At 37.1% G+C, this 72,089-nt stretch overlaps 1 protein-coding gene across 3 annotated transcripts; it reads left to right on the forward strand.

Moving 5' to 3' along the window:
- The first annotated feature begins 27,556 nt into the window (after positions 1-27,556).
- On the forward strand, positions 27,557-33,131 carry P2RY1 (purinergic receptor P2Y1). 3 transcript variants are annotated; one of them, XR_006384989.1, is made up of 3 exons: positions 27,557-28,760; positions 30,860-31,198; positions 31,610-33,131. XR_006384989.1 is itself a non-coding variant. In XM_044251635.1 (2 exons), exon 1 carries the CDS (start codon positions 27,598-27,600, stop codon positions 28,720-28,722), a length of 1,125 nt encoding a protein of 374 aa, XP_044107570.1. In that variant the 5' UTR covers positions 27,557-27,597; the 3' UTR covers positions 28,723-28,760; positions 30,860-33,131. The 3 variants fall into 3 exon arrangements, 2 of the variants coding, with proteins under 2 accessions (XP_044107570.1, XP_044107571.1); XM_044251635.1 differs by having other exon boundaries at positions 30,860-33,131; XM_044251636.1 differs by having other exon boundaries at positions 31,094-33,131.
- Positions 33,132-72,089: the final 38,958 nt, after the last annotated feature.

The following is a 72,089-nucleotide window of genomic DNA, read 5'->3' on the forward strand; positions in this document are numbered from 1 at the left end:
GGGCGCCGATGGCACACTGATCTATAAAAAAACCCTTGAAATGTTGGGGAGAAATAAAGGCTGTTGATGGTAACGGGGGAGAAATTATCGAGGTCAGACAAACTAGTCTCTACCCATAGATCAGCAGGCTCACCCCCTACTGTTTTCTAGCACATATTTTCCCCATTTCTGAATGTCTTTGGGGCATAGATGTTGTACAGGACCTAGATTTAACTACAATGACAGCTTAATTCAGGTTGTGTATCCAAATAGTGAAACTCCTTGCTGTGGGTCACGCCAAATCGGAACCTATACAGTTTCTGGTTCTCGGGTAGCAATAAGGGTAAAACAATATAAGCTAGCTGGGGAGCTTAACAAGACTACCACCACCATTCAAGAATAAGAAGAGGGGCGGTGGTAATCATGCCTGCTCAAAGTCCATTTGGTTTGGTTTGGCGTATAAGGAAATTTATGGGCCCCGGCAAATGACAGTAGATTACAGGAAACTCGGTATGTACCCTGCCCATCCATAGACTAGGCTCTTAGCTTGAAGGGCTGTTAAAGACTCAATCTGAAATTGCTTATAGAAGTTCCAGCAAAGCAGATTAAAAAAAAAAAAAAAAAAAGTAAACGGCCAGTCACTATTTATGTTACTCTTGGGTAAATAATTAGGTCAAGTTTACTAAAACTGAACTTTTTTTTTTTTTTTTTTTTTTTTTTTTACAAACAATGTAGTCTTAATTTGGCTATCTCTGATTAAAAATGAGGATGATTTTAGAGAGGGAAAAAAAATGGTTTCAGTAACACACCCTTATGGGGGGCTAGATTCTAGTTGTAGCTAAATTGTCCATGAATGTCACTAATGTATTCTTGTGATTTCCTTGCGTATCTGGCTATTTTTCTACCTGTGTGCTTGTACTTTGTAGGCCTGACTTTGAAAGTCCCCCTGTAGGATCACCTTCTGAAATGAGACCACTGTTTCAGGGAACTGACCTAATTTGCCTCATTATGAAATGTGGAATAAAAGGCTGCCTAAGCGTATACACGAACATTCCAGAATACTGGCTGGACTGAGGACTGGGGCTCAACTTCATACTGGGCAATATTTGAAATTGGATGCAAGGCCATTTTATTGCCCAAATCCTGATCTGTACCCTCTTCAGCAGGAAGTAGCTAGAGCAATCCATCCCCCTTATTTCTCAAGAATGAGTAATAGTGAAAAGCCGGGGGTGGTATTAGTTATTATCAGATTGCTTTTTATACTGCTGCTCCCGCATAAGGGTGCAAACTTCCTGGTATAAGGTCAATGCAGAAGAATGGTGCCTGAACACTGTAAGGCCGTAACAGTGTCCAAGGCAGAGTCTAGCAGGGCTGACAATACTGACTCCATCTTTGGCCCTCCATCTTCTTCCGGCCCACAAAATGACCTCCCTCGTGAGGGTCTCTGTGTTTGAGGCCCATTGAGGTTCATGTATGCCCTGACCTTCCTGCAGGGAGGCTTGTTTGGATCTTCTCTGTGATGACTGGTTCACAGAAGCCTCCTCACCACCCTGCCCCTTGCTCAGTGAAGGTGGGGATTAAGGTCCAGACGGGGTTGAGAATAGTGGCAGAGAATGGCTGTCCAGTGCCCAGGACTTTTTGTTCACCTGATGACCACTACTGATAATTTACCCTGAATAAAACTGTAAAAGGGATGGAGTGGTTTCCATCATCTTTCGGTCTCAAGGTGCCTTCTCAGACTGGAGGACTGACCCTCTTCTACCTTCTGACAGTCTCTCATGTATGTTTTGGAATAGAAAATACATTTCTTGTCAGCTGATCTATTTTACTGTACGAAACTAAACAACTTACTTGAATCATTTTCTCAAGAGGTGAAACAAAATGCAGTTTTATCTTCAATCCACAGAAAGCTGAAATATTATAATTTTAAGAGCCTATTTTTAGAATAATTTTATGCCATGCAAAGTTGAAGTCCCAGTTGGATCTCTAGCTTCCCGTTATGCACTTATATTTTTTATACGCTTGGTGATTTGGCCATTGATGTTAAATTATAATTAGCACAAGTAGGACTCTTGCTTTAGCGATATAATTATAAAAGACAAAGCAAAACACCAACAGCCTGTAAAACACATCAGTACTGAATATTTATCTTACTGGTATTTGTTGGGTTCCCATCTCCTCTTCTCACTATTCTTAGACAGTGTGTGGTAGATTGGATAATTGTCCTCAGAGATACCCAGGTCTCAATCCCTGGAACCTCTGAATGCTATTTTATATGGCAAAAGCAATCGTGTGCATGTGATTAAGTTAAGGATTGTAAAATGGGGAGATTATCCTGTATTATTTGGTGGGGGCCCTCTAAATGTAATTACGAGTATACTTATAAGAGAGGGGGAGAGATTTGACTATAGGAGGAGGAGGAAATCTGAGCACTAAAGCACCATGTTAGGCAGCTGGCTTTGATCTGTAAGAGAAGAAAGAGGTTATTTTTATCCACCAAGTGTGGTAATTTTTAGAGGAGCCATAGGAAACTAATACAGATGGGGTTCAGGAGTGGAAGAAGTTCTAAGTGGACCTAGTTCTAAGCTCATCGCTATGTCGCCTTGTCCTATCTACAGTTCAGTAATGATTTACATGACCCCATCAGAAGTGAAAGTCAGTATTCACCAGGAATGCTGGGAGGAGACCTGAGAACGCTCCCTCCTGCTAGACTGAATCTTAGAGGAAGTGAGACCCGGGAAAGCTGAAGCCACTTACTATTCACAGTGGGAAACCTTAATAAGTACAAGGCAAACTGAAACCTGGGGAAGATAAGGCAGTGGTGAGAGCAAAGAGAAAAGTAGAGGAGAGTGAAGGAGCAGGGCAGAAGGGGGAGGAGAGAGAGAGAGAGCGAGCGAGAGAAACAACAGAACTGGGAGATAGAGTAAAATTAGCCTGATGCCTTCCTGGGTCTGTACACATCTGTAACACTGAGAATCAGAGTGAGAGAGAGAGTGAGACCTCATACCTTTCGCTTAAGTGAGTGAATTAGCCTTCTTCAGCCAGTCTGGGCTCAATTTTCTGCCATTTGGAAGTGAAAGTGCTTCTTTTGATATATGTTTTAGGTTTGAGTTTGAGGTTTTTGTTTTTGTTTTGTTTTCTTAATTAAAAAAGGCAGTACAACTGTAGGACAGGTAAGGTGTACTTCACTACGTAAATACAATTAGGGGCCACACCAATAAGCACACCTTATGTATTTGAGATTATAAGCCATAAATATTAGAGGCAGCCAAATAACCCTGAGGGAGAGAGCCAGGAAGATCAATCCTAGGGGAGGGAACTCATGCACTTGGTAGAATTTCAACTCTATTTAGTGAGGGACCCTTTTATCAGATTCTTCCGTGGGTTTCTCCTACCCACAGTAGGAGATACATTATTGAGTTAACTCCAAGTCATTTTTTTTTCGTATGAATAAAATACTTTTTTAATCACCCCCCCTTTTTTTTTCTGATATTAAATACCTGCCTAGGAATTCATTTTGATACTGCTTATTCAGTCACAGAGTAGATAAAGATCTCTTGTTTTGCCCCATTTACCTCCATATCATACAGCCTTTTTCCTGCCACACAAAGAACAAATACTGCTTTAAAAAAATTGAAAGTCCACTAGTTGATGTACACTTTGAAGTTCTAGGTTAGATAAGGACTCTTTACTGTTTCTAACACAGTCTCTAGTTATATAACCAAAGTTGACATCCATGATGACGGACCCTGAATCACTGAGTATTGAATCATCAGAAATAAAATTACTTGCTCTACACAGTGTATTAACGTTGCTTTAAAAACAAAACAAAACAAAACAAAACAACCAGGGAACGATGCCTGCAAGCAGGTACAACAAACACAGTACTAAAGGATGAATAGTAAATTCTATCCTTCTCCCCAGTACCCGTGGGGGAAAGACCATTTTTACTCCTTAAGCTCTTTAGGTATTTATCCCAATATTCAGCAATGTTTATAGTGCTGATTTTTCAACTGTTTGCTTTATATATTGGCTTCTTTTAGGTATTGAACATTTACCTTTCTTAATACCACCCCATCCCATTTTCCTTCCCTTATTCTCAACAAACTAATTATACCATATTTTTAAGTAATTTCCTAATCTATCTTTATTATGTGTATGCAATTATTCCCTGTGTTTCCAAACCTATCTTGTAAAAATTTTCTCACTGGAATTAATAAGACATTTTTTTCTGTGTAAATTTCTATGTATTTATGGAAAACTATTTCTCCTAACTTTTCCAATGTATATGCCAAAGAGTAGTACTTTTTCCAAATATTTACTCAACAGAAAACACCATGTTGGTGCTATTGATGTTTCATATGCATTATCTTTGGCATTCCTCTACCCTGAAATTAGACTGACGCCTTCCTGGGTCTGTACACATCTGTAACACTGAGACTTTATTTACCATTCTCCTGTGTTAGAACACCTCCTTCCTGGATTCTGTGTTTTCCCCTACCCTCGAATGAAAATTTAGCTGGGCATAGAATTTAAGATCAAAAACCATTTTCCTTCAGAATTTTATGATATTGTTTCTCCTTCTTTGAACAATTAGTGCTGCTACTGACAGCAGTGAAGTTCTAGTTTAACCTCTCTGCGCGTGTTCTTTTCCGCACCTCTGGAAGCTCTTAGGAACTTCTCTTTTAACTTTGTTTTCTAATTTTTTCCCTAAGGTTTTATAAGAATGTGCCTTGATTTTTCTTTTTTTTTTTTTCAGGACCTGACTCCGTAGTCTCTTTTATTCTAAAAGAGACCTCATTTTGGAGCCAAATATTCTCTTCTCTTTTTTCTCCCATTTCATAATTGTCTCCCCCTGCCCTGCCCATCCAGAGGATGTTTCTTTTAATCTTTTAAAACCCGTATTGGAATTTTTAATGTAGAATTGTTATATTATCATTGAATATTTTTATTTTATGTATACTTTATTCTTTTTGTGTAGTACATCTCTTTTTGGTAGAATATTTGGTAGAATATCTCCTCTTACTGAAGATGCTGAAGTTTGGGGGTTTTCTTTAGTATTTTTTATTTCTTCACTATCTTTGTCCTTTTTTATGTCTGCTTTGATCCATTCCTTTCCAACTGAAGGCATTCTGCAAGTGGCTGGAGACCCTTGACTATATATTCAGATTTGAAATTGAAAAATATTTGCATTTAGAAATCTTTACTTAGGAAAAGAATAGGGTTGAAAGAAGAACCTTTTGGACTCAAGACAGGAATCAGTGAATCATATGCTTAGAGAGTGGGATGGGGGTATGAGAGAAGGGATGAGGGCACATATGCTTCCTGCAGATGTGCTTGTGAAGACATTGAAGTTCCTTCCTTTGATATGTCCTTTCTTAACTAATCATCATGGTTTGGACCTGATGTCACCATTCTGTTTAATCTGTAGTCGCCTGGCTCAAAGTTTCAGAGCTGGTGGATGGCAGGGAGGGGAGAAAGGTTGGAAGAAGAAAGTTCCTCCCTCTGCAGAGTAACGGAGGACACCTAGAAATCTCAGCCTTGGTTTTTCTTCCCCATCCTGTACAGTTTTCAACCTATTCCCTCTTCTTATCCTCTTTTTAGGTACCTGGTATTTCCCAAATCATGATCTTTTAAGTGATAAATTCACTCCTTTCCCATAGAAGTTCCTCACTTCGATACAGCTTTCTTTTCTCTGCTAAGTCAACACCACTGCCAAAAACTTTAAAAATAAATAAATAAATAAATAAAAATAAATCTCTCATCTTTTAATGTTTCATGTCTCAGACTTTTCACCTTTTCTGTGTTTAATATTTTTTAAACCTTTAGAATCATTTTAGCAGTGTATTGGAAAGGAAAGAAGTATCTACAATATTTAAAGAATATCCTCAAAAATAATTTTAAGGTGAACAGTTGTAGATTTTTTTTGTAACAGTCTTCTGAATACATTGTTACTCTTCTTTCTTTGTTTTTTATTTTAACACCAGTGTAGTTAACAGTGTTGCATTAATTTCAGGTGTACAATATAATGATTCAGCAAGGTCATATATTACCCAATGATCATCAAGATAAATGTTCTAATTCCCTTCACTGATTTCATCCATCCCCTGCACACCTCCCCTCTGGTAACCATCAGTTTGTTCTCTATAGTTCAGAGTCTGTTTCTTGGTTTCTTTCTTTTTCCTTTGTTCATTTCTTTTTTCTTTAAATACCATATGAGTGAAATCATATGGTATTTGTCTTTCTCTGACTTATTTCACTTAACATTATACTCTCTAGCTTCATCCATGCTATTGCAAATAGCGAGATTTCTTTCTTTCCTTTTTTTTTGCTGAATAATTTTCTATTGTCTATATGTATCACTTCTTCATTATCCATTCATCTATCAGTGGATAGTTATGCTGCTTCCATAATTTGTTGTAAATAATGTTACAATAAACATAGGGTTGCATATATCCCTTTGAATTCAGGTTTTTGTATTCTTTGGGTAAATACCCAGTAGTGGAATTACTAGATCATAGGGTAGTTCTATTTTTTAATCTCTTGAGAAACTCCTTACCATTTTCCATAGTAGCTGTACCAGTTTGCATTCCCACCAACAGTACATGAGGTCTCCTTTTCCTCCACATCCTCAGCAATACTTGTTGTTTCTTGTGTTTTTTTTTTTTTTGGTTTTAGCCATTCTGACAGCTGTGAAGTGGTATCTCTTTGTGGTTTTGATTTACATTTCCCTGATGATAAATGATACTGAGCATCTTTCCATGTGTCTATCAGCCATCTGTATGTCTTCTTTGGACAAATGTCTGTTTGTGTCTTCTCCCATTTTTAACTGGATTTTTTTTTTTTTTTTTTTTGGTATTGAGTTGTATATTTTAAATACTAACCCTTTATTGTATACGTCATTTGCAAATATCTTCTCCCATTCAGTACATTGTGTTTTAGTTTTGTTGGTTGTTTCCTTTCCTGTGCAGAAGCTGTTTATTTTGATGTAGTCCTAATAGTTTATTTTAGCTTTTGTTTCCCTTGCCTCAGGAGACCTATCTAGAAAGATGTTTGGATGATGTCAAAGAAATTATTTCATGTGCTCTCTTCTAGGATTTTTATGGTTTCAGATTTCGCATTTAGTCCTTATCTATTTTGAGTTCATTTTTGTGTATGGTATAGGAAAGTGGTCCAGTTTCTTTCTTTCTTTTTTTTTTTTTTTTGCATGTAGCTGTTCAGTTTTCTCAATACCTTTTGTTGAAGAGACTTTTTCCCCATTGCATATTTTTGTCTCCCTTGTCAAAGATTAATTGACCATATAATTGTGGGATTGTTTCTGGACTTTCTACTCTGTTCCATTGATCTGTGGGTCTATTTTTGTGCCAGTATCATACTATTTTGATTACTACAGCTCTGTAATATAACTTGAAATATAGAAGAATGATAACTCCAGTTTTATTTTTCTTTTTCAACATTGCTTTGGCTATTCAGGGTTTTTAGTGGTTCCATACAAATTTTAGTAGTATTTGTTCTAGAGATGTTATTGGTTATTTTGATAAGGATTACATTGTATCTGTGGATTGCTTTGGGTTATATGGACATTTTGACAATATTTGTTCCAGTCCACATGCATGGGATATCTTTCCACTTGTTTGTGTCATCTTCAATTTCCTTAGCATTGTTTTATAGTTTTCAGAGTATAGGTCTTTTACCTCTTAACTTTGGTTAAATTTATTCCTAGATATTCTATCATTTTGGTGCAATTGTAAATAGGACTTTCTTAATTTCTCTTTCAGCTGCTTCATTATTAGTGTATAGAAATGCAATGGATTTCTATACATTGATTTTCTTTTTTCTTTCTTTTTTTTTTATCCTACAACCTCACTGAATTCATTTATCAGTTCTAGTAGTTCTTTGGTGAAGTCTTTTGGATTTTCTATATGTTGTATCATGTTATTTGCAAATAGTGAAAGTTTTATTTCTTTACCAATTTGGATGCATTTTATTCCTTTGTCTTGTCTGATTGCTATGACTAGGACTTCTAGTACTGTGCTGAATAAAAGTGGTGAGAGGGGACATCCTTGTCTTGTTCCTGAAAAAGCTCTCCATTTTCCCCCATTGAGTATTATGTTGAGATGTATTCCTTCTGAACCTACTTTGTTGAGGGTTTTTATACTTTGTTTTTGTTTATATGAAATAGCACTGTGATTTGTGAATGTTGGACCACCCTTGCATCCCAGGAATAAATCTCATTTGATCATGGTGCATGATTTTTTTTTTTTTAATTGCATTGTTGGATTCACCTTGCTAGTATTTTGCATCTATATTCATCAAAAATATTGGCTTATAGGTCTCTTTTTTTGTAGTGTCTTTTTCTGGTTTTAATATCCAGGAAATGCTGGCCTCACAGAATGTTTTTGGAAGCTTGCTTTCTTTTGATCAGTTTGAAAAAAAATAGGTATTAACTTCTCTGTGAATTTTCAGTAGAATTTACCTACAAAGCCATCTGGTCCTGGGCTTTTGTTTGGGGGTTTTGACTACTGATTGCTGGAAATTGGTCTGTTTAAATTTTCTGTTTCTTCCTGTTTGTTTTGGTAGGTATATTTCTAGGATTTTATTAATTTCTTCCAGGTTGTCCAGTTTATTGGCATATAATGTTTAATAATAGCTCTTAAAATCCTTTCTATTTCAGTGGTGCTGGTTATTTCTCCTCTTTCATTTCTGATTTTGTTTGTCTTTTATTATTTTTTTTTTTCTGAGTCTGAATAATGTTATGACAATTTTATGTTTCTTTTCAAAGAACCAGCTTCTGGTTTTATTGATCTCTTCTATTGTGTTTTTGTTTGTTTGTTTTTTTAATTGTTGTTGTTTTCTCTATCATTTATTTCTACTCTAATCTTATTTCTTTCCTTCTGCTAGTGCTGGGTTTTATTTGTTTATTTACCTCCTTTAGGTATAAGATTAAGTTATTTGAGATTTTTCTTACTTCTTGAAGTAGGCCTGTATTGCTATACACTTCCCTCTTAGAACTACTTAGGCTGCATCCCACAGATTTGGGGCCATTGTGTTTTCATTTGCTTTTATATATTTTTTTTATTTCTTCTTTGCTTTCTTGGTTGATCCATTTATTGTTTAGTAGCATGTTGTTTAACTTCCATGTATTTGTGCTCGTTCCAGATTTTTTCTTGTGGTTGATTTATAGTTTCATTGCCTTGTGAACAGAAAGATAAATGGTATGACTTCAGTCTTACTGAATTTGTTTAAACTTGTTTTGTGACCTAATATGTCATCTAATCTGGGGAATGTTCCATGTGCACTTGAAAAGGATGTGTATTCTGTTTTAGGATGGAATGTTGACAATATATCTATTAAATTCCTTTAGTCCAGAGTGTCCTTCAAAACCACTGTGTTCTTGCTGATTTTATATTTAAATTATCTGTCCATTGATATAGGTGGGGTATTAAAGTCCTCCACAATTGTATTACTATTATTCCCTTTATTTTTGTTAGTAACTGTTTTATGTATTTGGATTCTCCCATGCTGGGGGCTTATATATTTACAATTATTACGTCGTCTTGTTGGATTGTCTTCCTAATAATTATATGGTGTTCCTTTTCACCCTTTGTTACACTGTTTTAAGATCTATTTTGTCTGCTGTAAGTAATGGTGTCCAGTTTTCTTCCAACATCCATTTGCGTGATAAATGTTTCTCTATCCCTCTCACTTTTAATCTGCATGTCTTTAGTCCTGAAATGAGTCTTTTTTAGGCAACATTTAGATGCATCATTTTTTAATCCATTCAGTCACCCTATGTCTTTTGATTGGAATATTTAGTCCACTTATATTCAAAGAAATTATTGATAGGTATGTATTTGTTGCCACTTCATTATTTGAGGTTGTTTTTGTAGAATTTCTGTGTTCCTTCTTGTCTTTTTTCTCACCATAAGTTGGATTTCTTTAATGATATACTAGGATTTCATTGTTTTTACTTTTTGCCTATGTATTACTGGTTTTTGATTTGTGGTTGCAATTAGATGTGTATATAATATTTCTTTATATGGCAGTCTGTATTAAGTTGATGGTATTTAATATCAAACCCAATCTTTCATCCTCTTCTCCCCATATATTAGGTATATGTTTGCAATACTGTATATCTCTTTATTTTGTGAGTCCCTTGACTGATTTGTACAAATATATTTACTTCTAATGTTTTCTTTTTCCTTCCTACTTTCCTTACTCTTACTTATGATCTTTCCTTTTCACTCAAAGTCCCCTTTAATACTTCTTGTAGGACTCATTTAGTGGTCGTAAACTCCATTAGCTTTTGTTTGGGAAATTCTATTTATCTTAATATTCTGAATGATAGCCTTCATGGATAGAGTATTTTTGGATATGGATTTCTTTTTCTTTCAGCACTTTGAATATATCCTGCTACTCCCTTGTAGCCAGCAAAGTTTTTTTGTTAAAAAATCTGATACCCTTATGGGAATCTCCCTTGTATGTAACTATCTTCTTTTCTCTTTCTGCTTTTAAAATTCTCTTATCACTACCTTTTGCTTTGTTATTATTTCTTCAAATTAATTTTTACCCTCTTTTCTCACTTCTTGTGGGATCCCTATAATGCTAATGTCATTATGCTTGATGAAATCAGAGTTCCCTAAGTCTCTTCTCATTTTGCATAATATTTTCCTGCTTACCTCTTCACCTTGATTACTTTCCCTTACTCTGTCTTCAAGGTCGCTAATTCATTCCTTCTCTAGCCTGCTGTTTATTTCACCTAGTATATTTTTAATTTCATTTATCATGTTCTTCATCTCTGATTGGTTCTTTGTTTTCTGTCTCTTTGTTAAGGTCTTACTGATGTCCTCTGCTCTTTTCTCAAGGCCATTGAGTATCTACATGATCATTACTTTAAATTATCAGGCCTATAACTTCTATCTCTTTCACTTAGGTCTCTTGCTGTGGCTTTGTGCTATTCTTTCATTCCTCTGTCTCCTAATTTTGCCTACCTCTCTGTGTCTATTTTTTTTGTGTTAAGAGTCCACTATGTCTCCTGTATTTAAAAGTAGTGGGCAGGCACACACTTTTAATGAGATGGCTCTGGTCTCTTGCCAGAGGGGACATGTCTCCACCAACATGATCAGGGCCAGCCAGAACCAAACCACAAAATGGTACAATTGGGGTGTGCAGTGCCCACAGATTTTGTATGCCAGTTGTCTTCTACAGGGGACTTGCTGCTATTGCTGAGACCAGGTGACTGGGGCCTGATTCACAATGCCCGCACAGGTGGGATGCTAGTTTTAACAAGTTGTGCACATCCGCCACTGTAGGTGACCAGCCATGGCTGCCACCACAACTGCAGTCAGGAGATGCAGTGTTGGAAAGGTTTGAGCTGGTCTTCCGGTGTGGGGACATACAGTGCTGGGACTGAAGGTTAAGGCTCAGTATAAGTAAGTTAGGTAGTAAAAGCCAATATTGTGCTGAATACCATGGTGACTGTGTTTATGCTGGGTGTAGGGGAGGGAAATCACACCCACTCCTTTGTTTCTAGAGGAGTATCCCAGTGAAATCTTTCCTCTGGGACATGCCCAGTGATTAATAAATAACCCTCCTTTTACATCCCAGACAGTTTTCCTAACTGCATTCTTTATGGACTATTTGTTGTGCTGTCTCTTAAAAGGTTGAGACTCACCTTCCTACTGCCCTCACAGATTGCCCACTGATTTTTAAAGTTCCATGCTTTAAGTCCCACTGGTTGTAAGAACTCATGAAATTAGCCCTTCTGGTTTTCAAAGCCAAATTCTATGGAGATTCGTCTTCCCAGAGCAGGCTTCCCAGTGTAATCATCTTTTTCTCTCCCTTCTCCTTGCCCATAGCTCCCTTTCTCCCACAGATGGTCTGTGAGTCTGTTTACTTGCCCACTGCATCTCTGCCCTTCCTTCCATCTTAGATGCGGCCTCTTCTCTGCCTTTAGTTGGGGAGTTTGTACCATCAGTCTTCTGTTTGTTTTCTGGTTGTATACACTGATGTGAGTGTAATCTAGGTGTATCCAGAGGAGGGGATGAGCTTAGAATCCTCCTACTCTGCCATTTTCCAGCATACTGTTACTCTTAATTCTCTACTATCATTCTGCAGTTATTTAAATTTAACTTTTTAATTTAAAAATGTATATTAGCATTGTAATAAAAATATTAGTATAAAGTAATGAGTTTTAAAGCATATAAGCTAATTTCTTATACATTACTTGTATTCAATAAATATATTTTGAATACATCAATTTTCTTATAAAATAAGAAGTTACCTAAAATAAACATCTCATTTTTTACTTTGCTTTCATCACAAACATTCTTTTTTTTAATATTGGCTTTAACAAAAGAATTGAGCTTGCAAATACCAGGAACTATGAAGGAAATAGAAGGATCCATGTAAAAACAATAATTTCTCACCCAGAAACAGATTTTCACTCTTCTCAGGATGCTGGAGAAAAAAGAATTTGGAAGAGTTTTCATTTAGCTGTTGGAAGTTAAATCTAACTGTTTCTCCTCCTCTTCCTCATGCCAAAGTTTCTCCCAGGGCATAGATTGTAAAGCAGTGGTATTACATGAGACAAAATAATAAAATGGTGGGGAGAAAGTCTGAATACTTAAGAAAACACATTCACGAAAATAAAAATATTTATAGTAAAGTTTAATGTATAGAAATAAGCATTTTATTGGCTTTAATATAAAATATCACATATACATATAATATATACATACACTGTGTGTGTGTGTGTGTGAGAGAGAGAGATAGAGAAAAAGAGAGAGAGGTACACCCAGTTGAACCTTGACCAATACTGGGTTCTGGGTGCCAACCTCCTGCACAGCTGAAAATCTGTGTATAAGCTTTGACTCTCCAAAAACTTAACTACTTATAGCCTAGTTTTGACTGGAAGGTTTTCCAATAATGGTTGATTGGCATGTATTTTAAATATGTATTATATAGTTTATTCTTACAGTAAATAACTTAGAGAAAGGAAATTAAGAAAATCATGAGAGAAAATAATTTACAGAACTGTACTGGACCAAAAAAATAAAGTGACACACAGTTCAAACCTATATTCAGGAGTCTGTAGTCTTTTACTGCATTAGTTCTTTAAAGGATGTAAAGAATAAGAAAGCTGAAGAGGCAAAGAGGACAGTGAAAGGAAGAATTAATATCAAGAAGGAAGCTTGAGAGGTCAGAATTATCACAGAATGCACAGGAAATAGATTAGTACTGTCTTGACAGGCGGGTAGGGATTAGAAGGGAAGACTTGAGCTGTTATGGAGTCTTTAAAAATCTCAACCTAATGAAATGGGGAATAAATCTAAGTCCTTTGAACACAAAAAATGATAAAAGTCCAATTTGGGGAAAAAGATTGAAAAATACTTTTGATGCATACAGATTCATATTATCTACTTCCTTGTTGTTTCAAAAAAAGTAACTTGTAATAGTATAGTCCAGAATCCCTGTTATTATGTATCAATGTAGTAAATATAAAAACAAATATTTAGGAAACACTTTTATGATAGTCAATTATGTACTCTTTATATAGCATCTGAGTATAGAATCTGAAATACATAAATGGTTTTACATCAAAGAGCAAGATTTTAAAACAAACTTCTTTACATTGACAAGCACTGTTTTTTTTTCAAAGTAGCTCAAAACAAAAGTCTATTATTTAATTCTCAATATCCCAAAAGATGGGTAGACAAAGAAATTAATACTCTCAATTTGCAGACAAAGAAACGGTGCACAGAGAGGCTAAGAGCCTTTAGCAAACAGTGGGAGAGCTGAGGCCAGAATTCAGGATTGATTTGACTTCTTATGAGGTAGGTGATACTTGTGTACCAAGGGTTTTGAGTTCTAAATGTTCAAAATAGTCATTTTTATCATTCCTGCAAAGTCATCCAAATTTACATCAAACATACTTTGCTACTTGTTCCTAAACACTTCACAGGGAAAAAAACCTAAGAGTTATATTAGAAGTTCAAATTGCTGAGTTTAAAGAAGCAAAATTTAAGGGTTACTGGGATAATGGAAAATTATTAGCTCATTATTGTCACACTCTCTGCATTGAGGATAAAAAGGAAACTTCATTTTCACAGGGTTTACATTAACTATGAAATTTAAATGTTTTTAATGGCCATGAAGCACAGAAATCCATAAGACGGAGATGCTATTACTGAGAAAGAACAAACATCACACTGAGAGGGCTGTATTGCTTGTGCTAACTGGAAGAGAAGGTAGTCATTCAGTTTTAGGTGTTTTTATGCCCCACGGGGAATAAACCAGAGTGAACCATCTGCGAGTCTCCTTTATCCTTCTTAATTGGATATCATGATGGGGAAGCTATTGGAATTACCCTCATATCTTCAGTATCTTGAGTCTAATGGATCCCAATTACTCATATTCCAGAAGCTAGCATATGAAGCTGTCTGTGTTTTGATGCTTATTTTCTATGTGTAATATTTTATCTTTACATATTCACTATGATAGACTACATTTACAAGTACTACTTACATATGCAATTTTTACTCTTCCTGGACTAACAATTTGCATGGCTTTGAAAATCAATTTCTTACATTTTCTTTTCCCTTCAACTTTCTTTCTCCTCTTTTCTATGATGTGGTTTACCCATCTTTTCTATAATGTGGCTTTTCCCACTTGGCACGCCTTCCTGTCTCCTTCACTCATTTATAGCTTCTGCATTTCTGCTCTACCAGAAAGACTCTATCCCCATAATTAGGACTTTCGGATTCTTTCTTTTCCTTCTAATAATACCCGATGAATTTTTATTTAAACCTCCATTTTCTATGCTTTTCCCAACTCTATGGCTGTGACTTCTCCAGTTAGTAATCTCAACCATCTGGTTCTCAAATCCTTTCCTATAATGCATTCCCTTATTAGGAGGGACTTGATCCTTACATACTTCTTTTGGAGAACTGCCATGTTTTCCTATATTGGTTTTAATTAGGGGTTTGGGAATTTTTTACAAAAAGGTTCTGCATGGTAACTCTGCTTTGCTCTAGTTTTATTTCCTGTAGCTTTTCAATGATTTAAAAAAAATTTTTTTTTCTACCCTCATCATCAACCTCAGCAGCTTCTATTTTGTGGGTATTGATGTACTTTGACATTTTCTTGTATTTAACTTGCCTTTTCTTGTACTGAACTTGCCTTGTATGCCTTCTCAAGTTTAGGGTCTTTGCCTTTGTCTCAATGACTTTATCTCCCTTATCTTTTCTACTCTTTTTTTTTTTTTAAGGATTTTATTTATTTATTTGACAGAGATCACAAGTAGTCAGAGAGGCAGGCAGGCAGAGAGAGAGAGGGAAGCAGGCTCCCCGCTGAGCAGAGAGCCCGACGTGGGACTCGATCCCAGGACCCTGAGATCATGACCTGAGCCGAAGGCAGCGGCTTAACCCACTGAGCCACCCAGGCACCCCTCTTTTCTACTCTTTTATCTCTTTTTCATTTCTATAAAGGCCTGACCATTTGACAGAAAACTACCTTTCTATTATTTCCAAAGATCAAATTAGCAAAAATGTAAAATATCTGTGGACTTGTCACAAAAGTTCTCACTAAATATCTGTTATTTTTATAATTATCTTGGTGATGGCTTTGAATAACAACTACACCGGGAGTCCCTTGGCTTAGCTCACTCTATTTTTAAAGACAACTATTTATAAATTCTCATTATGTTCACTTTCCAGTTTCTAATTTCTCATTTATCTTGGATCTTCCTTATATCTTTCATACAAATTTTTTTTTTTTACTTTTTTTGGTTTGGTTTAATAGTTCTTATTACAACTTCTTGTATGTTATTAATGTCCTTTTAAAATTCTTCCTTGTATGTTTGTCTTTATCATTTCATCTTTGTCTTCTTTATAAATTAAGAATAAATATTTATTTCACCAGTGTACCTTAAATTGTTTTTTTTTTTTAAACATTTCATTCAAAACTACACTAAATACTATATATCCATACCATCTGCCATCCTGGTGTATTTCTGGGTGAAAACTTCTAAGCAGGGAATGTTGGGAAGTGGTTTTTTTCAGTAACCTAAAAGATAAGAGTTTTATCTTTTCTGTTCTTGGAAAGAAAATTATGGCTTACCTGATTCAAAGTCTTTATCTAAATTTAATTGATGCACCTTGATACCTCTTACAGAAATTGGGCTCCGTTTGTCCCCTTAGGCTCCATTGGTCCCCTTAGAGTGCATCTCTATATTTTACATGCTATTGTATTGATCTTTCCTGTTTAGTTATGTCAGTGGCCCTAGTTTTCTTTCCTTTGCTCTTTCAATGATACTAGTGGTATCCTGCTACCATCAAGAAAATGGTAAGATACATGCATGTATATTGGCAGGAAGGCAGGATACAACCATATAGAGTCCCAATTTTAAATGTACATATAGGAGTGCCTCAGTGGCTCAGTCAGTTAAGCATCCAACTCTTGATTTTTGACTCCAGTCATGAGCTCAGGGTTATGAGATGGAGCCCCACTCTGAGCATTCAGCATGGAGTCTGCTTGAGATTCTCTCTCTGCCCCTCCTCCCTGCTCACACTCTCTAAATAAATAAAAATAAACCTTTAAAAAAGTTCATATTAATATATATTCAAACAAATGAAGAAGGAAAATGTCTGTATCAGAAGATGTTAACACTTGTTGCCACAGACGATGAAATTTTGCTTCTTTGGTGTGGATGTGTTTGTGTTGTGTGACTTACCTATAGTATCTACTTTCTTCCCACAATACTGCTGTTATTGGGAAATTAGTTGAGTCTTTTTTTTTTTTTTTTTTAAGATTTCATTCATTCATTTGACAAACAGAGATCACAAGTAGGGAGAGAGAGGAGGAAGCAGACTCCCCACTGAGCAGAGAGACCAATACGGGGCTCGATCCCAGAACCCTGAGCCAAAGGCAGAGGCTTTAACCCACTGAGCCACCCAGGTGCCCCTAGTTCAGTCATTTTTACTAGAAATGAAATATATTTTATAAATGATTTGAATTTCTTTATTTCATCATTGTCTTTCTAATAGTCTCCCAGAAGCCAACAATATGAGACAAAGTTCAGGCAGTCTACAGAAGAAATTCAGATGAAGCTATTGAACCAGGAAAAGTTCTCTCTCTCAGAATGCCATCATATCAAGTAATTCTGGAATGTCAAAGTCTGATAATAATTAAATTCTCTCATTCTTTAGTGCTATCACTAGGGCAGGAAGCCACATCTTTCCTAATCACATTTTAGATTATTTCCATGGTAATCAATAATCCTTCTCCAATTTCCTTATTTAGTCCTGCCTCTCCCCCACCCCGTTTTTATCTAAATTCCAGCTAGTTAAAATATATTAGTTGTAAGTGTACAGTTTAGTAATTCCACACTTACATACAATACCCAATGCTTATCGTAAGTGCCCTCCTTAATACCCATCACCCATTTAACCCATCCCACCATCCACCTCCCCTCCACTAACCATCAGCTCTCTATAGTTAAGAGTATGTTTCTTGGTTTGCTTTTATTCCCCCCCGTGTTCATTTGTTTTGTTTCTTATAGTCCACATATGAATAAAATCATATGGCATTTCTCTTTCTCTGACTTATTTTACTTAGCATAATACACTCTAGCTCCACTCACATCACTGCAAATAGCAATATTTCATTATTTTTGATGGCTGAGTAGTATTCTATTATATGCCATTTCTTTATGCATTCATCCATTGATAGACATTTGGGTTCTTTCCATAGTTTGGTTATAGTGAATAATGCTGCTATAAACACTGGGGTGCATGGATCTGTGTGGATCCTTTCAAATCAGTATTTTTGTATCCTTTGGGTAAATACCTAGTAGTGTAATTGCTGCACCACAGGGTAGTTCTATTTTAACTTTTTGAGAAAACTCCATACTGTTTTCTGGAGGGGCATTCCCACCGTCAGTGAAAGAGGGTTGCTCATTCTCCTTCACCAACATCTGTTGTTTCCTGGGTTAACTTTGTTTCCTGTGTTAACTTCAGTTATTCTGACAGGGGTGAGGTGGTATCTCCTTGTAGTTTTGACTTCTATTTCTCTGATGATGCGTGATGTTGAGCATTTTTTTCATGTGTCTGTTAGCCATCTGTATGTCTTCTTTGGAAAAATGTTTATTCGTGTCTTCCCATTTTTTTAACAGGATTACTGACATATCTGATAAAGGACTAGTATTCAAAAAATATAAAGAATTCATAAAATTGCTTCTTTTTATAATACATATACACACACATACATACATGTTCTTCATTTCCAAATGCCCCATAATCCATCTTCTAAGGCTATGAGTTGTTTTCATTACATATTATAACTTTAGGTTCTAATTTATCCAAACTTGTAGGAAGTTTATCAATCCTTAAAATTTCTTTGGTAAACTTTTACCATTAACTCCTTTCTCCTCTGCTTCCATCTCTTCCTTCTCCTATCTTCTCTTCCTCATTGCTCAAAGATTTTCAGCTCATTTATTGGTATCTCCTTATATCACCAAATACCATATTCCTCATAATCTAATTTTCTTTTATAATGTTTTATAATATTAACACATGTAATACTGTACATTTCCATCTTTAGGGATATTATATTCATTTTCTTCCATTTTTCCCTCCATGTAAATAAATAAATAAATGGGTTCACTTCCTTTCCTCATATTTTATCTCTAAGAACTTTTTTCTTTTAATATTTTTTATTTATTTATTTGACAGAGAGAGATCACAAATAGGCAGAGAGGCAGGCAGAGAGAGAGAGAGGAGGAAGCAGGCTCCCCGCTGAGCAGGGAGCCTGATGTGGGACTCGATCCCAGGACCCTGAGATCATGACCTGAGCCGAAGGCAGCGGCTTAAGCCACTGAGCCACCCAGAACTTTTTTTTTTTAAAGATTTATTTATTTTAGAGAGAGCAAGAGCATGGAGGGATAGAGAGAGGGGGGAAACAGAGAATCTTAAGCAGGCTCCGTGCCCCAGCATGAAGCCCGAAACAGGGCTTGATCCCATGACCCTGATATCATGACCTGAGCAGAAATCAGGAGTTGGATGCTTAACAGATCAAGCCATCCAGGCACCCCATGTTACTTCTAAGAACTTCTAACTAAAATGGTATTTTGTGAAGTAAGGAGAGCTTGTCTATTCTCCTTATACACCAGCTGATTTATAGACCTCTCTTGTTTATCACACCTACTGCTTCATTTTGCCTTTCTATGGCCAGAGTGACAACTGTGTCAATTCCTCCATGTACCTATGCCTATCCTATGCCCTTTCCTTCTCTTAGAGCTCTGTATTTTGTTCATAAATTTATTCAGAGCAGACGATCCCAGCTTAGTTCTTTCATTTCTCCTTTTGTTGAGTACAAAAAAGCATATAACATTATAATATAAAGTATGCTCTTGTGTAAATGTTATAAAGATGATTTCCTTTCCCAGCATGATTATATAGTTTTCCTTCTGTTCATTTTTTTGAATAATTAAGAGCATTAATTTCTACATCCCTAACCACTTTTCCTTAGTTACTGAACATTAATTTCATGACTGTCTAAAGCCTGTATTTGGCACATCCCTGAGTGTCCCCATGCTAGTAATAATCTTTCCTTGTCTCTCAATGAAAAGTACTTGGTTGGTCATTAAGCTTCCCCTTGCCACAAGTGTCTTTCATACATATATTTCCCAGTCCAAACGCTTCCTAGTCTGCCACTTTCACTGGAAATGCTAATCTTTCATTTTATCTTGCTAAAAAGTAAATCATGACCTATTCCACAGCCAAAATTTCATGCCTATAGAGAATGAACAGAGCTTTTAGCCATGACTGGTTGATATAATCACCAGAAAGTTTTTCCAGCCTTGCTTCTCACTTTCTCCCAAGGCACTCATTCTCTAACCCAAATTCAATTTCTCTGTTGCTCATGTCAAACTTTTTATTTCTGGGGACTCGAATTCCTGCAAATATGTCCCTTGGGCTCCTCCCAACTGAATTAATAATTAGGGTCCCGGTAGTAATTGCCATGCCTTGGGACTGGTTTCCATGATGGAAGCAGAACCTCATAATTTCTTTGATTGAAAGAAGACTTTCATTTTCCTAGCAGGAACTCAAAGATTCTCTTCCTTTCTCTCGTGTTTTTTCTCTTCACATGTTTAACAAACACAAAAATAGGACAGCCATGGTTTTTTGCCTTGTATTTCTTCACTTCATTCTACTCCATTTCTCCATTTGCTCTGTAGATCCTCCACTTGGTTGCTCTCATTTGTAGTTAGCTCTCCCTCTCTGTCAAAACAGGAGGCACCCAGGACCATATTTACCAGTCTTGGAACATGGATTTCTCCATTAGTCTCCACATGGCCATAGGCACAGTTCTCCAGCCCTGAGACTCTGGAGTTTGCCTGTCGCAATTGCATTTCCTGAAACCCTTCTTCTTTTCTCCCCTTCCTACCTACAAGTATGGTCCTATTGCCTTCTATACCAGAGATAATTTCATTAGTCAATCATATCCTCTCTGTCCCCTATTCCCTCTTTAAGAGAAGTAGCCCATCCTTCTCTTTTCTTGGAGTCTGTCACTTAGCCCTAGAAGGAGGCTCTGCTCACTTGGCTTATTCCTTCCACAGGCCAAAGTGAACTGGACCGTGATTATCCAGATTCTTTCCCCAGGAATTTACCTTTGGAAATAATCTAGGCTTTGAGTGGACATGCTGAATTATGTCTATGTAGAAAATGAAACTTAGAGAAAGGGAAAAGAGGGAGAAGGAGAAAGAGAAGTAGAAAAGGAGGGAAGGATAAGAAAAGCATGTTGTCGAATAGAGAAAGGCAAAGAACAAAGACCCCCACACCTTTAAATAAGTAGAGAATAGGCAAAATCCCTGATTTTTAAATTCCTACACCCACTTCCACATGACACTCATACTCCTAAACCCTTGCCAGAGAGTCACTTTATTTGCTAAAGCAGGTTTTAGTGGATTTGGCTTCTTACATTCAAATGCTCTCTTACTAAGATATATCCATTAAGGCAAAATTAATAAGGGTATTATAACTAAATATAATAGCCATAATAATAGTGACCATTTATTGTGCATTCACTAGATACTTGGTAATATCTTCAGCACTCTATGTACATGATCATATTCTCCTAGATATCTGATAGAGGAGTTATTTGGTAAGAAATTTGGCTTAAGACAGGTTTGGGCATGTGTCTGGTTGCTCAGCTGTTAAGTGGCCTTAACTGACCTTTGAACCTAGTTCTTATTCTCCAAAATCATGTGCTATGAGCTAATACATAAAAAGCATTCCAAACAGTGCCTGGTACATGTATGCCATAGTTCAAGATTGCTAACCCCTTAAGGTGTTTTAGTCACTAGATGGAAGCAGCTACAGTGGGAAATCAACATAGCAAAGTAACGTCAGGCAGGTTCATTAATAGTCTGCTACTCATATGTACTACAGTGGTTGGCTAAAGAGCTCAGACCTCAAAGGGAACTGGTTAGAAATGCAGTCCTGGGCTCTACCCCATACCTAAAATTGTATATTAGTAAGATCTCCCAAGTGATCTGTATGCACATTCAAGTTTGAGAAATTGTGCTCAGACTCACAGTAAATGTTGCCAGTGAGGTGAGATAGTATTTTTTAAATCAGGTTATTATGACCACGATGTAGTCTCCTTGATGAATATTAGGTGTGGTATCACTAGAACTAAAGCAGAAAGACGAAAATTGGAACTAATGTAAGATTCTGAGGTTCTGCTAAACCCTGTCATTGAAAACGTAAGAGTTTATCAAGGAGTGACTGATTATTTCTCTACCTGAACCATTCTGTAGTCTATTCTTGCTCATTGTCAGGTACAAATACCTGCTTCTTTATTGGTTTTTATTTCATTGTTTATAGACAGGGGATGGGTCTATCGTACCTTGCTGTGTAGACTCATTGGATGCTTTCTTGGCCAGCTAGATATCTTTTCAGAAGAGTGTCCAGAGTTTGGCTTGTTGTAAGAAAATTCTCTGGGCTTAGCTCAGCTTGTCAGCCTTTCTACAAAAATCTATATTGAACGATTATAAAAATGGGCACAGTGCTTATCTACTTAACGTCAGTTCACACTTTTGACTGTGACTGGTGAAAATTTAGACTTTTCAGAATTCCAAATTCCAAAATCTGGAATGTGACTAACACCACTGCTATTAACTTTAATCTTGGAAAATTGTGTAACATCTAGGACATAACAGATCAATATTCCAAGAGTGAGCTGATGAAAGACGTGATTTCACATGAGAAAAAAAAATGGGTATTTTTTAATTTCTGCACATGATTTTCATTTACCCATTTGGAATTTAGCTTATATACTCAAAGTATGGATGTACCAGAAGTCAAAAATTTAGAGTGGTTTTTTTTTTTTTTTTTTTTTTTTAGCCTAGAGTGGTTTTAATAATGACAATTAACTCTCAAATAAGGTCATATTCTTATCTTTTGTGCCACCATGGAAACCCTCCATGGATCCGTAATTATGATGTAACATATGAGTAACTGGCTCTAAAGATATTTGTGCACCCACAGACTTTATGGACATGCCCTTGTGAAACCAAAGAGCTCAGAGAAAAAAAGAGCAAAGGGAATATTTGCTAGAGAAAGACTGAGGCTATAAACCTGGACTGGAGCCTTTACTCTGGATTTAGCGAAAAGTGTCTTTAAAATATTTCACAGTACCTGGGACTAGGGGCTAGAGCTTCTATGGAAGGGGATAAGGGAAATAAATATTAAAGAAGTAAATCTAGGAAGGCTGTTACCTAGAATAATCCTAACTTCTGGAAGCCAGAATTTCTGAAAGATGGAAGACTTAGGTAGACTGTGATTTTATAGGTTCTTGCAAGTGGTAGGGCACAGATGGAAAACCTGGCTCAATGTCATCTACCAAGGGGCAGACACTCAATAGGGACATTACTCTGACCACAAGGCCAGACCCCCCACCCCCGACACACCCCTACCCAGATTTAAACCTAAATAATTGAAAAGCAGTGTTATGTGGGATTTTTCAAAGGTCTCCACCTAATTCAATGTAAGTGCCTTACTTTGTCTTCCTTCCCCCCCAACACACCTAGTGTTTCCCCTCCTCTATTTCCCCCCGCCCTTCTGCCTCTTTCCTACTTCTTTTCTCTGGTCTCCCTGGTCTCTTGTTCTCTCCTCTTCTCATTCCAACCTTGGAGCAACAGGGCTGTCCTCTGTTCATGTCCTATATCCATTTTTTAATGAAATATATTTCAGGAAGCCTATTGATTAGCTCCATGACAAGTGCATAATTTATAGGAGCAGCTGGGCCCCAGCACAGGAAAAATCCTTTCACTTTTTCTCAGTATGGTCTTACCCACTCCCATTCCCCCATAGCCCTCTTTCCTTCTCCCTTACTGGAGGATGTTAGCTATGAATTCCTTAGAATTTGTCCTTCTATTTCTTTGTCCTTCTTGGGGAATAGTAGGGTCTTTCCTAAGGTGTTATCTTAGAAGTGGTCTCATCTTAATTATTATACTTAAGGGAATCCTCTAAGAAATTCCTCTCTCTCTCCTGTATCAAGGTCTTTGTTTCTTACCTTCAAAATCTTAACATTGTCCTGCCCTCCAAATTAGGTTTAGCATTTGTAGTATTGTTTAATCAAATCTCATGTTTCTTGGTCTCAACTTGAAGTTGGGGGATTTTATATATTGTGCTTATAAGTTTCTTATACTTGCAGCCTTCGATTAGAATCTTTTGATATTTTCGTCCTCTAAGATTGGTAGTTTTCTGTGACTTTAAGAAAGAGAAGAGATTGGGGAGTCTGCTTCTCCCTCTGACCTTCTCCTCGCTCATGCTCTCTCTCACTGTCTCTCTCTCTCAAATAAATAAAATAAAATCTTAAAAAAAAAAAAAAAGAAAGAGAAGAGATTCCCTAACAATGGCTATGAGAACCTTTGTAAACACAGGAAGCGCAGCCTTTTTATTTGAGTCTGTGGCCCAACAGACTTCTCCATGAGTGTCTGTCCTCAGATCATCTATATAGTGTTGGCTATTTTTTAAAATCCTAAATAGAGAAGTTAGCATACCTGGGAAGCTTCTGAAATACTCTATTATTAGTACCTTTAAGATCTGGCTCCAAATTTTCTCTTAGTAGAAGGCTTCTGGGACTTACCCTATGTTCGATCTGCAATGGCCACAAAGAATTAGTTTTCCTATCACTGTACTGTATTTGTGTGTATTTAATCACAGAATAGTGGTAAAATATATGTGGCTGTGGGGAAAGATGGCTGAACTTTAAACTTCAGTTTCTACTGTGTGACAGTGGATGAGTTGCTTAACCTCCCTGCCTTTGTTTCACCACTTAAAAAACAGGGATACAATTATCAGTTAGAGAAAAAATTTTTAAGGATTAATATTCAAAATAATTCTTGTTATGTGTGCATAGTGCTGACTATATATAAGAAAGATTTATTATTATGTTATTGTACTTTCTTTGCATTTCCAACTAAATTATAAATCCCTTGAAGTCAGACATTTACATTAATCAAATACAAAGCAAATTTATACGCAATTTTGAGGCAAATCTCTTAAAGATATGGAGTATATTCTGCATATTCTTTTCATACCTTTAAGGTATTTATAATTGGTACTAAAGAAACAAATATGAGTATGTTTTTGGATTTCAGACAGTATTTTGTTTTTTCCTTCATTAAACCTAGTTCAGTGCATTACAAATAGAAAGTCAGCAAACAATAATTTGAATACATATAAATTATTCCTACAAGACACAAGTTTTGATTTAAAACATAACTTAAACAGGGGTGCCTGGGTGGCTCAATGGATTGAAGCCTCTGCCTTCAGCTCAGGTCATGATCCCAGGGTCCTGGGATCAAGCCCTGCATTGGGCTCTCTGCTCAGCAGGGAACTTGCTTCCCTTCTTCTCTCTGCCTTCTGTGATCTCTGTCAAATAAAAAAACAAGATCTTTTTAAAAAAAAAAACATATTAAACATATTGTAAATGTGTAGTTCATTATGCTGAATGTAAAAGCAGTATTTACAATATTTATGTAACGTAGTTCACTTAGGACCTCTCTCCTCCAAATTCTTAGTCAAGGGTCCAGTTTTCTGAAAGTACTTAATGGTATTTAGACTAACTACCTTTTAAAACACATGGAGTTTACACATTTGGAACACCCTTTAAGTAAGGTTACTTAAATACTGCTTGTGTTACAAATGAAAAATTCAAAGGGCTGCCTTAGGACCTATTGAGTACCGATGAAATTCTTAGAGGTTTCCTTTGCTCCTCTCTTAGTAGAATATCATCACAGTTAGTACTATCCTAATCAAATCAGATGAAAATGTGCCATGTTAAGCCTCAGAATTATAGAATCCTATACTTTGGAGACTGAAGTAAAAAACCAAAAGATATTAAAATTACCTCCCTCATTTTATAGATGAGGAAACATTCCTTTCAATTAAGACTGTTTTCAAAACAACATTCATGTCCTTTTAAGTTATTTACTCTAGTTTTATCTTTTATTTTCATGCTGCGCAAATGACCACAACTCAAAATACCAGTGTGCTCATGATGTAATGTATTTGAGTAGGGTCGTTCTGTATGTTTTTCTCTAAAGAACCCTCTGAGTCTTCTGGAGAATTTTCCTTGTGGTAACAAAGCCAGGAGCTAGTGGTTTTCCTTTGGATATTTTTTAAGAGAACACGATCATGTAACATCTAGGACCAGAAAAAAATCTTTATGATACATCTTTTACAGATCTTTACTTTTTAGATTTTTTTCCTCTAAGCCTTAAACATTTCACATAAAATATGTTGTTAATAAACTGTCAAGCAGTGCTAGGTTCCACTACTGTGAGTCCACTTAAACATGTACCTGAAAAGTTAATAATTCATTTATTTTCCAACTAAATATACTTTTGAAGTGCTCTGCTTAAAATTTTGATATATTCAAGCCATGAAAATGAGTTTTTCAATAAGGGTGATGTTAAGAAAGTCCCAACCTACAATGCTAAGGTACTTCATAGAGCTAACTGTGATGAATCACTTTAATCTAAAGAAACAGGATTGGTAATAAAACCCCCAAATCATACCTTACTCATTTTGGAGTTGTAATTGGCCTTTACATCGATCTCTGTAAAGCTGTACTTAATACTTATTTCTAAAACTATATAGTGCAGCCTCTGACCTTGAAATGTATTGGGCAGCCAGATATGGGGACGTTATGTTGCCCAGAAGCGGTAGGTCTTAAGCAATGTGAAATACTGGCATGCTTACAATACCCGTTTAGAGAATAAGTTACCAATAGCCTCAGTTGACTATAATTTGGTTAAGAAAAAATATGGAAATAAAAAGTAAAGAGCAGACTAGAAGGGCAGAAAGTCACTCTCCCCTCCCAAACCTCTCTCCTTCGAACGCTCTTGTTCCCTTGAAGGAGCAGGTTCCAGCAAGTGCTTGGAATCTGGTCTCCGCGAAGCTAGGAGCACCGCAAAAGCAGGGCGTTCCCAGCTGGGGACTGCTGGCTGCTTGGAACCTGCAGACACCTGGCCCTAGAGACTTCTGTTTTGGACCCGTGGGCTCTAGAGTTTGTAGTCAAAGGCTGTGAGCAGTCAGCAGGGTTTCCTGTGTGTCAGCAACTTCGCCTTGCCGGATAGCTGGCGGAAGAGCGAAGGGGCGCTCACGGGCCAATCGCTCCCCAGCAGCCTCGCGGACCAAGCGCCCCCTCACCCTCGGCGCCTCTGGAAGCAGCGGAGGGGCAGAGGCTGCGCGCGCTCAGTCGCCGTGAAGACCTCCAAGGAAGACTACTCTGGCTCCAGGAGGACGCTCTGCAACTGGCGGGCAGCCGGGCAGGCTTCGCCGAGGCACGCCCCTAGCCTCCCGGGAGCCCGGACTCACCCAGGAGCCCAAACTCCGCCCATCCTCGCGGGGAGCCGCCTGCCCCCAGCACTCGCCCGAGCAGGGCCTTGAGGAGGGGCCTTGAGGAGGGGCCCTGAGCTGCGCTGAGGGTGAACACCAGGCGATCCAGAGGCGAGCGGGTCTGTCGGTGACGCGCGCTCCGATGGCCCCCAGAGGCTGAGCCAGAGCGGCGACCGAAGAGGAAAGAGCGCGGGCCCCCTGAAAGGAGCAGCTTGCTTGCAAGGTAGGGAAAAAGAAGATACCCAAACGAAGTTGATCTTCGGGGAAAGAAGGCTGGGGAGCGCCTTCTCCACGCCGGAACGCAGTACTGAGTTTGGCTCGATCTCCTCGCTGAACCCCCAGCGCGGTCTCCGCTCTCCTGTGAGGACTAGTGAACCCTCCGGAAAGCGCAGTCTGAAAGTTGTCAGCAGTGCCCTGTGCGCCCGGTTGTGTAACCTCCGCACTGACCAGACGGACGGGGAAGTTGCTGGCTCGGTGGCCAGCCCAGCTGGGTCGCGGCTGCGGGTGGATTTCATGGCCCGCGGCGAACGCGGGGCCGGAGCCGCTGTGGGTTTGCCTGTGTGTGCCCCCTCCCGTGGGGATCCCGGGCGCCCGCTCCCTTCTGCTCCCTCGCTTTTCCAATGCTCGGTGCGCCCCTCGCCGCCGCCGCCGCCCTCTCGCTGCTACTTGCCTCGAGGAGCCGCGGCGTAAGTCAGGAAAGGAGAGAATGACCGAGGTGCTGTGGCCGGCTGTCCCCAATGGGACGGACGCTGCCTTCCCAGCCGGCCAGGGTTTGCCCTGGGGGAACGGCACCGCAGCCTCCACCGCGGCTGTCGCAGCAGCCTCGTTCGCATGCTCCCTGACCAAGACGGGCTTCCAGTTCTACTACCTGCCGGCTGTCTACATCTTGGTGTTCATTATTGGCTTCCTGGGCAACAGCGTGGCGATCTGGATGTTTGTCTTCCACATGAAGCCGTGGAGCGGCATCTCCGTGTACATGTTCAACTTGGCCCTGGCCGACTTTTTGTACGTGCTGACTCTGCCCGCGCTCATCTTCTACTACTTCAATAAGACGGACTGGATCTTTGGGGATGCCATGTGCAAGCTGCAGAGGTTTATCTTCCATGTGAACCTCTACGGCAGCATCTTGTTCCTAACCTGCATCAGCGCGCACCGCTACAGCGGTGTGGTGTACCCGCTCAAGTCTCTGGGCAGGCTCAAGAAGAAGAATGCGGTCTACATCAGCGTGCTGGTGTGGCTCATCGTGGTGGTGGGAATCTCCCCCATCCTCTTCTACTCAGGCACCCAGGTCCGGAAAAACAAAACCATCACCTGCTACGACACCACCTCCGACGAGTACCTGCGAAGTTATTTCATCTACAGCATGTGCACCACTGTGGCCATGTTCTGTGTCCCCTTGGTACTGATTCTGGGCTGTTATGGATTAATTGTGAGGGCTTTGATCTACAACGACCTGGACAACTCGCCTCTGAGGAGGAAATCCATTTACCTGGTGATTATCGTACTGACTGTCTTTGCTGTCTCTTACATCCCTTTCCATGTAATGAAAACGATGAATTTGAGGGCACGGCTGGATTTTCAGACCCCAGAAATGTGTGCATTCAATGACCAGGTTTATGCCACTTATCAGGTGACAAGAGGTCTAGCAAGTCTCAACAGCTGTGTGGACCCCATTCTCTATTTCTTGGCAGGAGATACTTTCAGGAGGAGACTCTCCAGAGCCACTAGGAAAGCTTCCAGAAGAAGTGAGGCAAATTTGCAATCCAAGAGCGAAGACATGACCCTCAATATTTTGTCGGAGTTCAAGCAGAATGGAGATACAAGCTTGTGAAGAGGCAAGAATCACCGAACACCCACTTTTGTAACATGGTAGGATGCTTAATAGAGCCAAGTGGGTTCCCCCCCCCTTAAGTTTCTAGTAAGCTTAGAGAAAACTAAGTCCAAGTAAGTAAAAAAAAAAAAAAAAGTGAAAACACCCACCCCCTACAGTTGGCTTGTTTGGGTTCACTTTGAAGGCTACCCTTTCTAACTAGAAGTAGGTAAAATAAAATTAAACAATTCTAGTTAAACATTTACTTTCTCACCTGCCTTGAAAATTCACAAGCTCTTCTGTGTAAAGGGCACTTGAGTACCACAGCTATTTTGATATTAATAATTTCTCCAAGAGAACTAGCACTTGAAACTTTGAGCTTTCTGTGATACATGGTAGGAACAGAATCCACATTCTGAGAGTTTAGCAAAATTGCTAAACTCTATTCATTTAATATCCGATGAAGAGATCTCAGCTGGGTGTCTCTTTTGGTCCTAGAAACAGGCAGTTGCCGGCTGAGCTTCTTTGCAGAATTGAATAGAAAATTCAGTGTAAAAACCTAGAAAGTGCTTATTTCCCAGTTACTTCTAGAAAACTTCTGATAGGTGCTAGATGTTGGGTGGTGGAAGTCTGCATATATTATCTTACAGGAATATTGCATTTGGAAGAATCAAAGTTCATGTACTTTCCTTGTAAACACTGTGAACTCTTAGACTTCCTGTGATAAAGAACATTTACTTGCACCACGGCTGTTGCACACTGCCTTAGGAGTTTGTGTTGCAGTATGAATGCTCACTGATAGCTGTAATAACAATGTAAAAATGCAGCTCGATTACAGACCAGGGTTGAAGACTGTTGGCCAAGAGGATGATATTATCAGAGGGAGAGTGGTTGACAGTCCTTCACAATGCATAGGCTACAAGCATATTTTCCCAAATGTATGAGGCAACTAAGAGTGGGGAAAAGATGAGGGTTTGTGTGTGTATATGTGTGTGTGTGTGTGTGTGTGTGTGTGTGTGAGTGTATGTGTGCTTAGAGAAAACAATTTTAGAATAAGGACTTTAAGATGGTGAAAGCCTCTCTTTTGCCTCTTCAAAATGTTGGAAAACATTAAATGAATTATTAAAATAAAGGCAGCAGACTGTACAGGTTGTGTTGCTAGAATGAAAAGCTATAATCCTATAATGGATCTTATATCCTTAAATTTAAAGGAAAACTGCAAATATATGGGAAAGGGAAATAAGAGAATTCAGTTTATGCAGTACATAAGGTACCACAGCACTGAAAAGTGGTGGAGATTACAAATCCGACTGCTAATAGTTTAAGAGAAGACTACTGGCCACTTCTTTTTTTCTTTTCCTCCCCTCTGCCAGGCAGTAATAAAAATTCCACAAAATATTTCAGTAATTCTAATAAGAGTTTTCAATGAAGAGTGAATTTCAATTGATAATATTAAATATTGCATTTCTAGCCATTGAAATGGTCAAAATCTATAGAATGTAGAATGGTAAGGTGAGGTAATACAATTTTAACTCTTAATATATCCAGTATCAAAGGAATTTCTGTCAAAACTAGCCTCAAAAAAAGCCAGAATTAGAGTTTGTAACTGTTGGTAGACTAACTTGTTGGAAAGCACTTTGTAAGTAAAGCAGTTTGGAGTCTGTCTTAAGGCAAGAACCTGTAGGATTCTACAGGTCCGTCAGGACTTGATCAGTTCCTGTGGTACTTGGGTGGCCTGTGGATTTGTGAGATCTTCAGTTTCTTCTTAGCAGTCTTTGGCCACTAAGATCAATGATGAGAAGCAGTGTTAAGCTTTATTAAAAAGTGATTTTTTTATATGTTCAGATTAATGCACAGAATTGTAGCAGCCAAATCGAAAAGAAACCAGTTAGAGGTCTTACCTACACCACCTCATTTTGAGGAAAGAGATTAGTTAAGGTTCTCACTTGATTAGGGTCCTCTATAGCATTCATTGTGTGCAATCCTAAAAAGTATGAAATACGTCATTACTATATGATCCCTGTCAAACATCATCTTCAGTAAGATCAGTACATTAACCAAAATGGAAATTCAAAGCCTGTACCATCCTTGAACTCATAAGCTAATGGTATATATTTCTATATTTCCTCACCATTCACTTTAGCTTTCTTCCTTTTAGGTCTCAGGATGCCAGCCTGGTTTACAGTACATGTTACATACATTGTGTTTGAGCTCCCAGAGGACTTTCTTTGGGGCTGAGGATCCAGTGAGATGGACAGTGCCAAGAAATGCCCTTTTTCTTCTTGGCATTTTTTTCCCAGTGTTTCTTCTTCATTTGTCATATAGTGGACAATGACAATGTGTGAATACATGCCAAATAGTAACAAGAATGATCTTGCCCAACCCCTTCTAGGCACAAAGAGGTCTCCAGGAAGAGTCTGTGAAAATGATAAAAACATACAGAGAGTCAGGATGAAGCAGTGATCTATTGGCTGGAAATCTGATGACATGTGATGATGTAAGTAGGTATTTTAATAGTAAAGGCAGAAATCTGTTGGCATTTTGATGAACTGCTAAAATTATAGAACTTACCAGTTAACTAAATTTTACACTACAAAACTATTTTCATGCCAAGTTCAAGGTATTTTTGGCTCACCACTTGGTGTCTTAGACTCACTAAGCATCATTGTCCATTTGCACTGAAATGATAAAAATACAAACACAAGAAGAGATACAGCAGAGTAGGATTCAGCATTAAAAACATGACCTTGTCACTTGACCAACTGTGGAACTCTTGACCCTTTCAATGCCACTCTCCATGGATTAAAAAGTTAGATGAACTCCATCTGTTGGGACCTCAGGGGATGTGGTAGAACATTAAAAACACAGCCAGCCAGAGGTACATGAAATCTGCTACTGTACTTTCCAGGACTCTTCCATTCCAGTCCTTGGCTGGAAATTCTCACAAAGTTCACCAATTATGATGCGGACCTCTGCCCTACAAGTCTTCTCCATCTCCTCGGACAGTACAGTAAACTTCTTTTGGATACAAGAGATGTGTTTATAGCAGCTGGAATTGGACTAGGGAAAATAAAGATCTGTAAGTAATTAGAGATATCTTGAGGCTTTAACTTAGTTGGTCAAATTACAATTAACATAGTATTTATTGATGAAACTCACAATTCTTCAGTTGTACAAATTAAAATCTTTCTTGAAAGATCAAATATGCTGATGTAAATTATATTTATTACAATGTATATATGTCACACTAGTGTATTTTATGGAATGTGATGCATAGATAAAATGAGTTATTGTATAGTACGCTTTTCAAATACCAGTATCTTGAAATGTTTGTCGATTTTTTTAATCTAAAATATGAATGTTTTGTGATACAAGTGGTTAATTTTCTCTAGAAATGCTTTCGCATGTTTACCTTTTTACTTAGAGTTCTCTATACAGACACACTGTGGTGTCCTACTGTCATAAGCGCTCAATAGTAAATATAAAATATCTTTGCCAGACTAGGTCTGTATTGTCTGTATTTTATATGACATAGAAAAGTTTATATTGTCTTTTCAAGAACTTTAGAATTGTGCCTCCACATATGGTTGAAGCTTCCAGTTCTAGTGTGAAAGTTGTCCTAAATTCAAAGTAGATTTCTTATGTTTTAGAAGTCTGGAAGAATGGGCATTATAGATAGATTAGAACTTAAGGAAAAACTGTGGAGAGAGAGAGAGAAAAAGAGGCAGCTGGTGCAATCCCTTACTGTCCTCAGTTCTGCTTACATTTTTGTTTTGTTTCTTCTTAAGGTGAAAGTATAATCTTGAGTTGAGATGGAGTTTCTAAGTAACATGCTACCAGCAAGTTCAACATTGCTATTTTAATGTTTTTGTTGTTCAGTTGATAACTTTAATTTCAAGTTTTATAGTGATAACTGTAAATGATTTGGCTGCTGAACTCTGTTACAATTTTTATTATGTTGTACATTGTATCATACACATCATTACAAATTAATATGAAGGGGAATGTTACATATCAAAATTTGTGACTTTGAATTCTAATGTTTAGTGTTCTTGCAGAAATGTTTATTTTTATATTATCTGTGATTTTAATATAGTTTAACTAGATTTCTTTGTGATTAACAGTTTCATTGAATGGGGAGTATGGAAACAGTGTTACTTGACATTTTGAGCCTTCTCAGGTTTATCTAAATCAATGGTAGCTTAACAAATTCCAGATTTATTGTATGTAATTATGTTTTTAATAAAAGGAAGGTATATTTCCTTAAGTTTGCATGCAGGGGAGTGTACAATATCATGTGCTTGTGTGTGTGTCTAAGGCATGCAGCCAACTTACTATCTGCTATTTATAATAGAGCTTCTGATCATCAGAATTGTACCTACAATAGACAATTAAAACTAAAAATGTCTCAATAAAACTATGAAATGTGATCTGATGGCTTCTGTGTTATTAAAATGTCAATACTCAACAGTTTTGGCAAATTTTGACACATATTCTGGCTGGCATGGTAGTTATTTCTTATGGTGTGGCCTAGACTGTGGAAAGGGAAGTGCTAATTCTAGTGCAAAATAATTTATAAGATTATCATTATTTCAGGGGAAAATACAGAATTGTTATATATTTTCATACTAGTGTTTAAATGCTAGCTGTAATCTTTTCTCCTCTAATTTTTATCCATGGGAGTAATCATACTAATAATCCTTTATGGTTTCTGTTTATCCATTAGCCTACACTGCCTGCTTCTTTCAAGTTTATTAAAAAGTAAATAGCTGGTCCCGTGTGGTTAAAAAGTATTTAATGGAATGGAAGCATATGTAGAGCATTACCTTTTTCCCTCATTGGAAAATGTAGGTTTATAATGGTGCTGTGTTTGGTTTTCTGGTCGTTAGCTAAGACAGGTGCCCTGTCACAGAATCCTGTGGGCAGAAAAGTGTAAATCATGTGCAGCCCTTATGATGCATGTCACTCAGTTTTAACTTCTTAGTTAGCTGTACTATCCAAACTTCCTTCATAAGAATTTCCCTTTATTATCAGCATGGTTGAGTTTTGTGCCTGTGTATGTGTGTGTATTTAGTGCATACGCAGAAATAATACAGATAGTCATTTTTCTGATTTAAGAATTTACCATAAAGCTTGGAAAATGTTTGCATTTTCAAAATCACTTTGGGATTAGAGTCAGAGAACTTTCTCTCTGCAAGTAAATATACTGCTTTTAAATTCTCTTATTTTAATGAACTAGAAAGTTTATACTCTATTCAGAATGTTTAGAAATTTGTGAGAGTTTCCATTGCACATGTAAAAAGCTTGCCCTGAAATCAAAGTAGATCTGTTATGGTTTGGAAGTCTGATGGGATGGCACATTAAAGACACAACAGATGTCACTAGAAATCCATGTTAATACTGTGCTTATTTGCTTTAACGCTGTAAGGTTATACTGCTTTGGGGTGGACCCTTGGGATGGACATCTCTGACCAGCATTGTTGCGGGGACCGATCTGCGCATGGAGTCAGGCCCCTGGGCTGAGCAGCTGACAGTACTGCAGCCCCTTAAAAATAGACCCAGATAAGAAGGTAGTGTGATAGGAGGCATGTGGGGGCAGTCAGTTCTCTCACAGTAGGGGAGAAATGCACTGCTTTTCCTGATTACCTGATGAGAAAAATAAGCAGCATCAAGGTAGGAAATCCTTGATGATATATGGAAACAAAGGCCACTGAATGATTCAATTTAATCCTATCACCTCGGTTTGCTGGTGAGAGCAAAGTCTCCATTCAAAAATGGAGCTAGCAAGGAACTCAGGTTCTCATTCCTACTAAAACATTCCTTCCACATTGTAGGACTCTTCAAACTGTAGATCTTGACCCATTAGTGGGTCGTGAGAAGCACGAAACAAAATAGATCAAACTCCTTAATTTGGTAAGGTTTGTGATTTTCATTTCAGAAATACACGCACACACACACACACACACACACACATGCTCATGCTTATACCTGTGCACATAACACATTATGTACATGTTGACTGGGACCCAGGACGAAGTACATTTGATTTCTTTGAAATCATTTGATTTCCCTGAGGACCTGCCCAAAAAGAAACTACACTACTCAGTACAAGGTGGTGCAGGGTTACAGGACTAAGGGATGAGAGATGTTTCTCAAAACGACTTTTAAATAAACAAAGAGGTACTCATTTTTAATTTTGTTCTATGCATCTTTTTTTTAATGTTTTAGATTACACTTGGAATTCCCAAAGAAACGATATTTAGCGTACATCTAGGGATAGCTGTTTGCAGTTATAGAGACTAACTGACTATAAAGACTATCGTTGAAACTTAGGTTTATGTAAATTCTGAAGCTTAGCTCTGCATAATATTTGTGCTACTGCAAATAGTTAATAGTAAAACAACAAATGTCCACTATGTTTAAGAGCATCAATTTTGCAGTCAAAATGCCTTAGGTTTGAGCCGGATTCTACCACTTACTATTGTGTACCCTGGGCAGTTATTTGTACCTCTCCCTGTGTGTTCCTCAACTACAAATGGAGCATAACTGCAGCTCAGAGATGTTGGGATAATTAAATGAAATGGAAAATACATATTGAGTAAATGGCAGGCTTTTTGAACTTGCTAAGGACTTTGCCACTCCATGTGCTTTTATGTTGCTGTTGTTTCTATTATTTTTTTGTCTTCTTTCCTGCCATGAAGACTTTGTGGATCTCCTAGAAATTTTTTTTTTTAAACAGATTTTATTTATTTATTTATTTTGACAGAGACCGAGAGATCACAGGTAGGCAGAGAGGTGGGCAGGGTGGCGGACGGAGTGGGAGGGGAAGCAGGCTTCTTGCTGAGCAGAGAGCCTGAAGCGGGGCTTGATCCCAGGACCCTGAGATCATGACCTGAGCTGAAGGCAGAGGTTTAACCCACGGAGGCACCCAGGCACGCCCTAGAAATTCTTGTTTTGGACTTGAGTGCATCTGATATTTTCTTTTGGACACTCCATTGAATAACTGAGGTCAGATAATAAGGAAGTATTGAACTTTTTGATGCTTTGCACTGTGTGGGACAAAGAGCTATAAATCAAAACGTGTGCAGCTAAAAATATATCTACAAGAAGAGTCTGCTGACCTCCTTAGCTGGGGCTCACCTCTCAGGTTCACAGTCTATTTTCAGTTGCCACAGTCCAAAGTCTGGTCTTCGGTTTTGCAGACACAGAAACTTGATCTCAGCAGTTCACCTAGAGTTCACCAACTCTGGGACACTGACTCACACCAAGGAAACTGTGATAGGAGATTCATTTACCAACTAGATGCCAGTTTATGAATATACAAAGGCTGTATCCCAGTCACAATAACAGACATCTGCCATTTTCTCCAATCTAATTATGAATCAGAAAGTTGCCCACAGAGCTTAGAATAAGAACAAAGAGAGGTAATATTCTTTAACGGCATTTCCAGTAAGATAGAGGAGCTGAAAGAATTGCTTTTCCCTGAAGATACTGGGTGTGATGATCAGCATCCCTCCTGTATGTGGAAAAATTCTGCCTCCTTGAAATACCTTACCCATAGACTGAAAATTTCACATTTTATTTTCTTTTAAAATCACTCGCCATCATTATTACTTCTTTTCTTGCAAAATGTGTTTTAGTAATGTCTCCCTGTGGCGGTGGTGTTATTTAAGACTACAGAGCTTGCTAAGTTGGAGACACTCAAAAGTTACCCAGCTGGAAGGGTAGAGTATGTCATTACAAATGTCATTCCAGAGTACAGGACAAAACTGCAGCAAGAGAATTTTGGTAATTGTCCATTTACAATGACAGCTGGGGGAAGGGTGAACCATAGGCAATAATACCACCACTGGGATAGGCAGAGAATACTGAGCAGGAAGAGTTGAAGTCCTAGAAGATCCAGGGGAGCCTCCTGAAGAAATCCATCTCAGAAGAGAGTTTCAGTGAAGACGTAAGTCTGTGTCGCTTGTTACAGAAACGACCATCAAGGGTCTGTTACATTTAGAGATTAGAAATGACTGGTATTTGAGAGAACTTATAATTCATAAAAATAGTAATTACTGATTATTAAAGTGCTTTGGTGAAGAGACTGAGGAAAATAAGTTAGTAGTCTGAGAAGACAAATTAGAGACAGAAAAAGGTATAAAGAGACTGCATGATAATTCCAAAGGAATCAAGGTCCATGGGGAAATTAGACTAGATGGATGACCTCAAAAGGACAAAGGGGAAGGGGTGGGCAGATCTAGGGAAAAAGTGGCTGTAAGTTTTGAAGTTGAATGTTAGTAAATGCCAGGGTAGTGGAGGAAAGCCTTAAGTGTCAGGCTAGGGCATTGGATGGGTCACTGATAGGAAGATTATAGGACAAAGAGATTACAGGGACAGATATGAAGATTGGTGGATGACAGCAAAGAGAAAGCAACTAGCCAGACCTAGTTATTATTACTCTCAAAAAGAGTTGACAAAGCAGTGGGGAGCTAGGAGAATACTTACCCCTTCTCTGGTATAAGTAGTAATATATAAGTGGCCTCTATAGGGAAAAGAACGAGGGGAATATTTAGTTGTTAGCAGCTTTTGGTAAAAGACGATTACGTGTGCAGAAACTTCCTTTGGAAGAAATTATGTCTCCAGAACGCACAGCAAAAAAAGGGGTGAGATGTACGGTCAATAGATGATGAAAAAATAGATGGTGAAAGTGGGAGGAGAGGGGAATGAAATGGAGGAGAATAGCTTTGTGATAAACTTGTACCAAGGAGGTCACACTAGATCATGAGAATAAAGGAGGCAAGTTATAGAAAGATGCCAGAGTAGAAATAACCAATATTTCATTAGGAACTTTGGCAATATGATTTTCCACATCCCAGACAGATTGTTCAGATTGACAGAATTGGGAAAAAGGAAATAGATTAGCTTTAAACAGTACTTGAGAGCTTGTGCAGTGTTTTAAAACATGGCTGCAAATCCATTGCCATTTTCTCTAAGCACTAGGATCTACACTTCTCTTGATCTGAGGCAGTTTGTGATTGTTTTGACCAATGGAATATGGCAGAAGTTGTACACTATGACTTCTAAGGCTAAGTCATAAAAGCTACATAGTTTCTATCTTGTTTGGAACATTCTCTCTTGGAGCTCAAGGTTACTATTAAGAAGCTAAATACCGGGGCAACTGGGTGGTTCAGTTGGTTAAATGGTTGCCTTCGGCTCAGGTCATGATTCTGGAGTCTCAAGATCGAGTCCTGCATCAGGCTCCCTTCTCAGCAGGGAGTCTGCTTCTCCCTCTGACCCTCCCCCTTCTCATGCTCGCTCTCTCAAGTAAATAAGGTCCTGAAAATAGGAATGGCAAGTGGTTGGAGAGTGGGAGGGAGAGAGGAAAAGTGGGAAGTGGTGGAAAGGGCACACACATGCACGCCAAAGAGCCTCTGTCCATTCAAATCCTACCTGCCCACATACCACACAAGTACATGGAGAAGACTTTGATCCTAATACCCAGTCCTTCTGGTCACACCCAGCTGCTTGAGTCTTCTCAGCTCAGACATCATAGAGTAAAGAATCTTTGTTGACATTTGTGTGAAGAAAATAAAATCGTGGTTATTTATGTGTTCTGGGGTAGTTTGTTTTGCAGCAATAGGTAATGGCCTAGGACAGACTATAGTGCAGATTGCTGGGGTGGTATCCTCTCTCATAGTTATTGCTTTCTTTTGTCCTCAGATGGATATGGCCAGGGTACAGGTGGAAGCTGGGGTAGGATTGATTTAGGAATATATAGTATATTCTGAACCAGAGATAGTATTCAATTATATGCACAGGAACAGAGTAATGGATGATTGGTTAAAATTAGTGCCTAATTATGGAAAAAATATTTCCCTTATTCTATCCTTTGCCTCCAAAAACATGAATATGGAAGGTACTTAAACTGGCACAAAAATTGGTGGTGGTGGAGGTGGTGGTGACAGTAACATAAAGAGGCAGAAGTATGAAATTATTTGCAGGAAAAAATAACCAGATGTGGTGTGTGAGTATGATAGAGAAGAGAAAAGGAAAAGTCAATGATGACTGAGGTTCTATCTGGAGAATCAGGAAAAACATCACGAATTCTGATGGAAATGGAGGATTGGAAAAGAAAGCAGAGGTATAAAAAACATGAAAATAGTGCATAAAACTTGAAGACCCCTATGCGAGAGTCTCCCTTCTGCTAATCTGGCATAAATTTAATTTCATTCTTCAGTTCTCCTGCCTTTTTCCTTGAACTTGGAACTTGCATCTCTAAAGGAGTTGAGTTGTTGAAAGGAGGGCATCTGGTCTACATTGCCATCTCTGAACACTAACAACTCCTGAGGTGGCCTGTGTTTATGAACACTGCCATTCACAAGAGCCCTTCACTTCTGGTTTGGTGAGCAGGAACCATGCCCTTCTTGGGATAACAGCATCTTACTTTTGGGATCTGGATTAGACATGCAGCATCCTGTTGAGCTCCCCCAGACCATTTCTTTAGTTACACTACAAAGCTATTTCTATTCAGGGGTTTTATGCCTTCAGAAAATTGTAAAAGGAAAATCTCAAAACATTAAAAATTAGTAAGTACACAACAGTATGGATGAAGACTAAATTTTTCTTTTGAGTTTTCTAAATTAAATTTGGAGTTTGAAGCAAATATTACTGTTTGATTTGGTTCCAAATGTATACAGATATTTAAAATGATTAAGTTTTAAATGGGAGAAGGTAATGAGACATAAAGAGAGGTAAGGTTCCTACACTCAAACTGACAAAATGATGACAGCAGTAATTGGGGAAAGTTATGTTCATATCAGGTAATGCCTACAGCTACAACTAAAAGTAGGTATACAAAGTAATGTACTAAAAAAAAAAATAGTAGATGAAACAAATTCTAAAGATATTCAAGTAACTCATAGAAAAAAAATGATAGAATTAAATCCTAAAATATCAATAATCACATTAAATATAAATGTGTCTAAATACACTAAGCAAAACAGATGGATAGAATTAAAAAATTAAAAAAAAATTTAAGAGATTAAAAAACACAACCTAACTTTATTCTGTCTATAAGAAACCCACTTCAAATATAACAATATGGGCAAATTGTAAATAAAAGAATGAAGACATATAAACACTAATTAAAGAAACACAGTAATAGCCATATTAATAAAAGAAGAAAGAGCAAAGAAAATTGATAGCAAGGAATATTGTACAATGATAAAAGGGTAAATCCACCAAGGTATGCACCAAAATCAACACTGAAAAATATGTGAAGCAAAAACTGATAAAACTGAAGAGATAAATCCAAAAATATAATTGGAGACTTCAACATCCTTCTTCCAACAATTAATTAAACTACTAGATGGAATATCACCAAGGACATAGAGCTCAACAATATGACAAACAGGCTCCAGCTGACATTCATAAAACCAATAATAGCAGAATAATAGCAAACCACATATTTTTTTCAAGTGTACACATCCTGGGTCATACAACAAACCTCAAAAAACTTAAATTGATATTGTGTAGAATGTGTTCTCTGAGCTCAGTGGAGTCAAACTAGAAATCCCAATTAGCAAAAGGAAAATAGGAAAATACCTAAGCACTTGGAAATGAATGACACCGTTTTAAAAATCAACATAAGTAATCTACCAGAGAAAAAAAATCTCAAGGGAAATTAAAAAGAAATAGATTTAGCTGAATAAAAATACAACTTTAAAATTTGTGCAACACAACTAAAAAGCATCTATTAAAAAATTACAGCTAACATTATACTTAATGCTAAAAGACTGAACATTTTCTCCCCCAAGAGGAGGAACAAGGCCAACTCAGTGTGAAAGCAGTGCTGAGAGGGGATTTATAACATTAAATTCTTTATTAGAAAATGGAAAAGAATAAAATTCTGAGCTCCCATCTCAGGAAACTAGAAGAATCAAAAAGAAAATAAAACCCAAATCAATCAGAAGGAAGGAAACAAAGATCAGAAATTAAAGAGATGTAAAACACAAAATCAATGAAATAAGAGATAGGTATTTATTTGAAAAGATCAATATGAGTGACAAATCTCTAGCAAAACTGATCCAAAAGATACCAATTATCAATATGATGAATGAAATGAGATATAACTTAAAGATGATACAGACATTAAAAAAAAGGGAATACCACAAACTTGATATACGATTTGACATCTTTGATAAACTTCCTATAAAAATACAAATTTATCACAATGTACCCCACACAAAATGGATCATTTAAATAGCCCTGTAACAATGAAAGTAAATTTGTAACTTAAAAACTCCCAAAAAAGAAATCTCTAGTCCTACTAGGTTTCACTAGAAAATTCAACTAAATACTTCTGCCTGGGTGGCTCAGTTGGTTAAGCAGCTGCCTTCGGCTCAGGTCATGATCCCGGCGTCCTGGGATGGAGTCCCACATCGGGCTCCTTGCTCGGCGGGGAGCCTGCTTCTCCCTCTGCCTCTGCCTGCCCTGCCATTCTGTCTGCCTGTGCTCACTCTCTCTCCCTCTCTCTCTGACAAATAAATAAACTCTTAAAAAAAAAATTCATACAAATTCTACACTGTTTCTCCCAGAAAACAGAAGAGGAAACATTTACCAGTTTATTATATGAAATGAGTGCTACCATGATACTAAAATTAGAGTACAAAAATAATCTATAGACCAATTTTCCTTGATGAATATGGTCACAAAAATCCTTAACAAAATACTAGCAAATAGAATACAAGAATAAAAAAGAAGAACAAAAATATAATAGAACTATCATGACTAAGTGTCACCTGAGGTGCAAGTCAGATTTAATATTTAAAAATATTAAACAATAGTTATTATATAAGATTGAAGAAAAATCACATGATCATATCATTGGTGAAGAAAAAGCATTTCACAAAATACAACATGTATTCCTGATAGAAATTCTCAGAGAAATAGAACAGAGGGGGATTTATCCAACTTGATAAAGAGCATCTACTAAAAAAACAAAAGACAAAAACTTCAGCTAACATTATACTTAGTGGTAAAAGACTGAATGCTTTTTCCCCAGAGTGAGAACAAGGCAAAAGATTTCAGCTCTTAGCAGTCATATTGAACATAGCGCTAGAAGTACAGTTTGGAAAGGAAGTAATAAAACTGTTTCCCTATTCATACATGTCATGACTGCCCACATAGAAAAGCCAAAGGAATCTCCAAAATAAAAATTCTGGAACTATTAAGTGAGTTCAGCAAGGTCACATAATGGGAGATAAACATTGATACAAGTATCAGTTGTATTTCTATATACTAACAATGAACAAATGGATGCTAAAATTAAAGTGCAATACCATTTACAATTGCCAAAAAAAATTAAATGAAATAAAATCTATCAAAAACATCTATAGGGCTTTTATACTTAAAACTACACAATGTTGATGAAAGAAATCAAAGGGCTAAATAAATGAAGAAAGGGGCACCTGGGAGCCTCAATGTTAAGGTTACACCTCTGCCTTCAGCTCAGGTCATGATCTCAGGGTCCTGGGATCAAGCCCCACATCGGGCTCTCTGCTTGGCAGGGAGCCTGTTTCCCCCTCTATCTCTGCCTGACTCTCTGCCTACTTGTGAGCTCTCTCTCTTTCTCTCAAATAAATAAATAAAATCTTGAAAGAAAGAAAGTTAGTTAGTTAGTTAATGGATTAAAAGTCCCAATAGAGTAAAGATGTTGATATTTCCCAAACTGATATACAGGTTTAATACTATTTCTATCAAAATTCCAGCAAGAATTTTTATAGGTATGGACAAGATTGTTCTAAAATGTATTTTAAAAGACAAAGGTAGAATAACTACGGCAACTATAAGAAAGAAGAATAAAGTAGAAGGAATCAATACTACGCAGTTTCAAGACTTATATAGCTATAGTAATCAAGACTGGGTGCTTTTGGAAGAGGGATAAACATACAGATTAATGGAACTTATCAGAGAATTCTGAAATAGAGCCATAAAAAAGTGACCAACTGATTTTAGACAAAGGTACAAAAACAACTAAATGGAGGAAAAAGCATTTCCAATAAATAGTGCTAAAGCAATTGGACATTCATGGCCAAGAAATAAAGAAAAGAAAAAAATTGCCCCAAACCTCGTAACTTAGAGAAAAGTTAGCTCAAATTAGAGCATAAGTTTAAATATAAAACACGTAACTGTGAAACATTAGAAAAGTCACAAATGAAAACCTTCAAGATCTAGGATTAGGAAAGGTGCTCTAGATGACACCATGAATGAAGATCCATAAAGGAAAAATGGATAAATAGGATTTCATCAATCTTTTTTTTTTTTTTTTAAAGATTTTATTTATTTATTTGACAGACAGAGATCACAAGTAGGCAGAGAGGCAGGCAGAGAGAGAGAGGAGGAAGCAGGCTCCCCGCTGAGCAGAGAGCCTGATGCGGGACTGGATCCCAGGACCCTGAGATCATGACCTGAGCCGAAGGCAGCGGCTTAACCCACTGAGCCACCCAGGCACCCCGGATTTCATCAATCTTAAAACCCATATTTTTCAATGAGTTGATTGAAATATTGAAAATCATATTTTTCAATGAGTAATTGGTTAAACAAACTGTGGCACCACTATTTCATGGAATACTGCACAGCAATAAAAAGGAACGATAACCTGGATGAACTTCCAGAGACTTAGGCTAAGTATAAAATCTCAAGGGGCGCCTGGGTGGCTCAGTGGGTTAAAGCCTCTGCCTTAGGCTCAGGTCATGATCCCAGGGTGCTGGGATCGAGCCCCGCATCAGGCTCTCTGCTCAGCGGGGAGCCTGCTTCCTCCTGTCTCTCTGCCTCCTTGTGATCTCTGTCTGTCAAATAAATAAATAAAATCTTAAAAAAAAAATCTCAAAAGGATACATGCTGCACTAGTCCATTTGTATAATTCTTAAGAAAAAGAAAATAGATCAGTGGTTGCCAAGGATTAAGGAAGAAGTAGGAAAAGTGGGACGTAGATGTGAACTATACAGTGGTAACATGATAGATTTTGTGGTGATGAAAAATATGCATCTCAACTATGTTAATGTCAGTATCCTGGTTGGGAAACCCTACTATAGTTTTTCACAATTTACCATTAGGAGAAACTGGGTAAAATGTACACGGGATCTCTTCATATTATTTCTCAACAACTGCATATGAATCTGTATCTCAAAAAAGTTAAGTTAAAAAAGACAATGAGACGAGGCATACCCAGAAACAACTTAAATATCCATCAACAGATGAATGACAAAACAAATTGTGATAGATCCTTACAATGGAACGCTATTTAGCATCAAAAAAGAACAATTTACTAGTACATCCTACCTGGATAAATTTCAAAAACACTACACTGGGAAAAAGAAGCCTGACATAAGAGTACATTCAAGATTATGTGTATGAAATTCTGGAACAGGCATAACTAACTCAAAGTAACAAAGAACAGATTGGTAGTTGCCCAGGGCCAGAACTGTGTATAGATGAGGAAATGACTACAAAGTTGTAGAAGGGTATTCTTAGGGGGATGTGTTCAATGTCAGGATTTGCAGTATGTGTTGCAGGTGTCCACTTTTGTCAGTACTCATCAAACCATACACCTTGGGGTGCTTGGGTGGCTCAGTGGGTTAAAGCCTCTGCTTTCAGCTCCTGTCATGATCCCAGGGTCCTGGGATCGAGCCCCGCATCGGGCTCTCTGCTCAGCAGGGGACCTGCTTCCTCCTCTCTCTCTCTGCCTGCTTGTGATCTCTGCCTGTCAAGTAAATAAAATCTTTAAAAAACAAAAAACAAAAAACAAAAAAAACCCATACACCTAAAAAGGAATTCACTTTACATTTTCAGGGGAACCTGGGTGGCTTAGTGGGTTAAGCGGCTGACTCTTCATTTAGATCCAGGTCATAATCTCACAGTTGTGAGATCAAGACCCTGTGCGGGGCTCTGTGAGGAGTCTGCTTGTCTTTTTCCCAACCCCTCTGCCCCTCCCCCCATGCTCACATGTTTGCACTCTGTCTAAAACAAATAAGTAAATAAAATTTATTTTAAAAAAGTACATTTTGGGGGCACCTGTGTGGCTCAGTGGGTTAAAGCCTCTGCCTTCGGCTCAGGTCATGATCTCAGGATCCTGGAATCAAGACCCGCATCAGGCTCTCTGCTCAGCAGGGAGCCTGCTTCCCCCTCTCTCTCTGCCTGCCTCTCTGCCTACTTGTGATCTCTATCTGTCAAATAAATAAATAAAATCTTTGAAAAACAAAAGTACATTTTGGGGGTACCTGGGTGGCTCAGTTGAGTGTCTGCCTTCAGCTCAAGTCTGATCCCAGGTCCTGGGATCAAGACCCGCATTGGCTCTCTGACATCTGCCTCTCCCTCTCCATCTGCCTCTTACCACAGCCCCGCTTATGCTCTCTCTCAAAAAAATAAAATATTTTTTTAAAAAAGTACATTTTGTTGTATGCATATTATTTGATAAAGTTCTATTTAAAGAAAGAATCAATACAATTGAGAAATTAGACTTGGTACTGTAATTTATTTCTGTTTTTGTTTAAGTTGGAAGCTGTAGCAAAAGATAAATACTCAGGAATGTCTTTCTGCTCATCAAACTCCTAGCAGTATGAAAAAAGACTAGACTTTGCATACCTTTCTCTTTCCCAACTTTCCCTAATCTCCCCTGGTCAGGCTGAGGAATCCAGCCACCAGATGGGCCATGTAAGATGGAAGTTCATCTTACGAATGAGGTGAAGATGAGGCAAATCACTGCATAAGGCCAGGGCTGTGAGATGAATGCTTAACAAATTGGGCACCAATACTCTGTAGTTTCAGGGTGAGATTCATTTGGATTCAAATCCTAGCACAGACAATCATTAAGCACGAGAAATTGGGCAAGATACTTAACGTTTCTGAGCCTAATTTCTCTCAAAAAATTTCCAAAAAATAAGGTTGGTAATACCAATCTTCTTGTGTTACTGTGAGGTATAAGCGAGGTCATTTGTGTGAAATCTCTGTACAACTGCCTGGCACTTAGTAAGTGCTCAGTGAATGGAGAATGCTGGAGTGTAGGCTGGTGATCTGAGAAAGAAGTTGGACAGAGGCTATCTGAGGAGCTCAACAGAATCACCGGCAGAGGGTGGGGCTGGACCTTAAGAGGCTTGGAACCCAACTTAAAGGACTCAGCTGAGGCGGCCAAGACAGACAACCAGGGAAGTAAAGAGGAAAAGAGAATATATGAAGTCTAAGAAACCCAGAAGGAAGTAGTAATCAGCAGAGGCAAATGAGGAAAAAGAATGAGCATGGAGGGAGGCAAGAGGGCTAGACTTAGCAGGAAGGAGATGATTAGAGGGGAGGGGAAGGAAGCCAGAGGGCAGAGGGTCAAGAAGGAAATGTGAGGGAATATTGTGTTCTCAGGAACAAATCAAGAGAACCAGGTGCTCTGAAAGATCGAGTAGCAAAATGCAGTGATTCTGAAGTGTGAGGTCGTTGAGTATGTGTCTCTGTTTATATTGTTGTTGTTCAAGTCTCAACTCTGAAAGAACAAGCAGACCCTGGTTACCAGGATGTATTACTCCTGCTGCTTCCAAATCCAATTCTGGCAAGCGCAGTCATTCCCCATGGTATTCCTGTTAGCATTCATACAGTGCTCATTAGGACTTGAAATCTTTTCAGCCTTGTCAAATTCCATTATATGGCACAACAAATCTTAACTTGTGGATTCTAGTGTTTCTTTTCACATCAATTCAGTTTTAAAATCAACTGCTGAGACAAAGAAAAACAAATAGCATATGATTTCACATAAATGTGATGTCTAAAAAATAAGAAATAACAAATGAAACAAAAACAGATTCACAAATCCAGAGGACAAACTGGTGTGGTTGCAGATGGTAGGAGACAGGTGAAATAGGTGAAGGGGATTAAAAGTAAAACTGTTGCTTAGAAAATAAGTCATAGAAATGTTAAGTACAGCATAGGAAATATAGTCAATAATATTCTAATAACTATCTATGGTGACAGATGGTAACTAGACTTATCCTGATGATCATTTCATAATGTATATAAATGTTCAATAATAATGTTGTACACCTGCAATTAAGTATTGTAGTACTAGTATTGTAGGTCCATACTTTAATCAAAAAGTAAAACAAACCATACCATAATTTTAAAATCCAAAAAAGTAACAATAACTGCCAAAAGTAATCATCTTTTTAGGTTCTTGTATTGAGTTTTTTTCATAAGAAAATTATCACTTCATTAGGTGTTTAGCAATTAAAGAAGTCTACCTTCCCTGTACATTTCAACAACAACAAAAAAACCAAAAATAATTGAAATAACAATACTGGGTTTTTCAGTTTACTTGCATATAAATTTATAAATTGTTTCAACTAGTCTATTGTTTTCTATATGTTTACTTCACATCAAAAACATCCAAACAGGGTCACCTGGGTGGCTCAGTTGGTTAAGTATCTGCCTTCCGTTCAGGTCATGATCTCAGGGTCCTAGAATGTAGCCCCATGTTAGGCTTCCTGTTCAGCAGGAAGTCTGCTTCTTCCTCTCCCTCTACCTTACTCCCTACTCATGCTCTCTCTCAAATAAATAAAATAAAAATAAAACAAAACAAAAATAATTCCTTTCAATCTATCAGCAGAGCAAGTAAATAAAATAATAATATTTAATATTACAAATATCAAGACATTCAAAATTGCTTTCTTTGATGAAAACTAATATTTGGGTGGGAAACTGGAGTTGATCATAATTATATACATGTAATAATTCTATGAAATAGCCAATTATACCACTTGATCAATGTGAATTTCCCACAATGCATTTAGCTTCATATTATTACCACTATGTCTTCCAATATTACTTGTAATACAGTCTGCCTTTGTTATGAGAAGTACCCCCAAGTAATTTTTGCTTTCAACTTTTTTCTTAAACAATTCCTAAAATACTACATTACCACTCAATAGTATAAATTATAATATGAAGTTTAAAAAACTTTATAATTTCCAAATCTACAGCAAATACAAAGAGCTTACATTATAGTTTAGTTTTGTTGACAACTGTATTTGATGTCATTTAGAAAAATCTATCATATTCTCTGAACATTAATCTATCTCAGGGATCTCTTTGACCTTTTGAGGAAATACAATGTATTTTCTTAAAAATTAATAATACTTGACATCTATTTGCTTAAGGTCTGTACATTTTTACCAGTGGCATCTATAATTTTTCTGATTTTCAGCATGATTTTTCATTGAAAAATATTGCAGAAGATGAGGAAATTAAACTATATTTTAAAGAAAAAATTATGTGTACACTTGAAACTAATATATGTCAACTATATTTCAATTAAACATATTTTTGTTTTAATTTTTTTTTAAATAGGGCACATCCCAAATTCAACAAAGTACACTGAGTGCATGCTAATTGAGACATGAGATCAGAACTTGAGTGGGTACCATTATGAATGGCCAGGAATAGATTTAGGAGGCATGATCAATAGGATTCATTGAATGTGGAGGGGATGAGGAAGAAGGAACAGTGTAGACCTCATGTAATTTCCAAATCTCTAGCTTGAGTAATAGATGGGTTGGATGGAGGGGCCATTCCAGGCCTGGGAAAGGGATGGGGAAATTATCTTTTGATTAATTGGGTCTAAAAGTAGAGTCCTAGCAAATACGATTTTGTATTTTCCAGCCCATTCATTGGCTTTTATTTAAAAGCATCTTGTTATGAATAGAGCAAGATTTAAATATTCTGAAGAAATACTGGTTAGAGGGCAATTGAAATTGTCACAGGATTGTTAAATATAATTGCTAGAGTCATCTGCCTCAGTATTGGGCCAAGTATCCAATTTTGTCAAGCAAAGAAACCATCTTTTATACTTTAAGCAAATAAAAATTGAGCACTTACTGTGTATCAGGCACCACTGGAATAGTTGGGGGCATAGAAGGGACAGAATAGACAAAATCCCCACTCTTATTGTATTTATAATTGACTGCAAAAGTACAAATGATGAGTAGAAGGCAATGGAGATCAATTCTTCTCAAATCACTACATGTGCTATGAAGAAAACAAAACCTGGTAAGGAACACAGGAAGGAAAAAGTGACTCCAGTGGGGAAGAAGAATATGACATTATGCCTCTGAAAGGTTGGCGTTTGTCCTGAGCCTTGCATGATGAGAAGGCTGTTGTGGAGAAATAGGGAAAGGCCTTTTAGGGAGTGGACTCCAGACTTCCTATATAGGGATAACAATCTGGTTGGAAGAAATCTGAAGGACTTTTTTAGACATGTGCCTAGAAAACATTCAATTTGCTTATAATGCATATTAAGATAGAAGGAGCTGATACCAAAAACAAAACAAAACAAAATACCCACAAAACAGATGACTGACTACACCCACTTTTTTTTTTTTTAAAGATTTTATTTATTTATTTGACAGAGAGAGATCACAAGTAGGCAGAGAGGCAGGCAGAGAGAGAGAGAGAGAGGAAAGCAGGCTCTCCGCTCAGCAGAGAGCCCGATGCGGGACTCGATCCCAGGATCCTGGGATCATGACCTGAGCCGAAGGCAGCGGCTTAACCCACTGAGCCACCCAGGCGCCCCCTGACTACACCCTCTTTACTCATCAAATCACACTTTGAACTACTAACAGTCCAAGCAGAGAGAACAGCACAAATAAAGGCATGAAGGCAGAAACCAGCTTGGCTCTCTCAGCCGCTGGAGCCTGTAAAGAAACGGAGGAGTGGCTAATAAGGGATGAGCTCAGGGAGAAGAGCAGAGGGGGCATGTCATGCTTGGCCTGGCAGACAACAAAGAGGACTACTAGAGGGTCTAAGTAAGGAGATGGTGTGGGTATGATTTCTTTTTTGTAGTATTAAATCCTCAACTCATCATCTGGTATGATCACTATTAGTAGTAGTCACTGATAGAAAAACAGTATATTTAGAAAGAAAAAAGCACAATTTTGTTGTTATACTTTCAATATTTTTAGGTAAAATACTCTTTATCTCTAAATTGGACTCAAAATGGGCATTTGCTGATGCTAAATTGTGTGCTTTAACTCATGTTCTGGAGAGATGTTCTGTTTGTCACCCACATAATAATAATACTCAAGATTTGCTGAACTTCTGATTAAAGATAACATGGTATAGTTAAGGAAAGCTGTAAAAACAGACAAATTTTGAAGCTGTGTATTTGCCTTAAGACACTAGGAATTTTATTCCATTTTACAATTGTTTCTCGAGATTTTTACAAATGGGGGAAATCTCTCAATTTCTGCTCATATCTTCAAATAGAGGGATGAACTTCTTAAGAATGTAATGATGGTTTTCTTACATAAAATTGGAAAAAGGTATGAGATAATTATTTTTAAGTTACAGAATCTATAATAAGTGAAAATATGATCATTAAAAGCAAGAACATTTTTTTCTTCCATTCTTTCTTGAAAAACCCAAGCTCAAGGGCTTTTAGGATGGAAAAATGTTTAATACCAGGTACCTGAGTTAACTGATTGATTAGACCACTGACTGATTCATTCATTCTATAATTACATACCTATTGGTGTTTGGGGTGATATGCAGGGAAAAAACAATACTTATTAAATGTATCATCTGTGTAATCAAATTATTTACAGCCTCGTTGATGAAACAAAGAACATAAAATGTTTACAAGCAGAAGAATTGGTATGAGGCAGCAGTAGAAGGCAGTATAGGTTTTGAATGCCAAAGAGCACTTAGGAAGTTGAGTTTGTTTGGTTGGCCTCCCTCCTGTCTGGACATTTTCTCACAGTGTACAGACAGGTTTCTTCAACAGTATATACCCAAGTGAGGTCAGATCAGGGTTGAAGTTTACATGTGAACAGCAGAAAATGTACAGGTCTTAAACTGGTTGCACCACGGCAGTTCTATAGCCTTAAAAGGGAATGTTTTCACCCCATAATCAAAAAAGATCTTTCATTTATTCCATGCTCTATTATTTTCTTTCATGAACAGACACTTTAAATTGCATACTTGTAAGGCTTCTGAAAGAAGCCTTTCAGAAATCCATCATAGTCTTCTCTCCTTCAAATGACTAGATCCTCCCTCAGTGTTCTCTCCTGCCGACTCAGGACGTACCCGTAGACAAGTGCTAAGATGACTTATTTAAAAGAAATTTTAAAGCTATTTCTGACCAGTATGCTCAAATAGAGGTATGGACTGTCTAAGAGTAACTTGATTTTTTTTTTATATGAAAGTGAGAAAATAGTGATTTTTTTTTTAAATTGTAGAATCTTAAAGCCACACAATTTATTACAAAATTATAGTTCTTTTTCATTAAAAAAAAATATAGTTCTTTTTTCTTTTTCTATCTGCCCCAAACAACTTAGTCCTAAAGCTATCAGGTAGAGAAGAGTGAGGTAGGTATCTGTGTCAGTGGCCCAGATCAGCAAACCAGAGCCTCAGAAGCCTGAGGACATTCCTTCTGTAGGAAGGCAGCAGGGAGTGGAGTGTAAAAGCCTAAGGAGGGTGAGGAGGGTGTTTATAGGAATGGTTGGTTCTCCTCGCATGGCCCAATCAGGATCAATATAGATATCAAAATAAACAATAATGGTAGGGACCAACTACAATCCCCTGAATAAGAGATACAAGTAAATGAATAAACTGAAAGTTTGGTGAGGAATGGGGTAGTAAGATAGTTTCAAAGTACCAGCTCAGAACACACTTACTGATTACTACGAGGAAAATGAACTTTATGGGAAGTTTTGCAGAGTCCAGCTTACTATAGAGATCAAGATGAGCTTCTTTATTTGTGGAACTAATGTGTGCCACCTGATAGAATACGACAAGAACACAGCATTACTTCTGTGATATTCCTGCCAAAGGTGCAAACCTAAATGTAATCATGAGGAATCATCAGACAAATCCAAATTAACACCATTTTACAAAATAGTTGACTTTTAAATTTCAAGTGTCAAGATCTTGATAGTCAAAGAAAGACTGAGAAAATTGTTTCAGGGGAGAGAGAAAAAAAGATCTGACAACTGTATGTATCTTGTGATTCTAAGCTGGAGCCTTTATTACAAAATCATTACTGGGACAATTGGTAAAGTCTGAATGGGGTCTGATGATTAAGTGCTAGTGATATCTTCGTGGCAATTCCTTGAATCTAATGGCAGCATTTTAGGAAAACAAAGTTTCTTGTATTGTTCCTTTCAACCGTTTAAGTTTGAGACTATTTTAAGAATTGTAATTTAAATTTGCTGTTACAATCAATAACAATCCTTTAGTAGTAGTCATATACACTGCTGCTGTAAATATCATATTTTTAATCCATGTGGCATTGTAAAGCATTTTACCTGAGCACCTGAAAAATGATAACAATATAGACTGTCACTGGGGTTTTGCTAGTATTCATATGGGCATGTAACATATTCTTTTTGCATTTAAGAAAAGGAGGTAAATGTCTTAGTGATTAAATCTATTGTAATAGAAAATAGGATGATTTAGTTTAGTATTGTAAACTTATTTTCAGTATTCAAGTCCAAAGCATGTGATTTTTCCCCCAGATAACAGAACAATAGACAAAGTCTTACGATTCAAAAGAAGTGATTTTTACTCTTTAAATAAATCAGAGTCAGATAAGACATACCTTTTGTAACCTTGGCTAATTTACCTGACTAATCCCATTTAGTAAATTAATTTTATTTTACTTTATTTTATTTTCTTTGATAATTTTTTCAGTGTTCCAAGATTTATTGTTTGTAAATTAATTTTATAATCTCTTTTATAGCTTTAAACTTATTCTTTTCTCTTTAAAACTCCAAAGAAATTTAACTAAATTGGACCTCTGATAAAAGTATCTACCCAAAGAGTTTGAAATAGAAATTTTAACCCCAAATCAGAATAAGAATTAACAGCATTAAGTGGTCATGAGTAAAATGATCTTTCCCTTAAATACCTATGTAGATATGCATATACATGCATATATATAGATATCTACATATGTCTAGTAAAATGCTCACAACACTATATTAGATATTATTATTAGACTCACATAATAAATAAATAAACTGAAGTCTAAGAGGTTATATAGTCATACCATTTTTTTTTTTAAGTGAAAGGCATACGTTGTCTTGTGAAAGTGTATCCCAAATATCCATGCTTATAAATTTCACCAACCAGACTTCTGAGGTAAATATGGCTGTTTCTAGAATTGCCCAGGACCAAAAGCAATTATGCTTCTAAAACCATTGTACCCTGCTACTTCCAAATATTAGTGTTTCTCAGAAATCAAAGTTAAAAGCTAGATCTTAAGAAACTCAAAGTAGAAAGAAGTAATGCAAGGTCAACACCAAACCTCTTATAGGTGGAGATATGAAATAACTCATTTGAGGGATGGTAGGAATAATAGGTTAGTTGTATTCATCTGAACCTTAAGTCTTTTTTTTTTTTTTACCTTTTTTTTTCCCAATTTATTTATTTTCAGAAAAACATTATTCATTATTTTTTCACCACACCCAGTGCTCCATGCAAGCCGTGCCCTCTAAAATACCCACCACCTGGTACCCCAACCTCCCACTCCCCGCCACTTCAAACCCCTCAGATTGTTTTTCAGAGTCCATAGTCTGAACCTTAAGTCTTTTTGACACAAATGCACTTAACATACCATTTTCCCCAATTACTATCTTACTTGATTCATTGCCCTAAACCAACTGAAGTCCCACAGGAAGGGACCCAAGCTAATCCTCATCTCCTCCCATCCCCCCTAATTACCATAGTACTCTGTATTTACACTGACTAGGGAGAAAGTAACAACTAAAGAGAAACATTGATAATCTTGCAATTTTAAGTCCAATCGATCTGATGTAGAAACTGCATATCAGTTTAACTTGAAGTAAGCTAAGAATAAAATAGAATTCTATGTTATGGTGTATATTTGGAAATTCACATATCAGTAATTAATGGTTTATATTTTAAAATAAACTTTTTTGGTTATTATTCCTATTTTTTTTAAAGATTTTATTTATTTATTTGACAGACAGAGATCACAAGTAGGCAGAGAGGCAGGCAGAGAGAGAGAGAGGAGGAAGCAGGCTCCCCACTAAGCAGATAGCCTGATACAGGGCTCCATCCCAGGACTCCGGGACCATGACCTGAGCCGAAGGCAGAGGCTTTAAACCACTGAGCCACCCAGGTGCCCCTATTCCTATTTTAAATGTAAATTTGCTGTGATAAGTGTTTTTATAAAGTTCAGAATTTTATTTTACTTATCTAATGGGGGGGGAAGTACCTTATAGACTGAATGTGTCCTCCACAAATTTCCTATGTTGAAACTGAATACCCAATATGACTATACTTGGAGCTAAGGCTTTTAAGAAGAAATTAAGATTAAATGAATTTATAAGAATTGTAGACCTGATAAGAAGAGGAAGAGATCCTCTCTGTCTCTTCACAGGCACACACCAAGAAAAGGCCATGTTAACACACAGTGAGAAGCTGGCCATCTGCAAGCCAGGAAGAGTTCTCTTCAGAATCCAACCATGCCCTCTGATTTCAGACTTCCAGCTCCAGAACCATGAGAAAATAAATTTCTGTTAAGACACTTAGTCTGTGGCATTTTGTTATGACACCCCAAGTTAAGTAATTCATTTCTCAAATTGACTTCAACTTACAGAAATAAATTCTATGTAATTGTATTTAATTCCTATTTTCACTCTCAAAAGCTACTGAGATCATTACTTCTCTTACAGAATCTCCATATTCTTTATTCTGTCTCATAAGAAGAAACCTAATTACATTTACTTCCCTTTGAAAGAATGGGCACAAATTGCTATTAGAATCATTTCTGATGCAAAATACCTTCATAGTGCCATAGTTAAGGACCTGCGCAGTATTTCAGAAGGATGGTTTTAAAGCTTAGAAAACAGGAGCTACATCTGATCTAGTAAGTGAATTAGCAAGATGCTAATAAGATTAAAGAGGGGATATGACTGGTCCAGTCACAACTGAAGAGAGGGCTGGCAAAGTTCCCTTCCAACACAGAATATCTTGGATTCTAATTCTCAGACATGCAGAGTTTGAGAAGTGGGTCATTTCTTCAGACTAAGTTAGTAAGCCAACTGAGTAATTATTACTCAAGTATAACAACAATGACAAAAAAAAAAAAAAGAAGAAGAAGAAGAAGAACTCATGACACTCTTATGATTAAGCAAATGACAAGGTCTGTGTGCTAACAGTATAGACTTAATGAGGGGATGGTTGTTAGGGTAAAATGCTGTGTCAGATGCCCAAATTAGAATCCCAGCTTAGTTAGAATCCCATTTCTTGCTATTAACCTGAGGCAACCTCTCTGAGCTTCAGTTTCCTCACCTGCAAAATGGGATGAGAGTACCTACAACTGAGGAAATGAGTAAAGCCATGTAAAGCCCTTGGAAAATTCCCTTGCATATAGTAATCAATAAGAGTTAGCTATAGAAACAGTGGGATCAACTCTGCATGTGAGTGCCTACATACATAAAACCTGAGGGAAATAATTTTACTTTACAAATTATATATAATTGTCTTCATAAATTTATGTAATTGTAGAAAATTATGTTCCTACTTCTATAGCTAAAGAGTTTATTCCTGTTCTTTAAGTGATTTTTGAAAATGGAATATTAGGGTAAGATGCTGTGCTAGCTGGTCTCCATTTGCCCTTCTAGAACTATTCTCCACTCTTTCCTGCCTTATTATACCCCAGGGTGTTGACGTCTACTCTCTTCACACCAGGTCTCCTACCCTCTCCTCTCTGTGAGCAAGGCCAATGGAGGCCCCCTAGGTGACTGGATGTTGATAAGAGGTAAGGATCAAAGTAAATTCCTCCTCTTTTTACACTTCCTCCCTCACCTCCCCTTTTACATCCACTTCCCCCAAATTTCCTCCCTCCCCAGCCAAGATTTAGGCTGTGTATGTGTTCCTCCATTTAAGGAGCAGCCCCCTCATTTGCCAACACCTGATCTGTAAACCTTCCTTCTCCTTGTCCCTTCTGATTTAGGGGTGGTAATCCCATCCCACAGTTCCCAGTTCCTAAGTAAGGTGGCTTCACCATCCCTTGCTCTGTGTCATTTTTATTAAACATTACTCAATGATTGTTTTCCATCTGCTGTGGGTTTTGACTGATATGGATGCTTTTAGTCTACTTATATATTTATCTAATTTGATAGTGCTCTTGGAGGTTACCTTTAATTGTCTTGCTTCTAAGTTGCATATTTTAAATCACTATATGTCTATTTAGAATCATCAAATAAATCAACGGGAAATTTTTGTAAAACTCAGATATTTTAATACCTGCTCCAATATAGGAATCCTTTCTATGTATTACAACAATTTTTTAAAAAAAAAGTATAGTTATATAATGTGCTAGTATCACTTAAAAATAGGTCTGGATACTGACTGACTAAAGGTCATTTTTTTTTTTTTTTAAAGTAGGGAGCCCAATGCAGGGCTTGAACTCAAGACCCTAAGATCAAGACTTGAGTTGAGGGGCACCTGGTTGGGACTCAGTTAAGTGTCCAACTCTTGATTAAGCCTCAGGTTATGATCTCAGGGTCATGATATCAAGCCCCTGGGTTCTGTGCTGAGTGTGGATCCTGCTTATCCCTCTCCCTCTGCTCCCTCCCCCCACCCAACTCTCAAATAAATAAATAAATAAATAAAATCTTAAAAAAAAAAAAAAATAGACCTGAGCTGAAATCAAGAGTCAGATGTTTAACCAACTGAGCCACCCAGGTACCCCTGACTAAATTCAATTCTAAAACAGAATGGAGGACAAGGGGCGTTAGAGAGGAGAAGGGAATTTGGGTAAATTGGAAGGGGAGGTGAACCATGAGAGACTATGGACTCTGAAAAACAATCAGAGGGGTTTGAAGTGGCGGGGGGCTGGGAGGCTGGGGTACCAGGTGGTGGGTATTATAGAGGGCACGGCTTGCATGGAGCACTGGGTGTGGTGAAAAAATAATGAATAATGTTTTTCTGAAAATAAATAAATTGAAAAAAAATGAAGAAATAAAGACTTTTCATATAGAAAAAAATAAATAAATAAAAATAAAACAGAATGTCAGAAAGACAAGCAAGGCCTTAAAATGGGAGTGTAGCCTACTCTTTTGTTCCATCATGAAGGTTTGAAAAACGAATTGGCTCACCCAATTATTGGTACTATCACAGATGACATGTAACCCACATATCTGTAATCTCATTATAAGTAAATGATCCCAGTCAATTCTAGGTATTCTTCATCCAAAGATGTAGCTTGTACAATTTTAGTAGCTAAGCATTTTGGATTTAAGAGATCCAGTAAAGTGACAGATTAATTAACTTTTTCCTTCTATTCTGAAGCCAAGAAGCTGAATTACTGCTATCCTAGAAAACTGAAGCACGCACAGTGTGCTAGGAGGAAATGGTATAAAACCCAAGTATATATAGCCTCCGTAAGAGATTCATCAAGCTACAGGTTTTGAATTCTTCTATAGGATTTTTAACAAAATCTCAGAAGAGAGACAAAAGCTATGGTATTTAGAGAGTGCATACCACTTTGGCTGGGTTCCTACCTCACCCTTGCCATGCTATCCACCTCCTAAAAATGGACAGAAAATAAAATCTCTCTCAAACAGTAGAAGGACAAAAGAAACTTGGTTTAGCTCTACTAAGAAGAAAAGAGGCGAAATTAGAACTGCTTAATTATAAGCAATGTGAAATGCCATGGAAAATATCCAAACATACTGAAGCAAAACAAAACAAAATGCAGAGAATAGAAAGAAAGGAATATAACTTACAAAGAAAAGATAAAGACCCTAAATGTAAAATTTTTAAAAAATCTCAAAGCACAAGAAAATCCATCACAATGATCTCACCTTAGAAAATAATATGAGTTCAAGAGCTCAAAGATAAGAAGATGAACAATAAAGATTGAGAAAAAGGGGGAGGTTATAAATTTAAGAAAACAAGACTATACATATAATCACAGAAATAAGTAAATTAAAGAAGGCCAAGTATAAAATAGAATTTACTAAAAACTGAATTACTGACCTAGAGGAAAGAGTTGAGATAATTACAGTAAATGCATACTGAAAGAGGCAAACAAATATAAAGTGATCACAGGAGGGCACAGATATTGAGGACAAAGAAAATGCAACATAAAGATACACAGCACTCTTGAAATCTTGAAATAAGGAATCTGAACAAAGAAATGCACATGTATCCAAAGATATAAGTAATTTTTCCTAAAATGAATTCACTGAATCTCTCTCTCCTTCTGTACACACAATGGAAAGAGTGTCCACCAAAAGGTAATGATGAACACTGCGAAATGGCCAAATTTGGAGTGATTTTAAAATATTTGTCATTTTCACTTTTCTAACATTTAAGGTGAAATATGTTTCATCTTATTACAAAAAGAATGGTATTGATTTACTTAAAAAATTAGGCGACGTATTGAAGCTGACACTTTAAGTGCCCACCCAATTCCCTTCAACCCTCCAGTGTGCTCCAGCTGACTTTCTGCTTTAATGTCATCTCCCTCAATGGGGGAGCCCACTGCGTGCCTGCTAACACTGAGTGTGACTCAGAATTGCAGAGAGATTGACATCCACACCTAGCAGCCCGAAACCCAGCCCTCCTTGGATTTCAGGTGGGATCACTGAGACCTATATTTCGTACCATTTCCTAGGATTTCCCTAAGAGATCAACTCCAGTTACCATCACAGAAGAATGGTGTGCTCTTTTCTGGCCTCTTTCCCTTCCCTCATTATCCCACTGTCCTGTTGCACTCACCTCAAATAAAAGATTTGCATTCAAATTGTTGTCTTAGGATCTTTTGGAAGAGCCCAAATTTTTATGTACATCATGTGCAAGTAAAATAGTAAACATTCGAATTTCAACAGTGCCAAAAATGATGCTGGATGGTAAGGTTGTTTTTTATAGTTTTCCTTCATTGAATGTTTAAAGCTGTTCAATTATAAGGAAAAAACTCTAAATAAAAAGTGAACTAAAAGTTACAGACTAAAGGAAAACATTGAAGCAGGCATTATCACTGCATATTAGTAACCAATGTCCATAACTAAGCAACATCCTAAATTATCAGCACATTCTGCCATATAAAACCATTTCCATTGTGCAAAATAAACTTTATATAACAAATCTGGAAAGCAGGTACATTGTACCTAGGTCTATATTTGCTTTCCTAGTTTCATATCTACCCCTATGAACATTGATTCCGTTACCCTTTCAGCATTGTACTCTCACATCATTGTACTATCACATCTACTTCTGTGCTTATTAGTGCATTGTTTGTATCAACAAGTTCTATGTTTTAAAAACAACATCTATGGAACCATAAAGTAGGAGACTAATAAAAAATCATGAATCCTATTTATTCCAAATCCATAATTTTACAAATTATACCAAGAATCACAATTCATTCAAGTTCAGCTATTTAAAAGCAACTAGTGGGACGCCTGGATAGTATAGTTGGTTAAGCATCTGACTCTTGGCTTTAGCTCAGGTCCTGATCTTAGGGTCATGAGATTGAGCCCTGCCATCAGCTCCACGCCCAACATGGAGTCTGCTCAAGACTCTCTCCCTCTCCCTCTGTCCCTCCCCCCACCATGCTCTCAAATAATAAGTAAATAAGTAAATAAATAAATGCAACTAGGACAAAATGAAAACAGGTCTCCTGAATTCTAGTCCAATTATTTCTAAAACACTTCTTCATTCAAAATGTCCTTCTAAACCTATTTCCTTAACCAGGTTCTGGTAAACAATGATAGAGAACAGGCAGGAAGTAAGAAAAAGGTGATTGGAGGCAAAGCAGTAGGTAGACCTTAAAAAGGCAAAGATCACAATGTCCTATTCAGGACCTCACATGATTCACTGATTGCTGCTAGACGGAAATGGGTATGTCTGGGATGGACAGAAAGGGAAGGGTGATGTAATGAGTAGCAAGTCTGATCAGGGCTAAACCAAGCACATCCATCCATGTCTGACCAGTTTCTCTTCTAGGGTAAGGTTTAGTTTCAGTTTTTGCCACAACTCTCCTTCTTCTTTTGTCCCAGAAGTTCAAGGCTCTACAGTTAAAGAAACAAAAACAAAAACACAACAAAACACCCTTCAAGCTTTGAGACATTCTGAAATAAGTTTTGAAGGACAAACACTTCTTCCATAATCCTAATATCATTCTGAAGTTGGAGTCTTCAGAAGTAATTGCCAGCAAATTTATTTTTATTTTTTTTTAAAGATTTTCTTTATTTATTTGTCAGAGAGAGAGGGAGAGAGAGCGAGCACAGGCAGACAGAGAGGCAGGCAGAGGCAGAGGGAGAAGCAGGCTCCCTGCCGAGCAAGGAGCCCGATGTGGGACTCGATCCCAGGACGCTGGGATCATGACCTGAGCCGAAGGCAGCTGCTTAACCAACTGAGCCACCCAGGCGTCCCAATTGCCAGCAAATTTAGAAAGGGAAAACAAAATCAGCTCTCAGTGTTTCTGAAAGACAGAGAAAGGCTAAAGTTAAGTTATCTCCCATTAATGAATTTTTGTGTATTTTGGATGCTGGACTTTTATTTTTTTTCAGAAGAAGAAAAATAGACATAAACAAAAATAATAATTTATTATATGATGTTTAAGGTCAAAGTCACAAAGTTCACACATGAAAGTGGCATATTTATAGTTTGCTCCCTGTCACAATTTTCTAAAGCCAAACTTTGAAATCAAAGCTCTCATGTCATGTACTCATGAGTTATGTTCATGAGTTGAATCATGTATTACCTACATGACACAGTGCTGTCAACATGGGGAGTTGAGAGATTATAAAACACTAAGAGATAGGAATTTATACTGTATTTGGTGAAGAATACAGTTAGCATAGCAAAAATAAAAGTAAACGCTATTTGGAGGATGAGCTTTGTTAACAAACTCAAACCTTCATGCTAGAGTAAGCCACACTGTCTGATCACACACAATGCCCTTCATATCCTTCCTGTTTCTCTTGAGTTTTTTAAAAAAATTCTTTGTTTTAAAGTTCCAGTCTTCATTTGACTATGTTGTTACAGTTAAGGGAAGAAGAGGAAAAATTCATCTTCACACAAAAACATTAATGGAAGTGAACGCCTTATGAGGTCTCTGTTCTGTTGGCTGTAATCCATACAAGATTTTTTCTGATACAGTCAATGACCTTAGGTCAGACCTCAGAACTTCAGGTCCATAGTTACACCATTTAGGCAAAGTTTTTCTTCCTTTCCTCACCTTGAGAAATCTGGATTTGTTTCTAATGAACTAACTACAGATATTTCTTTCTTCTTCTTTTTTTTTTTTAATGCATAGTATGAGTAGAGAGGAAGAAGAGATTACTTCTCATTGGAGAGTCAAATGAGGAAGGTTTATCAAAGGATTCAACATTTGAACTGAGGCTTAAAGAAAAATTTCTACTGTGAGAATGTGGGAGGGACAGTTTAGGCTGAGGCAACTTTGCTTCCTGATTTGGGCCATTTTTACGTTCACTAATAAAGAATAAAGGAGCAAAGTACAAAACAGAAATAGCTGTATCTTTATTTTTAGTTTGCAGTTCCAACAAAAATCAATTAAAAATTAATAAACAAAAGAGACATAAACAAAACAAGCTTTTAGAGTTTTCTGTGAACATGAATTATCCAGCGTACATTTTGCCCTTTATCACCCCAATTTAAAGTTTGGATATTTACCCACTGCTTTATTTACAAGACTCCTTTATATTCTTCATCTGACTGGCTTTATAATATAAGTTCCTGAGTAAGTCACCTTAACTTTATCTTCATAAATTTTAAGTGTGGTAATCTTAAAAATATGAAGAAAAATTTTTTAGTGAATAAGTAGGTAAGGGAAGGAGATGTTAATCTTAATACGTTATTTGAATGATTAAATATAGTGTTCCTTTTTGACAGAGGCAAGCTTTGTTAAAATCTAAATGTCTTAAAAAGTGTATCTAGCACGTAGGATTTTTACTTTATTAATGTCAAAGTTTAACTTTTTTGCAATCTTTTCTCCTTATTCATTGCCCATGTGTTGGCCTTCAGTTATATATAAGATAGGCCTGTGATAATACATGGTCAGACTTTTAACGGTCTTAACATCTGATAAACACTAAAGGCTAAGGGCTTTGTGTATTATCAATTAATTTGCTAAAATATCCCTATGAGTTAAGTACTTTTATTATGCTCGTTTTATGGTGAGAAAAACAGAGGCATAATTAACTTGAATGAGATTTTACTGTTAGTAATTAGAGGAGCAAAAATTCAAACCCAGACAGTTTGCTTTCAGAAAATGCTCTTTTAACCACTGCAAAAAAAGAGCCTTTTATAAAATCAAGACTATTATTAAAATGGCTGGCCTATAGTCAAATATGATTTTACAATATACAAATTAGCCCATTCCTAATGAATTTTAATTTGCAAATGTAGCTGAAATTATAAATCAAAAGGACTTAAAGTGATTTATCTGATTACCTTTCAAAGGCAATCATAAGCATAAGCATTTCAAGATGTATACATAAGCATTTCAAGATATATCAGTTGATGCATAATTCATGTACTTATTTAAAGCTTATAACATATGTTATAAAGTCCAAAATTTGTTTCTGAATTTTTTCTAGAAAATGCTTAGAATATATGCCCTATAGTGTGCAACATAAGCATTATTGCACATGAGCTCTAAACCCTGAACTAAATCCACCTTGTTACTATAATTATTTACCTTTGCTTATTTATTTACTATTATCTATGATTAATATAATGTTGATTTTACAGTCAGGAAAATAACCTTTCCATTACATGTGTGCCAAAGGAAAAAATACACCACTTACAGCAATTCTCTAAGTTATAGTTTCCAGTCTTCACTTAACTGTGTTGTTAGAATGAAGAAGTAAAAACAAATCATCTTCAGATCAGAATATTAAAGATGGAAGAATTCTAGTTTCTCCATCATCTTTTTTTTTTTAAAGATTTTATTTATTTGACAGACAGAGATCACAAGTAGGCAGAGAGGCAGGTAGAGAGAGAGGAAGGGAAGCAGGCTCCCTGCTGAGCAGAGAGCCCGATTTGGGGCTTGATCCCAGGACCCTGGGATCATGACCTGAGCTGAAGGCAGAGGCTTTAACCCACTAAGCCACCCAGGTGCCCCTTCTCCATCATCTTTTTATCAATCCTTTCAGGGACCTGTGTATTTGACACTGTGTAGACAGTGTATTGGGAGGAGAGTACAAGTGTGGACTTTTCCTTTGGATATTTGGGATTGGGTGGATGCTGTCAACATTAGTTTTGTGGTACAGAGCACATGTTTTGAACTACGGCTGCTCAATTACTCACTTTCACTTGATCTTAACTGGTCTGTAGCTTGCCTGTCACACCACCATAATCACTAGAGAGAATCATCTTTTATTGAGTAATAGCTGCTTGTGTAAAAGATCTTACTCTTCGTAAATATTGGCAATTGTGGTTAATTGCTATAGCTAATGACAAACTTCTCATCAAGGTATCTACTTCGTGTTAATTTCTTAAATTTGCTGTCAAGTCAGCCCTGCTTTTTCTGAGTAATGTAAATGTCCACTGAGATTTGGGAGGAATGAATTTCAGTTCTGATTTTGCTACCGGTTACCTGTAGCTGAGTTCAGCTCACCTCTCTTGTATTTTTTGCACCTGCGTCCATCCTGTTGAATTCAAGTTATCTCACAGGAGGATCATGAATGGACTCATTAAAAATTCTCTAGCTAGGGGCGCCTGTGTGGCTCAGTGGGTTAAGCCGCTGTCTTTGGCTCAGGTCATGATCTCAGAGTCCTCGGATCGAGTCCTGCATCGGGCTCTCTGCTCAGCAGGGAGCCTGCTTCCCTCTCTCTCTCGACCTGCCTATCTGCCTACTTGTGATTTCTCTCTGTCAAATAAATAAATAAAATAAATCGTTAAAAAAAAAAAATTCCCTAGCTGGAGTTTCAAAGGTTTTTTTTAAGTAATTACAGACTTAGGAAGTATATAAATTACAAGCATTTAACCTTTTAAAACAAAATCATGGAACCAAATTAGCATTTATAAGTTCAATATTACAGATTGAGTTCTGGTAGAAAAATTGCCTTAAGTTTGGGAATCTACTGTGTAAAACCTCAAAATTCTCAGTTAGTACCAATCTTTTTTTTTTCCCCCTTAAGATTTTATTTATTGATTTATTTATTTGACAGACAAAGATCACAAGTAGGCAGAGAGGCAGGCAGAGAGAGAGGAGGAAGCAGGTTCCCTGCTGAGCAGAGAACCCGAGGTGGGGCTTGATCCCAGAACCCTGGGATCATGACCTGAGTCAAAGGCAGAGGCTTTAACCCACTGAGCCACCGAGGTGCCCCAGTACCAATCTTTTTATATAACAATATTTTGTTCCTTGAAATTCTGATTGTCAAAAGTACCTTGTCTTCACTTGTGACAAAGACTGAAATATCTCCTGAAAGATAGAAAAATCTTTACCTCTTCCTGTATCCACTCACAAAGTTGGACAAATACATAAAACTTTACCTTATCATCTGAGTTCCGTTTTCTTTTTTAAATTACATTGCTGGTTCTCTCCCTCCACTGCCAATTACACTAAAAGAATCTAAAAGGTGAACAGAAAATTCCTGTGGGAGAGAATCACTCCAGAACTTGGAATCTATTAATAACAAGGTAAAGGGAGACCTCGTGATTCTCTATGATATTAGTTTATAACCCTTACCTACAGTCTTTATGCTTCAATAAAATATACCAATAGTTTGTTTTATGCATGAAAGTCTATAGTAGAACTTAAAGAGGATCTACATGAATTTCTAATAACTTTTCATATACCAAAGGTATTGCCCTATTGAAATAAATATCTAAAATGTTAGCAAACAATCTGAAATGTATACTGCTAGGGACTTTTCAAATAGTTATCCTATTTGGGAAATGATGTTAAACTCACTACAAAGACTATTTTTTAAAAGTGTACAATATTCCAAAGCTGTGAAAAATAAATTAGACAGCTTCAGCCTTAGCCCCAACACTTAGCTTTTTACTTCAACTTTCATACCTGCCTCTGTAACTCTTCAATTTAATGTCACTTTGGATTCCACTCTTGAGATTTTGGAAATTGTTTCCCCTGCTTGTGTTGACTTCCTTGATCTCAATCTCATTCGTTTTGACAGGCCAGTTACTGACTTCTCTGTGAAAATAAGTAAAGGATTTAGAAAAATTTCCTAGAGCTTTCTGGACATTTGCATATAAATGCCTCATAAGAACATTAAATTCAAGAGGTTCAAAACTGAACTTGCTTTCCTTTGAAGCAAACCCTGTCCTCTTTGTGACTTCCATATTTATGACCCTGGCACCACTCTTCTCCCAATTACTCAAACTTCTCCTCCCTCTTCTCCTCATAATGTCAAGTCATTAGGTTGTAGTTTAAATTTCTCACATCCCTTAAAGCTTTTCCATTTCAAGCTCAATAGCTCATAACCAGTTTCCTAAACACAACTCTATTCCGATCAGTTTTATGAATCACCTCCCAAATAATTATTCTAAAGAACTGATGTGATAATACCACTTCCTTGATGAGAAATCCTCAATGTTTCTTATTGCATACAAAATTCACATAAATTCCCCTCTCTGGCTTTCAAGACCATCCAAAATATATCTGGCACCTATCTTGTCCTACACAGATGTGGACCTTCTATTCTCACCAAGTTCAGCACCCCCATCTTTTCTGAACATACCTGAACATCACTTCTTAGCCACCTTTGCTGTTTTCTCACTGACAATAATCATAATCTCTTCCTTTCAGACAGTACTCTTCAGTAGAGTGTTCTCTGAGAATGGATGTGTTCTGTGACTTTGTGCTGACCAATGTGGTAGCCAGAAGCCACATGTGGTTAGTGAAACTTTGGCATGCAGCTAGTACAACTGAGGAACTAAATTCTTAACTTTATTTGATGTTAGTGAATTTAAATTTAAATTTCCACATGTGCCAATAGTTACTGGAGAGTAAAGGTCTAGATCGTGTTCCCATCCCTCTGAATTCTGTCCATCCTACATGCCTAGGTCGACTATCTGTACTTTAATTTCTCTACTGATTTCCCTGATTGGAATAATTCCTTCTTTAATCCTTACAACAATTTAGCTAAATTATTTCACAGTTTGTATCACATAGTAAGAGAATATGAAAAAAAAGTGATTAAGAGCCTGGATTCTGGATGCACAGTACAATATACCACCTGTGTCACTTTGGGCAATTTACTTAGCTTCTCTAACTCTTGGTTTCTTGATTTGATAGTTGCAACCATGGAAAGCTGTTAGGAGGATTAAGAGGAAAAAAAAAGTGGAATACTTAGCTTTGTTTCATTATAAGTACCTGTGTGTAAATCACAGATTGACTCCTTAGAATTATGAATACAGCATCTAGGAGCATCGACTTACCAACTGAGGCCAAAACAAGTAAGATACAGGTCTGCCATTCTTGAACTCGGAGGCTGCTCTGGGATTGTTTCATATCTTTCCTTCTGGATTTAGATCCCTAAGGTGCAGAAATTATGTTTCTTTATCTTTATGGTCTCCTAAGAGCCTCGTGCAACGTCTGCTACACAGGAGACTACCAATAAATACTTATTCATTTATTTATCTATCTCTTCCCTTTTTAAAAAGATTTATTTATTTATATGGGTGGGGCAGAGGGGAGAATCTCTAGCAGACTCCCCACTGAGCATGGAGTCCCACCCAGGGATTGATCTCATGACCCTGACATCATAATCTGAACCAAAATCAAGAGTCTGACACTCAACTGATGGGGCACCCAGGCACCCTCTCCCCTTTCTAATATAAGTAGAATTTTTTTATGCTTTGATGCATTTTACTCAATGTTGTGTTACAGTTTCTTGTGTGTACATTTTCCCCAGCCCACCTCTATTCCTTAAATGCTAAGTAATCAATATGCATTTGAGGGTAGTGGCTATCTTATTACTTCTCTCTCATGCTTACTTTGGAATATTTCTCTATGAAGCAGAATATCCTCTAGAGGACTGAGAGTAAATTAAACAAAAATTTAGTCTTTTTTAAAAATAATGTTTTGGGGCACCTGTTCAGTTAAGCCTCTGACTTAGCCTCTGATTTCGGGTCAGATCATGATTCCAGGGTTGTGGGATCAAGCCCTGCATCGGGCTCCAAGTTGGTGGTGGGAGGGTCTGCTTGGGATTCTCTCTCTCTCCCTCTGTTCCTCCCCCTGCCTCCATAAAATAAATAAATCTTTAAAAAAAACAAAAACTAAAAATAACATTCTGAGCATTGTTAACACATGGTATATAATTTTAAATTTCTGTAGATTGCAATGCATACACACTATAGTTACAACTTCATACTAAGAATGGAGAATAGAGCATATTTAATATGCTTTTTATTTAGTTTTTCTATAGAAGTAAGTATATTCATTGAAAGATTTTTGATGGAGTTCTTTGCCTAGTCATGGGTTTTTTTCCTTATAAATCTTATTTTTTTAAACCATAGTTGCTATTATTTTACTGCATAGATCTCATTTTTATTCCCCATATTGAAGCCACTTTAAAATAATAAGTGATTCTGAATTAAGCGACTTTGTTAAAGGTTTTCTTCTAATTTATGATTAAAAGTTATTCCTGATTTTCCATCTCAGAATAGCAAATAAATTGTGAAATACAACCACAACCAATAGTTTCTACCTGATAAAATCGCCTTAAATATAAAGGGGAAATGAGATTAACTAAAAGTTTTAAGAAGTGAAAGTTATGCTCATAAAAATAAAAATTGAAAGTCATGTTTCTTATGCTTACAAGCCAGCAAAAAAGAAGTATTGAAAGGCTCTGAATATAATGGCAGTTATGGTTAGAGCATGACTGGCTGAGTCCAATTTTCCTCATAATACATTCTGTTAAATTAGAAACATATAAAAAATACACTTAAATACAAAATAGGAATTTTAGATTAAAGTTTGGGCAAATTCTTAAAATTATTTACCATTTCTAAGTAAGGCTTAAACCTAGTAGAACATAATGAGCTTTGATGTAAATCACTGGTGCTTTTGTAAAATCCAATTAGTGATTCAAGGAACTGTCTGAAACTTTGCACTTTTCATTCACATTCTTCACAGAAGATGATTGCACATAAAGCCCTACAATCCACCAAGTGACCTCTTGAAAATAAATTGCCATTAAAATGCAATGTATTTTTGTCACATTTGCTATAATACGTAGGATTTATGTCATGCTGTATATTTCTCAAGCTTATATTTATAGTACTATTCAATAGACTGGATGGTTTCAATATTATTAACTAGGTGACCTTCCAGAATCTGTTAGAGTCTCTATTACCCCTAAGCCCTTAGTTGTGTAATAACACAAAATTAATAAAAATTTGTCACAGAGTGATCATATAGATAAAAACTGACCAATTTCTATTTCTAATTTGCTTTTATGATTATTTTAATGGAAAATGTTTTAAAGGATATATTTTCACTGAGGGATTGTTGAAAGATACATTTTTTCTTTGACATGGGGAACTAGAAATATATAAAGGGTATCTTAAAATATTGCATTGACATTTAGCAGGGAAGTGACTTAAAAGGAAATGGGCAGAAATTTCACCAAATATATCTATCTCAAAAACTCCTAATCTGTTAAAATCAATTTTCACATAAGCTAGAACCTTATCTATTTATTGAATTTGATTTTCTGATACATCTATTTCTACAAACTTTTCTAACCTTATTTTCCTAAATAGATTTAAAATTATCTCAAAGGTTTATTGAGCTTAAATGCTGTAAGAGCTTATCCACTGCTATCCCTCCTTTCACAGCGGATAAAACAGAGATCCCATACAAATAAAGCAGCATAGTAAAAAATAGATCTTAGGTGTATTACCTCCTACTTCTTTCCCACATTTGGAGTGTTCTGTTTACAAGTTTTTAGCCCCTCAACTGTTGATGGGTCTAAATTTTTAATAACTTCTTGTTTGATTTCTCCTATTTTTCCACTCCCAAGTCTGAATACACTTGGCTATTACTCTTCAATTGTTTTTTACTTAAGCAACATTTAATTCTTCCATTTCTTACATTCAACTCTGACAAATGCTAATATTTTTCACAGCAATTGTTTTTAACTTATTGCATTGTTCCCAAGTTTATAGGCAAAACTGTATCTGTTAGCTACTACCACTATGTGCAGCATAAGAAAACATCCCAAAACTCAGTGGGCTAGAGTAATCATCATTTATTTTGGGTTCACAGACCTGCAAGATAATGGAGTTGGGTTGGTCTGGACTGGGCGGGCTGTGCTTGTACCAAACTCTAGATTAGGTCCAGATCCACTCTATGGGTCTCTCTTCCTCTAGGGCTGTCTACTTAAGTATGTTATTTTCACAGCAAAAGGCAAGACTACATCCAATCTCACAAGCACATTTCAAACCTCTGCTAGTTTCACTTTTCCAACATTCTGTTGGCCAAAGCAAGTCACATAGCCAAACCCATCATCAGTAAGATAGGGAAGTTAAAGAGGCAGGGTCATTGAGCTGTGAGGAAACATTTGCTGAGCAGTAACTTATCACAGTAGTTCTGGAACTACTCAAGCTTTACTGATACAACAATTCTCCTCATCAGATATAGTCAAATAATTTTCAATAAATACTTATTGGACAGCAACTGGGTGCCAACACTATTCACTCCCTTATTTCTGCAACTCTCCCCTCTGTGATAATTTTGTGATCTGAGAACTCAATAACAATCTCTTTGGATTTCTTTCTAGGGGGACAGAATTGGGTTAAGATTAATGAACACTGAAACAAAAATGTTTAAATTCATTCCTGAGGGGCACCTGAGTGGCTCAGTCATTAAGCACTGACTTTAGCTCAGATCATGATTCCAGGGTCCTGGGCTCCTTAGTTGGAGGGAAGCCTGCTTCTCCCTCTCCCTCCTGTTCCCTCTCTTGCTGTCTCTCTCTGTCAAATAAATAAAATCTTTAAAAAACATATATTCATTGTTAGGAAGAATCTTACAAGCAATGTTTAAATTAACTGTTAAGAATTTAAGAGTATGAAAAAGGAATGACCCTTCCCAGGGAAGCTGATCAATGATGTAGGCTGGCTCAGCAGTTTTGCAAGCCCAGAAATACTACACTATCAGTATCCTTTGTCACCAGATACTTGCTTATCTCACACCATACTCACACCACACCAACTTTTTTCTACACTTAATTCAAATCTTGTATAATTGGGCACCCACTCTACCACTGTTGAAGTTTTGGCTCAGTTTTCACTATGATAAATAATGACGTGAGAAACATCTTTGTGTATACACTGTCTATCTATGATTGCTTTTTAGACTAGATCAGAAAAAGGATTTTTGGATGGCAGGATATAATTTGTTACAAGACTTTTTTTTTCATTTTTGCAATTTTTAAAATTATAATTCCTGTTTTTTTTAAATTTTTTCAATTTATTTATTTTCAGAAAAACAGTATTCATTATTTTTTCACCACACCCAGTGCTCCATGCAAGCCGTGCCCTCTATAATACCCACCACCTGGTACCCCAACCTCCCACACCCCCGCCACTTCAAACCCCTCAGATTGTTTTTCAGAGTCCATAGTCTCTCATGATTCACCTCCCCTTCCATTTTACCCCAACTCCCTTCTCCTCTCTAACACCCCAAAGATACAGATGTTGTGAAAAGAAGGGCCATCTGTACCCCAATGTTTATAGCAGCAATGGCCACGGTCGCCAAACTATGGAAAGAACCAAGATGCCCTTCAACGGACGAATGGATAAGGAAGATGTGGTCCATATACACTATGGAGTATTATGCCTCCATCAGAAAGGATGAATACCCAACTTTTGTAGCAACATGGACGGGACTGGAAGAGATTATGCTGAGTGAAATAAGTCAAGCAGAGAGAGTCAATTATCATATGGTTTCACTTATTTGTTATAAGACATTTGACACATTCCTCACATTAAGGGAGGCTCTTTGTGCATGTTTTTTTTGTTTTACACTGTAGAAATGGAATGTTACCTATATAAATTTTCCTTTCCTATGTGGCCTACCATATTTATTGACCAACTTCTACGTTTAACAGATAATAATGCTTACCACCAATATTTTATATCCTAACTTTCTCATTCTTAAAGTTTTAAATTTTAGTCATCTCTCAATTGTCTACACAGTAATTTTGTTTTTTTCAACAGTGCAAGTGAAATAAATGTTTTGGGAATCTTTTCATATTTGAAAATCTCTTCTAACAGTCTACATATACAAGAACATTGCTAAATTCAACCTCTTCCTCCATGACAATGTTGGTGCTGCTCCATTTCCTGCTGGCATTAACTTCTATAAAAAAAAAAAAAAAACTGAAGCCAGGCTAGTTTCTTTTCTTTCACAAGTAACTTGCATTTTCTGTCTGGATACCTTTAAGAATTTTCCCCTTGTTATTCAAAAATGGCCCTGGCATTTCATTAATCATTTCAGATAGGAACAGTCCTCTTACTCCATTCCAGAAAGTAGTATTTAATTACAACTTAGATGATTGCTACTGTTTCAGTTGAAAACAACTCCTTAGGAATAACTGAACCTGTTTAAAGCTCTTCCCAACTCACAACCATTCACAGTCAAGACACCATTGTCTAGGAGGGGCCTGTAGCTGTGATGCCAGGTGCACTCTCCTCTCCTTCACCCTGAGATCTCTCACTCTTGTCACCCTTCCCACACAGTCATAGCTGGGATCTGCTTTCTGCCTAGGCCCTTGTGATCTATGCTTCAGTGAGGAGGCTGCCCCATATTCTGCTGGACATCCACCTTTCTTGTCATCTTACTCTTGGTTTCAGTACCCAACTATAGCTGAAAGCAGGCCCAAAGGAGGCAAGGCCAAGTCTGCTGCCTCAAATCTTTCATATCCCGGACAAAAATTCAGATACTCCTAGGAGCCAAATTTCCTGAATATGTATATAGTAAATGGAGTCAGTAGTTTTTGATTTATTTGTGTCCATTATCTTCCCATGAAAATTTCCAAATGATCTTGAAAACTTAATTCAGAGGAAAAAAATTGGTTGTTAAAAAAAAAATCAGTTGAATTCCAACAACCAATTTTATCTACTTACTAAAATAAACACTAGCTAACCTTGAATTTCAAATGATTCATCTAAATATTTAATTTTCAAATTGCTCCCAATGTAGAGTCATTAGTAAAAGAACACTGGCAATTACCATAACTCAACAATATATAATCTAATTATTCAAACAAACTATGTTTAAAGACTAGAAGACTACTTTGATTCAGTTCTTCACAACTCATACCTACAGCCTTGGAGTCTTACTATTAAGGGTGTCATTGTATTAAGTCAATGATGCTTTGTATCAAAATAATATT

The sequence above is a fragment of the Neovison vison genome, chromosome 6, assembly GCF_020171115.1.
Source record: "Neovison vison isolate M4711 chromosome 6, ASM_NN_V1, whole genome shotgun sequence".
In the NCBI taxonomy this organism is placed as follows: domain Eukaryota; kingdom Metazoa; phylum Chordata; class Mammalia; order Carnivora; family Mustelidae; genus Neogale; species Neogale vison.

Bases quoted from the DNA above. Each gene is read 5' to 3' on its own strand.
- P2RY1 (XM_044251635.1), top strand. From the start codon at position 27,598: ATGACCGAGGTGCTGTGGCCGGCTGTCCCCAATGGGACGGACGCTGCC.